Raw genomic sequence first — 70,338 nt, 5'->3', positions numbered from 1 at the left:
ATCTCCACCTCCCCTGCCCACCCAGATCCTGGCACTGTGCACTCAGTTGTAGACTCAGTGCCTCTACTTACTTGACCAGCCTGCCCCGCTTGCATTCAGTGCAATCCTTGGAGGATCGGGTCACATCAGTTCTACGCCTGCCTGTGCACAGACCCTCTGCAGCCTGCAGTCACAGCCACCCAGAGCTGTACCCCCCTCTTGCTGGCTGCTCCCTTGCTGCTTGTTTCCCGATACATCCTCACCAGGGTGGTTCTTGAGATTTCCCTACACCCCAGAACATTGAGTGAGTGAGAGAGAAAAGCAGGGTGGATGTTGCATGTTGTGGGGGATGGGGACGGGGAGGATGCTTGAGGTTGGGAGAAAAAGTGGGGCAGGGAGGATGCTCAAGGTAGATGGTGTCGATGAAGCTCACTCAGCACAGAGCACTGTTAGCTGAGGAGCCAAGTCTTGGAGATGGGTCATTCAAATACACACTATGAATATGGGATTGGGGCCACTCTGCCTCTACTGCTGGGTTCTCCTGCTGACACACACTCCCTCCAGAGCCCAGGGTTGAGAAAGAGCACTCTACGGAACAGCAGAATTCTGAAATTTCAAAGCATCTCAATGACACTTGGGAAGTTTGTCTCCAGAGAGACCGACACTTCTCTAGCTGGTGGCCCCTCTCCACTGTGCTCTGAGCATGGGGCCTGGCTTCCTCAAGCAGCCAAGAGTTCCTCAGAGGCTTTCAACCTGCGTGCCTAATGCCTCTGTTCTCCTGTATGCCAGAGGACACACCTACTTAGTGTCCTTGTCATTACCTCTCCATGACGCCCTCACCCTATGCCACTCAAGCCTCTGGCACTAGGTCCCAACAGCTCTCTGTATTAGCTGACTAGTTAGAAACTGGTAGGTTCAAAGGCCATTGAGGACAGACCCACCCTTCACAACCGGCAACTTGGAAAACCAGGAGCGGAAGCTGCAGGACTCGGACCTGGTAGAATGAGATCTGAGTTGTTATCTCTGGCCCTGGGTGGAGACATGGCTTCTGAACTGCCAGAAAGATCCTAGGACTTCTACCTAGCAGAGGCTTCCTGGTAAAGAATGAAGACATAACTTGCCTGTCCCTTAGGGATTAATCCAGTGGCCTGTCAATCACCTGCACAGGAAGGCACCTCTCAGGAAAGCTCTGTCCCAAAGACTTCAGTAGCACAGTGTGAAGTCTGCCTACACATGTGGGCAGCATGACCAGCTCTCTGGTCACTGTCACTGCATTTCCCTCCATAATGGTTCCTTGGGCCACTGTCCACTCTCACCTTTGAGAGTGTTCCACACTATGATATGTCTCATCTGAATTCTTTCCCCAGAGATGACAAGGAGCCTAGATCAAGATCCCAGTAACAAGAGTTATTCTTCAAAATCTCAGTTCTGTTCTCCAAATCCATCTGGTCCAAATTCCTCAGGGCTGCTTCACTGAACTCTCCTTCAGACTTGTCAAGGCTCAGTCCTTCCACCTCTCCCACAAGTTTTGGTGAGCTCCTCTGGGCTTCTGCTCCTTCCTCCAGTGAAAATTCACATTCACTCTCTCTGCCTAGCACAAGTATTCATTTACCAATTTTCAAGCACCCACTATCTTCAAGCCATGACTGAACATAGTATTTTTAAAATGATCAGGTGCTGGGCCAATAAGACATAGTCCACAGTCTGGATCTCATTCAAGAAGTAACAGAATTCTATGAATTGTTTACAGCAGTGGAATTCAGCAGTAAGCAGGGCTCAGAGCAGCAAGACAAATGTGTGCAAATAGCAGGAGATGGAGCACGGAGTACAAAGCCAGACAAAGACCTGCTGTGTTGCTCAGGCTAGCTCAAACTCCTGCGCCCAAGCAATCCTTCTGTCTCAGGCTCTGGAGCCAGGACTACAGACATACTACCACACCTACTTCAGAGACTTTTTAGATAGAAGAGAACTGGAATTATGAAGCTCTCCCACTGACCTTTGTCTCCTCCATGATTTAGAAGAGAGAGTCATTAGTCAACGGCAAAGCAAAGAATTATGTTTTCAAGGAGGAAGAGTAAAAAACCAAAAACAAACAAGAACAAACCCCTAATGATATGATGTGCTGTGAGGCTCTGGGTGTCACAGTACCTATCCACCTAAGTAAGGCTGCCTATCGTTCCACTGACCATCACACCCCTCATCAGAGGAGGCCTGGGTTGGCAATACTCCATTCACAATGCCACACAGCAATGTCAGGGAGCTGGGGACCCACAGGAGGAGGGCAGATGCTGGTATTTGAGACCTGCCTGGATTCCATTCTTTTCTCTTGGCTAACTTTAATTTGCAGCCCTTTTCTGTAATAAACCAACTAACCGTTATCTCCTTCAGTGAGCTGAGTCCTTCCTGTGAACTATGACCAAGTGGGTGGCTTGGAGAACCCCACCCCAACTAGCAGTGTGGAGAGCAGGGCTGTTCCCCCTAAATTTTGTATCTCAGCAATGTTCACAGTGGACTTAAACTCTCCTCAGCTGTTAAAACTGAAGTGTCCCATGGTAAGGTGTCAATGTTCACCCTGCCCTGGAGCTCAGTTTTGATTTTATGTCTTCTGCTCTGTGCTTGTGAGTGAAAACATTCTTTAGAAAGTGTATACAGGCTGGAAAGATGGCTTCAGTGGTTAAGAGCACATGCTACTCTTCCAGAGAGCACCCACCTTGAGCCACTCACAACCACCTGTAACTCCAGTTCCATGGTAACCGATGCTTTCTTCTGGCCTCTGCAGGCATCTGCATGTACACAAGGGGCAGGTACACACATGCACGCATACACACAAATAAAAACAAATCTTTTAAAAGCATTACTTTTATAATCAAAACATTACTTTTAAGAAATGTCCCTCAAAAGCTGCCTTTAGGAAATGTCACATGTCATTGTTCAGCAGAGAACGAAGCTAGGAAGTGCTAGAGCGGACAGCAAAACCACTTCCAATGCACCCAGACACTACTTTAGTGGGGACTAACTTCCATTCTCACTTCCTTGGGTTAATATTGTTATCATATTATATCACCAAAGTTCACGTGAGCAAGTAACAACTTCATTAAGAATATAAAATCCTAGCTGGGCAGTGGTGGTGTGTGCCTTTAATCCCAGCACTCGGGAGGCAGAACCAGGAGGATCTCTGTGAGTTCGAGGCCAGCCTGGTCTACAGAGTGAGATCCAGGACAGGCACCAAAACTACACTGAGAAACCCTGTCTCGGAAAAAACAAACAAACAAACAAACAAAAATCCTGTTCATACTTTTAACTAGTCAAAATCATTCTTAAAGTTTCACATATACTTTTGAACTGAGGGTCTTTCCATTAACAGTAATACTTTTCCATTTTGTTTTGTTTCGCTTGAGGCAGGCCCAAACTTTCGATCTTCTCATCTCTACCTCCAACTCTTGGATGCTGGGGCTATACATGCCTACTTTTCCATTCTTGGGAAAGGGCTTGGTTTTAAGGCAAGTCGATTAGCTGGGCTACAGAGTTCTAATTTGAGTTTTTGTTTTTGTTTTTCAAGACAGGGTTTCTCTGTGTAGCCCTGGCTGTCCTAGAACTCACTATGTAGACCAGGATGGCCCCAAACTCACAAAGATCCACCTGCTTCTGCCTCTCAAGTGCTGGGACTAAAGGTGTGCACGCACTTAAGAGTTCTAATTGAACAAATTTTGAGTGAAATTACCTCTTCACTCACTGTTGTCTTCTCCTCCTCTCCTCAGCTCTCAACTCAGAAGCCTGTGCACAAAGTATACAATCCAATTTCCACACCTCCAACCTGTCTATTTTGTGCAATATTCAAAAAGTGAAATTTAGTTAACACTCTCATTAGACCATTTTATAAAATAGTCCAAGAACCTTTCACTTCAACCAATTGTGCAAGTTTAACAAGGTATTCTAACTTTAGGTAAGTGAAAGTTGTAAACAACATTAGAAAGATCATTGTCCTGATGGGCAGACGAGAAAGATTTGGGAAGAAATGTAAATGACCTGCCATCCAAGCCAGTAAAATAAACACGAATGCAGTCTCTATGGGGACTGCAAAGGAGGCTGTAGCTTGGGTTTGAACAGCACCACACACAACTGTGAAACCCGCTATAGAGTAGACAGCTGCAACTCTCATTACTCCAATTTAATTGCCACAATAAACTGGCTGTTCACGCGCTAATAAAATGAGCCTATTTAATAGCTAGAAGGGACTTAGTTCTAGAAATGATGACAGCTCAGAAGAGTTGAACCTTATCACCCTGAAAGCTGACCTGCTTGTCCAAGACGCCCTTCCCGGGTAACTAACCCCTTAATACCATGGACAGGGGCAGGGGGAGGAGAAAGAAGAAGACCGACAAAGAATAGAAGAGTTCGGTTAAAGGGGGTGGGGGTGGGGGGCATAGGATTGAAGAAGACAGACGTGCGACAAAGCATGCCTACAAAAACTTCACAGCCCACAGACGGGTGACAGCACTTTATGACAGCAACCCTGACATTAGCCACAGAGAACGCTCGGCTCCGGAGCTGGGTGTCGCGCCCAAGGTCAGGCAAAAGCCTGAGGTTGCAAACAGGGTCCGATTCTGCGGGATCGGCAGAGAAGGCAGTGGACCCCCGAGGGGACTGCGGCTCGGAGGCCGCCGGGAGCAGCCTGGGGTCGTGGCCCCGGCCGCCGCACGCACTGCACTTACCCGAGGCCCGGGTGGGGTCGCCCAGTGCTGCGGCTCCTCGCGGCCGTCGGCTGCAGCGGCGCGAGCGGCGACGCATCATGCGACCGCGCTCATGGCCGGGCCGAGTGGACCCGGATCCGCTCGGTTCCGCTCGGCTCGGGCCGGCCGGGCCGGTGTACTGGAGGCAGCAGCCCAGCAGAAGAGGGAGCCCAATGCCGCGGCCTGGACAGCGGAGCGGAACGACCCCGGAACTGGACACGGCGAGGTCAAGGCGCAGCGCTTGCGTACTTCCGGCCGCGACGCCCGGAGCTTCCAGGAGGAGGTTTGAGAGGACACTGGCGATTTCTTCCGCTACCCACCTTCCAAAAACCTAGCGGTTCTTGGAGAAGAGACAGCACTTACGGCAAGACGGCTAAACGGAGATCCCTGAGAAGGGTGGCCCGGAAGATAAAACCCGGCGCCTACGGGCCGCCGCGAGGGCCACGCCGCGTCGCCATTCGTGCGAAGAACTCTCCTGAGAACTTTTCCCGTAGCACCCTAAGTCTAGCAAGTGGCGACTCAGATCCTCTCTCAAGGCTGGCCTGTGCCAGGTGGAGGATGGAGAACTATGGAGATGGAGGACGGACGTATGGGTGTGTAAGCAACTGAGCCAGAGGGCGTTGGGGAGCCCGTGGAAGCGCCCTGGACTGGGGATAGGGTGCCTGGGTCCGGACTGCACAGCTCCACGCTCTGGTTGCTGGAGCATCGTTGCAATCCCTTCCTGGTGACGGCTCTGAGTTTTACAGAGGTAGAAACGTGCGTGTTTATCCCCTTGGGTCCCCTGACACACTGACACGATTTGTTGCACCGTTTGTTCAGGGCAGAGAAGTGTGTGTAGTTAAACTGGCGGACGCAGGATGCGTTGTAAGATTGGAAAAGGCTACATGAGAGCGCAGGGATCTAGCGCATGGTCTGTATGCCATCTTCGCGGAGTTTCCCGTCCCTGCGTCCAGAAACTGCTATTCGAGCCAGACTTTTGGAAGTAAGGATGCATTACATTAACTTTACCAAAATCACAGCGTTTAAGGCTAGGTGCACGGCTACATACCAGTACTAGTGAGACTGAGGCAGGAGGATCCTGAGTTCGAGACCACTCTAGACTACATAGTAATGCCATCTCGAAAAATGCATCGTTCGGTTTAAGTTTTTATGGTCATATCTTTTTAAATTTAAATTTTATTTTTATGTCTATGGGTATTTTGCGCCACACGTATGCAGTGCTTGAGGAGGCCAGAAGAGGGCAGTAGATATCCTGGAACTGGCATTAACAGTTTTGAATTGCCTTACGGGTGCTAGGGAATCAAACCTGGGTCTTCTGGAAGGGCAACCAGTGCTAATAACACACTAGCCTGTTCTCCGGCCTCCTTTATGGTTTTATCTTGTGCATCTGTATGTTCAAGATGGTAACCATCTTTCAGTCAACTCTTGTTTGGCTTGCCCTGTGTAGCTGTTTCCTCACTGGGGGAAACATTTGCTCTTAGAGGAAAGGGAGGTTCAGGAAACTCACAAGACCCAGGAGGCATCTCAGTTCATATAAGCAGTACACTGTTGCTGGCCAGAGGAAACCTTCTGGAGCTTTGCGGGATGTGCCAGGAACTCCAGTGAGGTAGTCTTCAACAGTGTTTTCCCGTGCTAGGGTGGACTATCGGTCCTCAGTCATCATGCACACATTTGCAACTAACCTCAATGAACTCATTGGTTCACTGAAGTGGACTTGAATACAATTGGGACAGAATAGAAAGACAGGGACATCAAGGGACATGGGAAAGAAACCCCTCACCCAGGGATCTACCTGACCTTTCCTGTTGACTGAGAGTCAAGAAACCTCAGCCTGATTGATAAAGGCAGCATTGCCTGCAGAGATAGTGTGCTCTTCTCAAGACAACTCAAACAGGATGTTAAAAACAGGAAATAAACTGTGCATACTCATGGCTAGGATGTTTGTGACTGTGACCTTGAGTACCCAGCCTAGCTGAATAACAAAAGCACAAGTGGGGGCACACCACACACACACACACACACACACACACACACACACACACACACACGAGATTAAAATATAAATTAACCTTGGAGCTGGCGTTAGAGATGGCTCAGTAGTTAATAACACTTGCCTCTTTTGCAGAAGACCTAGGTTTGGTCCCAGCACTCATACGCCAGCTCACAAACCAGCTGTACTCCAGTTCCAGGGGATTTGATGCCTTTTTCTGACCTTTGAGGGCACGTGGTGCACAAACATATATGCATGCAAAACACTTATATACATAAAATAAATGTTTAAAAAGTTACCAGCTCATATATTTTACTTAACATTTACTTTTTTTTTTTTTTTCTTGAGGCAAGATCTCATGTAGCCCTGGCTAACCTCAAACTTACCAGGAAGACTTGGGTTCCATTCCCAGCACTGTGTAAACCTGGGTATGATGTTAGTCAGGATGGCTCATGCCTGTAATTCCAGCACTTAGAAAGTGAAGGTAGGAGGGCCCGAAGTTCAAGGTCATCTCAACCCTTTACTAAATTTTAAGCTTTGCTTAATCTTTATACCTTGTAAATTGTATCTTTTGAGGAGTGTAACTTAAAAGGCTGTAGGTTCACATGTGTGGCCATTGTGAAGACACCTAAGCATGCCTTCCTGGAGAAGCCCACACACCTGTCTTGAGATTGTGTATTACCCTCCTCCTCTGTGACTGTCTCAATACTTAATAAACTCACTAACTTTGCTTCTGTTTGGCCTATCCTGAAGTTCTTTCCTACAGCCAAGTCTAGGATACTTGGGTTGAAAGCCCTGAGCAGGAAGGGGACTCCTGGGGCTGTTGGTGGCCGTATCTCCCCACAGTCACTAAGATGACTAAAGAATCATTTCTTTAGTCTGGAGTTGGTGCACTATCTAGGGTGAACAGATGCTTGTTCACGTCTAGCCAGGAAAAGCCATGCAACAGCCCGCTATCCTGGTAGTTTTGACTCCATGACCACTAGCTGGTGGCTAAGGTTTTTCGTATATCGTGAAGAGAAGGAAGGTTTTGTTCCTCTAACACCAAGACTGAATGGCCACTGTAAGTGGCGTGTATTTCCAAAGAGCAATGGTAGAAGCATCTCTTTTCCTAAAAAGGCAATTTCAGGTTCTGTACAAAGTGAAATGAGCACGTGCCAGTGTGCTGTAGCTCAAAGATGAATCTAGAAGACAGACAGATACATGCGTAGGTAGTCAGGAATGCTGAGTTGGTCTGCTTAATAAATACAAAGTGGCTTTCAGGGGAGGGAGAGGTGAGCTAAACTTGTACATGACAGATTCATCTCTGTGTGTGTGTGTGATATCTGTGGACAAGAATCACTGGCAGCCAGTGATGTGGCTCTCTAATGGAATCCCAGCACTTAGGAGGCTAATGCAGGAAGATCGCTGTGAATTTGAGTTTAGCCTGTGATACAGAATGAAACCTTATCTCAAAAAAGCCACAAAATATGTAACGATGGTGATAAGAATCATTGCACTGGCAGTCTTTAGTTACAGAGAACTTAAAGACAGGACTGCACAGAACCAGTGAGCCAGAAAGGTAGGCTAAAACAGACCTACTGTTTTCCTAAGATACGGCAAAGAAATCAGAACATGTCACACCACAATACACCTCTAACTTCAAGTGAGCTGAAAGTCACTGGAAAGCTTTCTCTGCCTCCCCAACTCCCAGCCTAATGACAGTGAAGTCATGACTGGAGACTTCAGACTCCTTCACCCAGGAAGGGTGCAAAGAAGCGTCCTGTGAATTTCTGAGAACATAATCGGCCAGCCTGGCCTGCTGCCCTGAACTCTATAAGACTGCTTTCTCCTGCCCTTCGGCCGATGGATTCTTGGTTGACGGTGTTAGAGAGGCCGGATTTGCAGCCTTTCCTGGCTTTCCTCTATGTGTCCAGTGAGGTACATGGAGATAAATGGCTGCCTATTTTTCTCCCGGCAGTCTGTCTGTGTTCCAGGGCTCCAGCCCAGAACTCAGGAGGAAGAAGGAAAGGGTGTTCTTCCTCTCCTATGTGCCCACCCTTTGGACCCGTTCCCAAGTCTTTCACAAGAAATGGAGCCCTGTGAGCCACTCTCTGTGAAAGCCAGGAACCTCTGAAGTAAAAAACGTGATGCCCTCTTAGAAATGCAGTTTCTGGGGCAGGTCCCCTAGCATCTAGCCTCTGTCAGAAAATGTTCCCTGAACCTGAACTAAGCTTTTTGTTTGTTTTTCATTTGTTTGTTTGTTTTTTCTTTGTTTATTCATTTATTCATTTTGGTTTTTGTTGAGACAAGGTTCTCTGGATAGCCCTGGCTGGCCTGGAACTCACTCTGTAGACTAGGCTGGCCTCGAACTCTGCCTCTCGAGTGCTGGGATTAAAGGTGTGCACCACCACCACTGCCAATCTCTTTTTCTTTTATTGAGACACTGTCTCACTGTGTGTCCCTGGCTGGACTGAACTTGCTATGTAAATCTAATGACCTGAGTCCAGTCTCTGGGACCCACATGTGAAGAAGAAAACCTATTTCAACAAATTGCTCTCTGACTTCTACATGAGCACTGTGGCATTTGTGTGCGTGCGTGCGTGTGTGTATGTGTGTGTGTGTGTGTGTGTGTGTGTGTGCTTTGTTAACTTGTTCCATCCTAATAAATAAATAAAATGGGGTGTTTTGTGTTTGTTTATTTGTTTGTTTGGTTTTGGTTTTTGTTTTTTGAGACAAGAGTTTTCTATGTAGTCCAAGTTGACCTCATTCTTTTCACCCTGTCTTAGGTCAGGTATACACCACACCCAGCCCTGCTGACTCTAAATTAAATTGTGTGTGCGCGCGCGCCAGAGGGACAAACTTGGGTGTCATTCCTCAGGAGCCATCCTCCTTGTTTTTGGAGACTCTCTCCCCCTGGTCTGGAGCTCAGGGGTTTGGCTAAAGTATCTGCTCAGTGAAACCCAGGAACCTGCCTATCTTTGTCCCCCCAGCACTGGGATGACAGGCATGCCCCCACAGCTGGCCTTTTTGAAAACATGGTTTCCAGGGATGAGACTCACATCCTCATCCTTGTGCGGCAAGCACTGTCCTGACTGAGCCGGCCCCCTGAGCCCGACTCCTGCTAGCTCACTGAGTGTCTCTGTCTCATCTCCGCAGCATCTGAGTGGTGGTGTATTCGATCTGCCAGTCACTTCCTTTCTCTCAGCCAAAGTGTTTGAGAAGGGCCCAGCAAAACTCCACAACAAAAGATTAGACTTGATTTCTAAGGTTTCTTCCTGTTTTGTGACCATGATTCATCAGTCTCATTGATTTCTCTAAGTGCCTTGGGGCCGAGGCCCTCTTCCTAAAAAATATTTATTTTATTTATAATTATGTGTATGTGTCTCTGTGTTGGTATGTCCAACAGGGGCCAGAAGAGGGCGTCTATCCCCTGAAGCTGGACTTATAAGCAGCTGTTACCTGCCTGATGTGGGTGCTGGGAACCAAATTTGGGTCTTCTGCAAGAGCAACAAGTGCCCTTAACCATTCTCTAACCCAGGACCCCGTCATGTTGATGCTGTCAGGAGTGGGAAACGGCTCCCTTCCCATAGGTGGTTTTTGTTGTTGTTGTTGGTGGTGGTGGCTTTTGTTTTTGTTTTTCAGAGATAGGGTTTCTCTATGTAGCTTTTGGGGCCTGGAACTCACAGAGATCCACCTGCCTCTGCCTCCTGAGTGCTGGGATTAAAGGTGTGTGCCACCACCACCCAGCTCCATAGGTGATTCTTGTTTATTCCTTAGACAAATACAGACTGGTCCCCAGCAGAGCCCTTTTCCCAGCAAACAGCCCATGGAGGTTCCATTCAACAGTGGAGGGAGGCAGGAGTGAGTACATCCTACTGGTCAGCACAGACAGACAGGTTAATGGTACCCTGTGCTGGCAAGGCCTACTGTTAAGGATCTGTTCATCTCTCTAGAGCATGTTAGCAGTAGGACTCCCCAGAATATGTGTGTGTGTGTGTGTGTGTGTGTGTGTGTGTGTGTGTGTGTGTACATCCTTTGATCCAGCTCCTGGGAATTTATGTACATAAAGACTTCTGTTTGCTCAAATGTGTGCACCCGAGTGTCGACAGTAGCACCAGCCGCATCTCATGTGCCCATCTGCATGTTAGTGGGCTGTGCTCTCTCCATGGTGTGAGACAAGCATTAAAGGCAGCCGTCCTCATGAGTTAATACTTATGGTCAAGATACATTGATTCTATTATGTAAAACTGTCTGTGTGTGAAAAGGGGAGCTGAGAATATACATGCTTATATAGCCATAGAATACCTATGGAAAAGATGTAAGAAATGGCTCAGTGGGTAAGGGCCAAGCCCAATAGCCTGAATTTCAGTCCCCACAACCCACATGGTGGAAGGAGAGAACTGTGTTGTCCTCTGACCTCCACACCTTGCTGTGGCATATGCATGAACACACACACACACACACACACACACACACACACACACACACTTCAGAAAAAAGGAATAGGCTGTAATGTCAATTATATATATACATATATATGCATATATATGATTTGATGTCTATAAAATCTAGGGGCTGAAGAGATGGTTCAGTGGTCAAGAGCATTTGTTTCTCTTGTAGAGGACCTAGGTTTGATACCCAGCCCCCACATGATGATTCACAATCATCCATAACACCAGTTCCCAAAGATCCAATGCTCTCTCCTGACCTTGAGCGCCAGGCACACGTGTGGTACATGTACATACATTCAGGCAAACACTCATACACATAAATATTTAAATTTTTAAAAATCTAGGATCAGCTGGGCGGCGGTGGTACACCACTTGGTTAAGGCAATGGACTGCTAAAAATCTAGGATTCACAAATGAGAGAAAACATTCCATGTTTATCTTTCTGCATTGGTTTGATTCACTTAATGCCGTTATCGCCATTGCATTCATTTTCCCGACAAGGATATGGCTTCGTTCTTATGTATGGCTAAACACAGTTCCACTGTGTGAACCCACGTTATCTTTAGCCATTCTCTGTTCTTGGACATCCGGGTGGCTCCATGGCCAATGTTGTTAACAGTGCTACAATAAACTGGTGCACGAGTGTCTGTGACATGTTGACCTGGAGTCCTTGTGTCATGAGTAGAAGAGCTGGGCTTCCATAGGATGGACTAGCCTCCATTTCCAGCAGTGCATAAGGACTCCCTGTTGTCCACATCTCACAGCATTCCTTACTTGTTTTCTTAATGATTGCCATTCTGGCTGGGGTGATGGACTCCCACTGTGCTTTGAGTTTGAGTTTCTCAGATGGCTAATAAGGTTGGACATTTTCTGCATGTGCTTATTGGCACACACACACACACACACACACACACACACACACACACACAACCCTTTTAAGTGTTTTTGAACCATGATTACAAAGTGTTTTTTACTGGGGGGGAACGCATGTGGGAGATGGAACCAAGGGTTTTGCCCATGCTGAGCATGAGTTCCACTGAAAGACCCTAACCCTTCAGGCTTACACCCCCAAGCCCCAGGAAATAAGGAACTAAAAAGAAAACTTGTTCCAAGGGCCACCTGACTCAGCCACTACTCAATCACCCCTGTAACAATATAACAATGTAAAAAGATTTCTGTTAAGAGATGTGCTCAACTGTGACTGGGATAGTTGCAAGTGTTCCAGGAAGGACCACTGTGACCTTTGTGTAAACTCCACTCCTGCCCTGATAACCCCCTTGAGGTTTCAGGAAGAATGTACATGCGGACGTGACTGTACCCACTCTGTGATCAGACCATGTTCTTGTGAAACGAAATTGTATGGGAATTGTAATCTTATGGCTTTTGTGGGTTTTTCCTTTAAAAACCCCCATGTGGCTGCAGTAGGATGCGGCTCTTGCTCTTAGGAGCAGAGTTTGCCCTTCTGTACAGAAGCTTCAATAAAATCCGCATGCTGTTGCATCAACTGGACTGGAGTCTGGGTTCTTGGGGCGCCCACTTGAGACCCTAAACTTTGGGGTCCAACACCACCACTGAGCTCCACCACGGTCTTTTTAAAAAAAAAAAAATTCACGCATATGTCTTTGTGTAGATCAGAGAACAACTTGTGAGAATTGGTTCTCTCCTTCCACCACATGGAACCCAGAGATCAAACTCGGGTCATCAGGCCTGGCGGGAAGCACCTTTACTTTCCGAACCATCTCATCAGCCCAGAGCCTAATTTTAAATGTATCATTGGACATACAGAAGAAACCCAACAGAACAACTGACAAAACACTTGACCCGGTGACCTCAGAAGAGACGCTCCAAAACACTGTTTCTCGTTTTCATTGGTCAAACTCAGACCACAGTGAAGTACTCACCACATTCCCTCCAAAGAGGCTGCAAGAGAAACACAGGTTCAGGAGCTCCCACACTCTAGCTGGTGGAGACCAGACAGGATTTGCTAAACTTCAGTGTATGCACAATTACAGGACTGCCCCTAAGAGCCCCACACTTGACACAACCTAAAGGTCCTGAAATACAGGGCGGATAAATAAACTGAGGCCTGTTTGTACAGTAGAACTAGTCTGCAGTTATGAAAATGTAGAAGTAGACGACAGTAATGAACAGGAAAGCACAGGCAACAGTATATGTCACACAACATGATGTTGCATAGAAGCCAAGTGCCAAGAGTGCACACCGCAATCCTGTCAAAAACACACCTCCAGTGTGGCCTCCACCAAGCCAGGGCTGTCGTGGCTCCATTGAAGGGGAGGTACAGGAAGCGATGATAATCTGCCCTGTGGCCTGGGTGCTTGCGGCAGGGCATTCTTGGGATGAGAACCCATCTAGGCATTAAGGTTTGTAGCCTCTTTAAGCAAATGCTGGAGAGACAGAGCCCCAAAGACAGCACCCTGGGGAAGCAGAGATGTGTTTTGGAAAGCTGCCTGGGTTGTTTGACATTTTCCACTGAGTTTGTGGGGGTGAATTTGTCAACAGCCAGATTAGGAAGGCCTGATGACTGAAACTCCACACCCCACGGTGTTGAGCAAGAACCCGGAAGTCAAAACCCAAAGTGGGGCAATATGTTCCTCAAATCTTTTGTTCTGGGCACTTCACCTTACCTATGGGCAGAGCCTGCTGGGAGTGGCCTGCTTAGTGGTTTAGGTGCTGGGTGAGACAGGTGCTTGGTGGGATGGGTGCTTGGTGGATCAGGTACTTGGTAGGATGGGTGCTTAGAAGGTCAGGTACTTAGGAGGACGGGTGTTTGGTTCACCATGCATGCTTGGGGCTGGGAATGGCTGCTCCCTGAAAGCTGGGCCTGTCCTTGACACTCTTCCCTGAATGGCCCGCTCACTGTCATGTCCCTTAAGACTAGACTGAAGTGCTCTCCTGCGTGACCACCGGCAGGATTCCTCCCCTGCTCCCACTCCCGGGGCATTTCATCCCATCCCCTTCCCTGCCTTGCAGCCTGTCATCTCTGGCCACCTCCACTTCTCACTCATTTACCCGATTCTTTTCCTCCTCATGAAGCAAGCCTCACAGAAGGCAGGGAAATATGTGGAAACCTTAGAAATCACTCTGTTCTGGATACCTGTTGCCTCCCCCTCTTCTGGCAAGAGCACCTCTGTTTCCTGGAAGTCACCTTTTCCTTGCACCAATCAGCATGGAGGGGCTGGCTCATACTGCTCTTCAGATTCGTTATTCCGGTAAGCTGGCCTCAGAAACTGGCTCTAAGGATGTGCGTTCCCACCACATTCTGGGATTTTGCTGGAAGGATCAAAAGAGAAAACACCCTTTGTCCACTGGACCGCTAAGGTGAGACAGAGTCATCCTGAAGCTGCTAGAGACCGGTCTGTGAAAAGAAGCTGATCTGAGAAAGAAGGAAATCAGTTTAGGCAGTACTTTGGCTAGGGTTTCTATTGCTGTGCTAAACACCATGGACCAAAAGCAACTTGCACTTCCACATCACAGTCCATCATTGAAGGAAGTCAGGGCAGGAACCTGGAGGCAGGAACTGAGGCAGAAACCCTGGTGGAGTGCTGATCCCTGGCTTGCTCCTCATGGCTTGTTCAGCCTGCTGTTTTATAGCTCCCAGGACCACCTGTCCAGGGGTGTCACCTCCCACAATGAGCTGGGCCCTCTCACATCAACCCCAAAATGCCCCACAGGCCAAATCTGGTGGGGACATTTTCTCAACCTAGATTCCCTCATCCCAAAAGTCTCTAGCTTGTGTCAGATTGACATAAAACTAGCCAGCACAACCTAAAAAAAAAAACAAAAAACAAAAAGACGCCAGGCGGTGGTGGCACACGCCTTTAATCCCAGCACTCAGGAGGCAGAGGCAGATGGATCTTTGTGAGTTCGAGGCCAGCCTGGTCTACAGAGCGAGGTCCAGGAAAGGCACAAAGCTACACAGAGAAACCCTGTCTCGGAAAGCCTAAAAAAAAAAAAAAAAAAAAAAAAAAAAAAAAAAAAAACTAGCCAGCACAGGCAGGCCAGGAAGAAATAAGTTCTAGTGCCATCTTTTGTGCCCTTAGATCCTGCTGGGCCTGCTTCAGAGCTTTTTAATTAGGGAAACTCATAGATCTCTCTACAAAAGGCAATTTGTATTGAGTCCCTTGCTTAGAAGGGAAAGAATCCAAGCAGGTCTGATCTATCAGTCAGGGTTCTCCATGGGAGCAGAACAGAGTGTGTGCTATAAAGGAGGTTTATTAGGTTGCCTTACAGGATAGGGCCTGGGCAGTCCAACAGTGGCCATCTGCATACTGGAGAGTGTGAGAAGTTGGTGGTGGTTCAGTCCATGAGGCTGGATGCCTTAGCAGTCCCAATCTGACACTGAGGGCTACTGGTCTTCCGTCCATGTGAGAAGGCCAAAGAAGCTGGGTTCTGATGTCAGAAAGGCTGGTGGCAGCAATATCACGGATGTGCTCACCAGCAAGGGGCAAAGGTGGGTAGGCAAACACAGCATTGCTTCCCTCTCTCTACCTCTTACTTGGGTCTCCCAGCAGAAGATGCCACCCCGGGGGAGGGGCCTCCCCCTAACTTAATCCTTCCAGGAAACACCTTCATACCTGACCAGAGGCTTGATTCCTAGTTGATTTCAGATCCAAGCAAGTTGACAACCAAGGTTAACCTTCCTACCTTTGGTTGGAGATGGTATTCCCACCACACCTCCTTATCTATATGTTCACAGCAGGAAATAAAGCAAACCAACCATCATGTGGCCTTTGACTTTGTTGCTGTTGCGAGGCTCTCTCTCTCTCTCTCTCTCTCTGTTCTTGTCTTCTCAAAGGAAAGAACTCAGTTGAGAGACATGGACAGTTTAAGTAAACATTTATTCAGCAAAGCAAAACCACACTCCAGAGAGATTGGAGTGGGCTGTCCCAAAGAAAGAAGCCACCTAGTGGGTCCGCATTGTGGATTTTAGAGGAAGATTTTTATGATTGTTATTATTATCATTATTTGTTATTGATTTTCGAGACAGGGTTTTAATGGGAAAGGGGGACCAGATAATGGGATAACTCCACGGAGTCTATTTGAAGGTCAAAGGAATTTATTCAGGGTTTCACTCACAACAAGAATAATTGAGTTGGTCTTGGAATCCAGGAGGGGTGGGTGCGGTCCAATGCGGTTCTCAGGAGAGCTCTGCCTTGATCCGCAGCACCAGCATCCGAGACCACGAGGTAGCGAAGAAGGGGCAAGCAAATTACTCCTCCCAGGTCTTAAGGGGTCCCAGTCTGGGGCTCGCCCCCTGGGGGGGGCAGGTACCTAGCAGTTCCCTGCTGCCTCACAAGGGGAGGTGCTTCAGGGTAAAGCACAGACAACCAGCCCTACAGGGTTTCTCTGTGTAGCCTTGACTGTCCTAGAACTAGCTCTGTAGACCAGGCTGGTCTCGAACTCACAAGGATCCGCCTAGGATTAAAGGCATGCACCACCATTGTCTGGATGATTTTATGATCACTTATGAAGTATGGTGGATGACTCTTTTCTCCTCGCAAATCATGATTGGGCCAATCTCCCTTTTAGGATATTCCCATGATCCTCTTGAAAAGCCCACAGGAAGTGTAACACAATATAAATGATAGCATGATGAAGCAAGGGTCTTTTGAAGATGTGGACCTTTTGTTAGTGCCATGAGCAGCACTGGGAAAGATTTATGGTACCTTAGTCTCCGATAAAATGGACAACCTATTTGCAGATTCGAGGATGTTTACCTGCAAAGGAGCATCCTGACCGCCAGAGAACACAGCTACCCAGACACAGCCTCGGGCTCTTTCATTCTTCATATCCTGCCCCTTGAGACACACGTCTCAGTGTGTCATTTTCAGAGGGGTCACAAATATTTTCTGAGTCATCTGCCCTGAATGCTTCCCAAGTTGATACCAAGGTCACTGGTCTGTGGCTTTGCAGAACATTCTTCCTCATTTCAAAATGTCATGTCATCTGCCTCTGTCCAACTTCCTGAGGGGGTCAGAAGCCTGTTAGCAGGCAGGGCAGGGTGCTGCTGAATCTCTTGAGAAGAAATGATGTCTCTCAGTATGGAGTATGACCATATTGTTTTAGTTCTCTCCAACAGTTGTCCAGGTGAGGTCAAGGTGGCAGGAGTTGGTGCCTAGAGCCAGCTTCCTTCACTGAAGCAGGGGAGGGTTCCTTCAACCCCAGCACCATCCTCTTCCATCCTGCACGTTTTCTGAGCACCTATCTCTAGCATCTCACAAGGACGAAGGCTACTACCCCCCCTCCCCTCTGGCACTAAGCTCTCACACCCAGAGGTCTAGCTTCTCCTGGGGTGGCCACGTGCACCTGGAAGGTCCCAAACTCTCCAGGAACAGCAGCTTCCAGCCTTTTCCTCACCATTTCTTAAACTTTCCCGAGAAGTCTTAGTGGGGCAGATGTTCGCATCTGTTAGCAGCAAAGGGCAGGTGCTTGGTTACCACACTACCTACATCATCTTCCTGAGTGGCAGAACTCCAGTCCCACTGCCTAACATTCATGACTGCGGAAAATCCCTGGAGAGCGGCCTTGATTTTCTTTTTCTTTTTCTTCCCGGCTCTAGGCATGGGAGCCAGGACCTCGGCCATGCTGGGCCCCGTGACCCGCCACTGAGCTCCACCCCCAGCCTCTTTGTGATTCTCTGTTGAAGAGATGTGGGAGAAGCTGTATGGCTGGACGTTGTGTTTTTGAAAAGAGCCCAATCTACCGGTCTTTTAAGACACGCCTTTCAGAAGACAAATGGGATTCAGCTTGCCACCCGCGCCTTCAAAGGCGTGTCGTTCCACGGCATCTTCGCGGGGACTCTGCTACCTCCGACAGGGTCAGGAAGTGACCTGAACCTGACCCCACGGGCCTCGCTCCTTGAGGAGCTTTTCCCTCTCCTAAACCACTCTTGCGTGCAAAAAAAAAAAAAAAAAAAAAAAAAAAGCCGCGCCCTGGTCATCCCTCTGCAGGAACTCTGTTCCGAAGCGAACCGGCGCGGCTGTCACGAGGCGCAGGGAAGGAGGGGTGCTCCTGCGCCTGCGTACAAGCGCCGAGAGAGGCGGGGCGCTCCCCGCAAAGTGACAGCTCGCTCGTGGTGCCTCCGAAGGCCCCGACTGCCGGCGTGTCACGTGGTGCTCCAGAGGCGGGGCGCCCGGCTCACTCCTGGGCTCCGGAGAACCCCGCAGCTCGCGCGTCACGCAGGGTGGGGGGCGGGGCGGGGCGGGGCGCTCCCGGCTGACTGACAGCGCTCTCCGCCACACCTCCGAAGGACCCGGCTGCTCGCGCGTCACGTGGGTGCTAAAGGGGCGGGGAGAGCCCAACTGACTGACAGCTCGCTCCGCCACGCCTCAGAAGGACCGGGCAAGGCTCGTCGCGCGCGGCGCATTCGCGGCAGCTGCGGACCCGACGGCGTCCGTCCCCGGCCGTGTCCCGCGGGCCGCCGGGGTGAGAGGGCCTCGGGCTGCGGGGCTGCGCTCGCGAGGGGCTGGGCGGCGTGGCTGCGCGGGGACCGGTGAGGAAGCGTGAGGAGGGGTCGCTGGCGGCGTGGGCGGGTCGGCTGGACGGTCGGTGCGGCGGGCAGGGCTGTCACTCTGCCAGCCTCAGTGCCGGGCCCGCCGAGGGCCGCAAGCCGGTCTGCGCGGGGCCGCCAGGGAAGGCTCGGGCACCGGAGCAGCTTCTAGGATTTGGGGAGATCCGACCCAGTCTTGCCCGGGTCTGCGCTCCCCGGAGTTGCGGGTTGAGACGTGGGAAGGTGACAAGGGGTGGAGGAAGGAGGCTGGGCGGTCAAGTGCTGCACCCACCCGGTGCGCCCTACGGAGTGAGCGGGAGCGCGGCTCTGCCGGCACAGGTGCGCTGGCACGGGCTGGGTCCCCGACGTGGAGCTGTCCGGGTGGTGAGTCAGAGGTAGAGGTGAGCTGGCAGCTGTCAAGCCGGGCTGCCCTTACCAGGCTGGGATCCAGCCTGTAACCCGATGCTGAGTTCTGATTCATCCCACTCTGCCTCCTCTCTAATCCTGAAAGCAGGGCAGACACATAGCACGAACCTCAGGACAGGAGCAGAGAGGCCCCAGCGTTTAGTGAGCCACGTCCCTTCCCTCTTTCCCACACTGTGGTCAGAGATGGGGATATTTAGGCCTTTAAGGACCAGAATGGCAGATAAGCTGTTTAGATGGGCTCCATGGAAAAAGTTGACACCTGAGATTTTCTTTTCCTCTCAAACACTGGTTGGTGATGGTGGGCTATCTCAGTCTCTGTGGCATTCCACAAGTTCCTTGCAATGGTTGGCTTTTGGATGGTCTGTATCAGTTCATGTGGAGTGATTCCTATTTTTTGAGACTGTCACAAGTATAAGCGGTGTGACAAGCATATCTTAAGTCTTCAAGAAATTGAAGTGAGGTATCTCTACAGATGCTAACTGCAGTTTTATCTTCATGGCAATTGTTGTTTCTCCAAAGTCAAGTTGTTTCATAGTAACCTCAAATGGTTACTTTTAGGACAGCCCCCTCCCCAGGGGAGCTATAGAGTGGGCAAGTCATATGAATACCTGGCTTTCTTTCCTTCTCTCCCTTCTCTGCATTCCTTTCACAAAAGGAAAACAATCAGGTTAAAAGAAATGTCAAGGGGCTGGAGAGACGGCTCAACAGTTAAGAGCATATGCAGGTACTGCTTCTGCAGAGGACCAGAGTTCAGTTCCCAGCACCCACCTTAGGTGACTCACAGCACCTGTAACCTTGTCTCCACAGACTCTGACACTCTTCTCGCCTCCTCAAGCACCTACACTCACTTACAATACATAAAATTGAATAATAAAAACAACTCCTAAAAAAAGAAATGAAATATCAAAAGCCAGGTGCAGTGGCATAGGCTTGTACTATTAGCACTCCAGAAGCTGAGGCAGGAATATCATGAGTTCAAGACCAGCCTGGGCTATATAACAAGACCCAGTCTAAAAAGAGAAATCAAAAGCTGAATGACAGCCCACTTCAGGAAGGAATAGCAGTAGCAGGGTGGCTTCCACTGCCACTGTGTCCTCTTACTTTGGGAGTTTACAAAGTACTTTCAACAGGAGCTCTTAGTTCATCCTCATTAGTTTGGGAGTGGCATATGGCATTCCTCCTGATGAGGAAACCAAGACTCACTTGTCCAGGGCTGCTTAACTGTTGGAGGCAAAGAAAGCGCCACAATAACTTTGTTGCTACAAGTGTTGAATATAGCAACCCATCAGCAAGGGGAAATGAGATGCATCTGAGTAAATTATGCCCCCTGCTTGGCTCGGTGGGTGCTGAGTGGAGCATCCTTCTCTGCCTTCCTTGCCTCACTGACAGTCAGCCTGGCTGGCCAGCCAGCTCACCATCCTATTACCTCTCCCTACACACCCTCTGTGGCAACTCAGATTTGTTTCTAGGCTTTGAGAAAGTCAGTAGGAAGTGCATTGCTGAGCATCTTTGCTCAAGTGCCTAGTGTTTCCAAACAGGCCAGGTGTCCTCTGTTATGATGCAAGACAGCGTGGATGTTCTGGGGAGACCTGCCCCAGTGAGTTTTCCTCATCACCCACCTAGAAGAGAAACATTGTAAAATCCACGGAGCTGCTGTTAGCTCTGCTGGTTTCACCTAGATTTTGTACGTGGCATTGTTTGAGGTTTCGTGGCATCTTTTCTATTTTTAGCATACACAGCTGTTCTTGTTAGGGAAGAACAAGCCTTTTATCCCATTCTCTAAATCCCGGCAGCACCACAGGACTGCAGGGGATTGCCTTGTATCTGCCTCTGCAGGTCAGTGCTTCAGGCCAGATTGAAAGCCAAGGCAGTCGTGGGCACATGTATTCACTGCATGCCTCGGAGACTGTGTTCTTTTCATGAAGGTCACAGGAAGCCATCGAGAGTACTCACTGAGGTGCAGGAATTAGAGCTGGTAAGCCAGGAACATCTTGATGGCCAGAATTACAGAACGTTCAGAACTGTTATTGGGAAGGTCCCAAGAAGCAAAGGACAAACAGTTCAGTTAGAAAGGCTTCAGTTTGAAGAATGCCATGGTCTCTCAGGATGACTTCCCTTGGGCTGCCAGGTAGTGACACAGGTGCTGAGTGATCTCACCTGTTCCTCCAGTGTCAGCAGCTACCCAGGTACTCCCGCAGGTCCCTCCCTAAGCATGCCTAGTTCGCTGTGCCACAGGGCCTGTCCACTGGTTGTTCCTCCTTCCACATTTCCCTGTAGCCACCTCCCTGTCATTCAGGTCACCACTCCCATATCACATGTTAAATGAAATCTTCCCTAATAGTCAAAATGGTCTTCCCATTACCCCAGTCCCCAGCCCACTCCCTTCAGCGTGTTGTACTAGTCTTTGTCTGTCTTAGAAATGACCTTGTTTCTTTGAGAATATTTTTATTATCTTTTCATTGTTTGCTGTTTGTATCAAGCCCAGAACAATGACTGGCTTGTAGTAAGTGTTCAACACATATTTACTGTGGGACTGTTTATTCCAGTCAGAGCCTTGCAAGATGGGAAGTTATGCTACTAAGGTGGGCATTGAATTGGTTTTCTCTTACTGGAGATAGCAGCTGGCTGGCAGCTGACCACTAGGCAGAAGAGTTCAGGCATGGGTGAATGGGAAGGGAAGCCAAGGGTCAGTCTCCTAGAGCAACTAGCTGTAACAGAGTGCCACAGACTGAGTGTCTCAACAAGGTAAATGTATTCTTCCAGAGGTTTGTAGATCAGAATTCCAAAGCTGAGGAATGAGCAGGGCTGGTTCCTTTTCAGGGACTCAGAGGGAGATGTCCATGTGTCTGTCTTTCTGCTTCCAGTGGTTGCTGGTGAGCCCAGGTATCCTTCGCTTATAGATGAAGCACTCCAGCCTCTGCCTCTGTGGTCACATGGTTGTCTTCTCTTGTCTCTGGATCTTCTCTTGTAGGGGCACCAGTTGGACTGAATTTAGGGTCCACGGTATTCCACTGTGGTCTTAACCAGTCACTCAACCATCTATGACTACCCTTTTCCAAATAAGTTCATGCTAAGAGATTCTGGGGTTAGAACTTCATTTGACTTTTGGGGGAGCGTAATTCAATTTAACATCTTCCGACTACAGGATCTAGTGACCTTTAGTTGGGTGTAGGGCACTCACTTGTAATCCTAGCACTTGGGAGGCAGAGACAGGAGGATTGCAGCAAGTTTAAGGCCAGTTTCCTAGTAAGTTTGAATTCAGTCATAGCTATAGAGTAAGACCCTATTTCAAAACACTAACAAGCAAATAAACTAAAAAACCAAACGACCACCCCCCAAATGTAGTGACATTTTAAAGGGGAAAACTGGTGGAAGGTGCTTGGTGATGTTTAGGGACAATGACAGTGACTTAGACGATTTCTTGGGAAGTGTCCATGATCCTCCCAACCTTCAGAGGAAGGATGTATGGTGTGCTTCATGCAGGTCCTAGGACAGGATTTTCTTCATGGGCTTTTTGCTGGGTTCTGCCCACTGGAGTAGAAATAGCTTGTCAATGTCTAGCAGTGAGAAAGAAGATATCCTATCCCTGTTCTGTTCACCGTGGACTTCATTCACACCTCTGTGTAGAAGAGGTGCTGACATCAGGGAAGCTGTGCCCTCCCTGAATGGTTCCTAAGGGCAGCCGATGAGCCTGTTGGGGCATGCAGTCTCTGACCTTAACCCTTGCTTGACTGTGCATGAGCTTTCCAGGAGCTCCTGTCAGGATGGTTGGAGATCTGTGGGGACAGAATGGGTTCTTGCTGTGTAGCCCAGGTTAGCCTATAGCTCACAATCTTCCATCAGCCTTCTAAGTACTGGCATCCCAAATCTGTGCCTCATTGTCTAGGTTGCTAGTATTTTTTGATTAGGCAATCCATGTGGCTAGTACCAAATTCAAATGATATCAAAAGATGTTAATGAAAAACTTGCTTCGATCACTCTCGTGTCCTCCCCCACCTTCTCAAGGCACCATTACTGCCAGCCTCTCGGGGCTCCTTCCAGAGACCTGATGCTCTTTTTGTTTTCCTTCCCAGACACCGCAGGCCTGTGGTTGCCTCTCCTTTCAGCCTTCTTTCCTCCTGCCCCTTCTGTGCCCAGTGTTCAGAGATGATGGCAATACCCCTGCCAGGAGTTCTATATTGGGAAGGAACGTGCTAGAAGAAATGACTTGGTGGTAGCACGTTTGAGACAAATGTGAGAAAAGTGCTTCTCTGGAAGGGTGCTTCTCAGTGTCCTGCTCCTCCAACCTCCTTAGCTAGGCTAGTGTTGACAGGGGTGAGGACAAGGGACCCTGCGGGCAAGGTCAGCTGATCTTATGTTCCAAGAATGTGAAATTGTCCAGAGCCTTGTGCTTATTATAGAGTATACTCCACCGTGACAAGCAGTGTGTCCAGCTTTATCGGGTTGTCACCTCAGTCCCCACAAAAGCAGTCTGAGGTAGCCACGGGTAATATCCCAATTTACAGTTGAGAAACTAGGCATAGAGGAGCCAAGGAATTTGCAAATCCAGGCTCCCTGGCTCTGGAGCTGGCTCCTTAGCTTGTCTCCTCTGCTGCTGCCCCAGGATGAGCCCAAGTCACCTGTGAGATCCCCTGTTAGTGTGCCTCTGCCAGGTGCTGGAGACAACACTGACCCTCTGCCCTCTGTGCCTGGGCGTTCCTGTTGTCCTGGCAGCCCTGGCATTGAGTATCTAGGTCTTATAGGTCCCCTCCCCACCAAGAGCACTATCTCAACAGCTCTGTAGCCTGGCCAGGGGGATCTTCACCCACCTCACTCCCTCTCTTACCTGGCCTCAGCACCTCTGACACTTTGGGGATGCAGAAGTGCTGAAGTCTAGTATAAGACTGCAGATGGCTTGAAAGCCCTGGCCTCTCCAAGCTTGGCTGCCAGCTTACTGCCTGATTCCTTCTGTGGAGATGCTCAGCTCTCGGCTTCAGATCCAAGAGCTCAATCCTCATGTGTCTTCTGCCTCCCCTCACCCTCTCTCTGCATAGACCTTAAACAGCCTCCTCCTTCCCCTTTTGCTTTTCTGTTTCCTCCTTTCTTTAAGAGCTTGTAGAAGTACATTTTACACATTATAGAATTTACCCATTTCACGATTCAGTTGTTTTTAGTAACTCTACTGAGTGGTAAGACCATCGTCATAGTCTAATTTTAGACCATTTCCATCGCCCCCAAAAAAGCAAGTTGCTAGTGATAGCAGTCACTCTTGGTCCCATCCCCCACCAAGGAGCTTACCGGTTTGCACCCTCACCAGAGTCCTGCCTATTCTGGGCACTGGACAGTAGGTGGCTCTTTGTAACAAGTGTCACTTCTAGCGCAACCCTATTGGAGCATGGACCAGTCTTTGCTCCCCCCAAGAAAGTGTGATGCCTTCTGTCCCTCTGTTTTCCAGCCCCAACCTGCCAACTTGCAGATATGCCTCTGCTGTAGATGGTCAGGTGAGTGAGGGTTCCCTTAGCATTCTTGTTGATTCGGCTGTGAACTTTAATTTGGGAGAATAACATGGATGTAGCTCTGGCTGGTCTGAACCACAGTCCTCCTGCCTCAGCCTCCCAGTGTTGGGATCACAGGCACGTGGCACTAGACCTTGTTTGGATTGCATGAGTTGGTCTATGAATGTCTTCTTTCTGTCCCAGGATCCTAGCAGAGTCCCTGCTATATGTCCGTCATAGCCCCCTGTGCTGGGACCCCTCTTGTCTGGCCTCTACACACACACACACACACACACACAGACAGACTATGGTGGTGCCTGTAAGAATCGCCAGCTTTGGAAAAAGAAAGGGACACTAAGACAATGCACACGAAGCTGCCTACTGTATTGTGGAGGGAGGATTGTCAGGAGTAAAAGCCACTGTGGATCTTGGCTATGTGGGCTCCTTCCAGAAGCTTTTTCCTGCCTCTAGAGCCAGATATGGGTGGTCATGACCCATTGCAGGGCAGGAAAATATCTAGCAAAGACTGGGGCTAGGGGTGTTTTTCTCTTAGTTACTACCCCTGTTCAGGGTATTGTGCTGTGTGCAGACCACAGGCAGGGGCTCCTACCCAGCAAGGTGTGCCAGAGACATTTCCCTGGCCTTTGCATCCTAGGCAGGCATGATTCAGAGCAGATGAGTCACAGCTGCAAAGTGGCCACTGAGCTTGGGGGAAATGGGACACTGGAAAGAACAGATGCAGTGCAGATGGAAAATACCAAAGTAGATAGGCACCAGTGGCTGCTGTTGAGCCAACATGCTTGAACTGAGAGGAGTAAACTAAAACTGGGGTGCAGAGCAGGGCTTCCAGAGAATGGGATGAAGGCCCTGGAAGAGCAGGAGCCCCACCCTGGAAAACTGTAAATATTAGGAATAGAGGACCGAACCCAGGGCCTTGCGCTTGTTAGGCAAGTGCTTCACCACTGAGCTAAATCCCCAACCCGAATTCAATGATTTTTGTGTAGCTGGTATGACCAAAACATTATTTCCACATGATATAGTTTTTAAAAGGTTTACTTATTTTTATGTGTATTGGTGTATGTGTGTCTGTGCACCACATGTGGGTCTGGTGCCCCTGGATATCAGAAAGGATATCAGATCCCTTGAGACTGGAATTACAGGCAGTTGTGAGCCTCCATATGGGTGCTAGAAATCAAATCTGAGTCCTCTGGAAGTACAGCCAGTGCTCTTAATGGCTGAACCATCTCTCGCCCCACAATTTAGAGTGTTTGTTTGTTTGTTTGTTTTGTGTTTAGATAGGGTCTCACTATGTAGTCCAAGTTGGCCTTTGAGACATTTGTAGTGTCACACTGGCACTAAGCACCCTACCCTAGGCAGGGAAGTTCCTACCAGAGAGACCAGTCTGCTGAAGGCATTCCATACTACAGTGAGAAGCCTAGCTGTGATCAAAAGAGAATGACAGGCTGAAGGTCCACCATGCTGGGGAGAGATGCCCGCTCTGCTGTAATCCATGATGCCTGTTCCATCACCTCTGGCGATATCGGGAGGGTCTTTATCTAGGAACTTGGTAACTCCATGCAGACCTCACCTTCTCATTCCCTTTCGATCCAGGCTGTAGTCTCTCAACCTCATGTTTCTTTCCCTCAGAGGACAGAGCAAATGAGAACAACCTCCAGTGAGAGCAGTTGAGCTGAGAGAAGAGAAGGTCACTTGTAAACAGATTTCTGCCATAGGCAGTAGAGGGACTCCATCTATACACACAGACTAGTCCTTGCACTGTTTAGATGCCATGAGTGTTGGGGTGGCAGGACCCTTCTTCCTCATTCACCAGCTAGTGGCACCTGCAAATTCTGCACCCCATGTTTCTGAAGGACATGTGTTTATATTACAAAGTCAGAGAAGAATGGGGACTGAGGGTGTTTAGCTCTTGTCTATGAGTACCAATGAGAGAGTTCTGAGCTGATTTTAGCTCTTGTTGTATATGAGCACCCATGAGAGAGTTTGGAGCTGATTTTATTATGGCTAAAACAGTGGTCAATTATTTACGTTTGAATTGTATGGTTTGGGGGCATTGCTTCCAAACGTAAACTGAAGCTGTGCTAAGCTTCCAGTATTGTTTATCCCTCTCCGTTTCCCATCCAAGTCTGAGTAAGTCTGCATTAGCTATGTGGGGGATGTCAGTCCACCTCTATCCTTAATCTTCTGTTTTACACCATCTGCTTTGTGGTCTTAAATATCTTTTGGTGTCTGGTATGCTCAGGTTCTTCCTAGATTTGGCACAGAAATGTATTCCCTCTCTCTCTCTCTCTCTCTCTCTCTCTCTCTCTCTCTGCGTGCACTCATGTGTGTCCATGTTGATTTGTGAGTACAGTGCCATGATGCCCATGTGGAGGTAGGAGGATCAGTCTTAGGTATCAATCTTCACCTTCCACTTTATATGAGACAGAGTTGTTGTTAGCCAATATACATGCCCGGTTAGCTTCCAAGGATTCTTCTGTCTCCACCTCTCATCTTGCTGTAGGAACATGGGTTATAAATGGACACTACTTCTCATGGCTTTCCAGGGGTTCTGGGGTCCTCTTGCTTTGAACTGAGTCTCTCTGCTTGTGAGGCAAGTACTTTACCCACTGAGCCATCTCCCCAGCACCAGGAAAATGAGGCTCTTAAGATTTCCCTGGGCAGAATCAAGCTTCCACTTCAATGCTGCCATTAGCATCTACATCCAGAATTGTGGCATTTGTCAGGATGCTAAGATACTTTTGGTATGTCTCTAGCTTGTGGTTGGGATGGGAAGGCCATTTCCCATTTATCTTCACACCCATGGGGCCAGCAAGGACCTGATGAGTGGTTGTCAAACAAATTACCTGAGCTCTGTGGAGTAGAGGATACACACCCTGTATCCTCCCTCTGTGCCTTCTGTGGGAAGCAAGGAGAAGTGGCACCAAGACAGCAGCTGTGGACTCTCTGACTGCTCTGTACTAAGCAGGGTTGGCAGCCAGTCCAGAGCAGGAACAGTCTCTCTGTTAATGTCCCACAGCTAGGGGCTGCCAGCCCACCCCAGCACTATGGCTGTTTGAAGGTCCTTATCTATGTTTATCAGCTTTCATTATTGAAGCACCGTACCAGAGACAGCTGGGTGAGGAGAAAGGTTGTTTAGCTCACAGGTTTGGAGGTTCAAGCCTAAGGCTGGGCCACATTGTTGGTTCAGCCTCCGGTGAGAGGAACAATGCATGGCAGAGCCTGTGAAGACAGAGTGGTTGCTCAACTCTAGCCTGAGCAGGACTGGATGAACTGAGTCCCAGTGACCTAAGGACCTCTCGTTGTGTCTGCCTCTAGACCACTTCTAGCCCCTCCCATATTGCCAGCCTCTGGATCAAGCCTGTAATGGGATGGACCCTTGGAGGAACACAAATTCCATTCTAGCTGTAGTGGTGTCCACAATCCAGCATAGCAAGGCTGTGGAGTCAGACTCTGCTGACTCTATCTGGACTTAGGCGGTAGCTCTTTGGCCCCAGACAGCTACGTAAGCTTTCTAACCCTTAAGGCCTCCGCACCCACAGACTGAAGTAACAGTGGACTTGGTCCATGTGGCTCATTGCCTGGTGGGTTGTGACAGCATAGTGTAAGTTGCCATTATTTTTAATGACCAAAAAACCCTTGCCACTGCTGGAAAAGCCCAGCTGGGCTACCCCGCCTGGAGTGCAAGCAGCACTGGATTTGGATGGCTTTGACTCTGGGGAAAATGGTGACAGGTTTACATACCATGCAGAGGAGTACCCATGTCACACAGGGCCCTAGAGAGGATGCAGCAGAGTCCCCTTTAAGACACCTGAAAATCCACTCTTCGATTCAAATGCAAGGTTTTTGTTGTTGTTGCTGTTGTGTTTGTTTGTTTTTCGAGATAGCGTTTTACTGTGTAGCAGTCTTGACTGTCCTGGAACTAGCTCTGTAGACCAGGCTGGCCTTGAACTCACAGAGATCCACCTGCTGCTGCCTCCTGAATTCTGGGATTAAAGTTGTGCGCCACCACCACCCAGCTTCAAATGTAGTTTTATCAAGAGAAAAATTCAGAGAGCTATAAGTGTCCAAAGCTTCTATAATGAGTGACACAAAATCTTTGAAATGCTTAATAAGGGAAATTTAAAGTGCTCTACACAGCTGTAGTTTCAGCTACTAAGGAGGCTGAGACATTACGAACACTTGAGTGTTGGCACGAAGTAAGGTGCTTGCTTGCTGTCTCTGTTTATGTGTGTCCAACTCTCTCTCATTCACTCGCTCTCTGTGGGTATCTGTGTTCATTTCTTTGCCTCAGTATTACCCTCTCCATTTCTGTCTCAGATTGTGTCTTTCTCTCTCTGTTATGTGACTCTGGTACCCCACTCCACCCTGTGTGTGTCCTTCTTTCTGGCACTGGAAAGACTGAGCAGTCTGATCTGATCAGAGGCATGTGGACAGATGGCACTCCCCTGCACTGTATTTGGGGAATTCTGACCCGTGAAGCTTATTTAATCTCTTGTATCAAGTTGTCTGAAGGATCTGGTGTGGCATTTTAGGAAGTTGTCCTAAATTTAACATTCTTCAGCAAGAGGTATCAAACTGGAGTGAATCACTCCAGGAAAAGCATGTGTTAAGTGAGGCCATGGGGACAGCAAGGCCAGGTGTGGTCCGTCAGACTCAAGCCTCTGTTCCTGAGCCTTGCTGAGCCTGGCCTGCTGCTACTCAGGCCCCAGTCTCAGTGTGGAGAGGGTTGTGTTAGCGCAGCTCCTCTCTGCCACAGAGGCACCTCCTCCGAAAGCTGAGGGTCCGGCTCTGGTGACTTGCCTGGCCACTCTTGCTCTTTTCTTTGGGTTGCTCTGCCCCACTCCCATGGAAGTATTTGAATGGGTGAAATGAGGCAGACAGGCACAAACACTCTCCTGCTTGTTTCCTTGCTGGGTGAGGCAGAGGCAACTGTTTTATGTTGCTTATCTGTGGCTCTGACTCTTGGGCAGTCAGTGGTGAAGATTCTGGGTGAGTGGTGTTGGTTTATAGGGAAGGAAGAGGGGGGTGGATGCCTGGCACAATGCAGAAAGTCAAGGTGACCTTCCATGTCAACCAGGATGGGCCATGGTGTTCAGGGAGCTGACTGGAAATGGAGCTCCACCCAGGAGGCCCTGAAGGAAGCCTGCAGCACGCATTGTTGCTCCTGGCAAGGACTGAGGCTCATGTTGTCCCAGCCGTTCTAGAAGCATCTGCTTTCCCACCCCAGACAGTAACACTAATCTTAAGGGTAGTTCCCTGCTCATCCTGTCAGCAATCTGGTGCTGGGACTCATCTGGTTTTCTGTGACACAAGAGTCCTGGGGGCTCCTGACACAGCTTGCTGTCCCTCACCCCCACACCTGGTGTGAACTTCCTGTGCTGCCCTGGACTCATGGCTGATGCTGAAGAAGCCCAGCATGGGTATATCCTGAAGAGTGCCCAGCAAGGGTGTGACAGTGGTAGTGTGCAGTGTGGCATCTCAGAGTCGAGCTGGTTATGGCCCTGGCATTGATGGCATTTGGCTTGTCAAGTGAGGGAGGTGTTTTCCTTGTTAGCCTGGGTCATTGGAGCTTCCCAAAGAAGCCTGGTGGGACCTGTCCTTGTGTCCCTGTGAGTTTTGCCCATCATCCTCTTGCTTGGTTGTCTGTCTTGCTATACAGTGGTGCCTTTCACATGCAGCCACCCTCTCTGAAGCTGCCTGCCCTGTTCAGTTAAAACACCAAGCCTGCCTGACCTAGTGTGGGTTTTGAGCATGGAAGTATTTCTCCTGACTGGTGGAAGAGGAGGAGGAGTCTGGCGTGGGAAGCCCCAGCTCTCCTCCCTTCCCTCCCCACCCAGCCTCCACTCCACCTGGCAGGGAACTTGGAATCGACCTTCCTCATCTCCAGCCCCTCTCCAGCTTCCAGGCCCTCACTGAGCTTCATTGTTGTCATGAGCAAGTGAGACTGTAGGTGGGAACATCTTTGTCCTTTGGGGCCTGCTGATGACAGAGCCTGAGGTGACTCATATTCTCAAAGGACCAGGTTCAGAGCTGCCTGTCAGAGAGGGCTGTAGCTGAGGTCTCTCAGGACAATGGAAACCTGGGGAAATCCTGGGCATGTAGTGAGAGGCTGCAGCCAGCTGCTGAGTCTGGGGTCTCTAAAGCCCCCTCTTTCTCTTCTTTTTCTCCTTTTTTTCTTTTTCTAAGTTTATTTTGGGATGCTGGATAAGTGCCCTATACTGAGCTATACTCCAGCCATTTTCCTAAGAAAGGAGAACTGTTCAACCTGAGCTGTGTCTTGGGCATTCGGCTACATCTGTTTCTCTTCCTTATAATTATCATGCAGAAAAGTAGACAACTTTAGAATGTATTTTAAAATGCATAGATTCATTCAGTCACTACTGAATTCAATTAGGAAACAGTTTGTATCATCTCAAACTTCCTTTGATGATGTCTCTCCCCATCTCTACCAGGCAAGGACATTTCTCTGTCTTTTGGAAAATGTCTCACAGATGGAATCAGGTGAACTGTCAAGGAGGCTCCCTTCACCCGCTGAGGCTCACCAAGGCATTCATGCCTGTAGTCTAGAGTGAGAGCATGATGGCTGATGGAACCTTGTCTCTAGCTGTTAGCGTGAACATTGCTGAGCAGATCTGCGAATATGTTACTCCCCCCAGAACAGTGCACACCTGGGAGAGAGCTTGCTGGGCTCTGCAGTCCCTGTGTTTAGCACTGTAAGATACCCAAGCCTCCCAAGCAGAGGGATCCCCAGTGATGTATGCAGATGCTTTGCTCTGTGGGGTGGTGCCTCCATCATGCGTCTCAGGTAAGGCCATGAACAAAATAGGAGAAATAAAGTATTAATTGTTGTGGCTATAGAGATGGCTCAGCAGTTAGGAGCACTTATTGCTCTTGCAGAAGACTGAGGTTCAGTTCCCAGCATCCATGTTGAATGGCTCACACCCACCTATAACTCCAGTTCCAAGGTATCTGTTGCTGTCTTCTGGCCTTCACAGGCATCTGTACACGCACAATGCACTTAGAGAGAAGCGTGGTGTGTGTGCAGCGCGCGCGCGCGCGCGCGCGCACACACACACACACACACACAGAGAGAGAGAGAGAGAGAGAGAGAGAGAGAGAGAGAGAGAGAGAGAGAGAGAGAGAGAGAATATATATAATTCTGCAGAGCCTAACGGAGGACACAGCAACCTGATGCCCAGGGCTGGCCTCCATCCAGAGTGGTGAGTGACTAGATGGCCTGAGCCCAGATGTGGTGAGAGAGAAATGGCTTTTTCTAAAGACTGCTCAGCTACATCCCAGGAGTATTTCCTTTACTCTCTTTGGATTTTTGGAAACAGGGTCTCATGTCCTCAAACTTAGCATGTGGCTGAGGATGACCTTGAGCTTCTGATCTCCCTGCCTGTGCCTCCTGAGTGCTAACAGTATCTGCTGCTGTACTTCCATCTGGTTAGCTGCGCTTTCCTGCTCCTTGAGATGTCCTCTTTGACTGTTGGATTATATGTGTGTGATGCATGTATGTTGTGTGTGTGGATGTGAGTGTGAGAGGGTGTGAAATGGGTTCTCTAGAATTAGTCAGCTTCTTGGATCTATGGTCTTTGTCCTTTGTCAACCATAGCTTTGGGAAATTTGGTTGCTTTTGGCTTGCTTCTCTGTTGTATGCTGTCTGTCTTTCCAGCACACACATATTGGACCCTTTGCTGCTGTCCCTTGTCTGCAGGCTCAGCTCATTTCCTCGTCTTTTCTCTGTTGCTGGGATCAGATGCTTGCTGACCTTTTGGTGTGCGCTGACTCTGCTCTGCCATACCGTTCTGATCCTCTCCAGTGAGTTTCTAATTTTCCATTCTACCATTTCTGTTTGATTTCCCCTATCTTCTTCTCCCCTGAGACTTTAAAATTTTTTCCATTCCATGTCAGTACCACCCAGCTTTGCTTCTTAGAGTATTTTTAATAAAAGCCATTCTGAAACCTCTGTCAGCTGATTTTAGTAGCAGTGCCCTCTCAGGTGATCTGAGCATTCATCTCTCTCATGAGGACTTTCCTGGTCCTTTGTATGCTGAGTAATTTTGGATTAACTCTGGATGTTCCGCATGTCAAGATTCTGAGTCGTGTTTAAGTCCCTCAGAGAGTACTGGTATCTTGGCTTTAGCAGGCATTAGCCTCTGCAGGTTTTGGTTTTGGCTGTTTCCCATGATTTTGCCCAGCTGTTCTGACCTTCCCTTGCCATAATCTTTCCATACAGTGGTTCCCATAGATGCCTGAAACCCTAGTGGTACCAAACTCATGATAAAGTTTAATTTACAAGTTAGGCACACTAAGAGACTAACAACAACAGCAATATGATGAGCAGTTACACAGCACACTATAATGACCAGCATATAGCTCTTTTACTTTGGGGCCATTATTGAGTAAAATAAAGGCTATGGAAACACAAGCACTGGGTACTAACACAGTGGAACTGATAACCAACATAGATAACAAGTGAGATCGAATGGGTAGTGTATAGAATGTGGATATGCTGGACCTCTTAGGCAGGATGGAACAGTATATCAGGAGGTCCTATCACACTATTCAGAACAACACATAATTTCAAACAGAAATTTTATTTCTGAAAATTTCTGTTTAATGTTTTCGGACTGCAGTTGACTGAGGACAACAAGGACACCGTAGATAAAGGCTTCTGTGTTTTCCTCTGGCAGGATCTCCCCTCTGCTATCCTGCAGCCCCAGGGCTTACCAGGCTTTTCCTGTCTTTGTGCTTACTTCCTTGTCCAAGAAGACAGAGAGGAAAAACAGTGGGGTTTCCACCCATTCACACCTTTCTGACTGAAAGGGGTTTTTCCTCCCTTGGGGCTGAGGTACCTGTACACAGGTCACCTGCAGCCAAGGAATGGTCTGGGGACGGGGCCACTGGAAAGCAGAGAACAGAGACAAGGCAGCAGTGAAAGCTGGAGGATTTGGCTCATCATCTGGAAAGCAAGCCACCTTATTCCTTTCCCCTAAGCCAGGACTTGATGGCCAGCGCCCCTCCCCCATGCTGAGTCCAGGTGTTGGGCTCTATTTAGTCCAGGCTGGGAACGGCAGGGGCAGAAAGGACAGTCTCCTGCCACTCTGGTGGTACACCACCTATTGATCTCTTCTGTCACTTATCAGCCAGAATTAGATTTTCAGAGGCATCAGTCTACATTTTCTGCAGGCATCAAAGCCACAGTTGGGGTGAGGTAGGTGACCAGGCACTTACTCAGAAGCACAGGGAGCCTAGAAACCCCAGCCTACCAGGCATGAAACTGAGAACCTGGATTGAATAAAGAAAAGAGGAAGTTACTGCATGTCTGGCCAGGAACCATGTGGTTTGTGTGGGGAAAGAGGAAAAGGGTGGACGATTGGGCAAGGAGAAGTACAGTGCTGCTGCTGCTGCTGCTGGGGGCTCTCTGCAGCGCCTTTGCTGAGACAGCTGATTTTTGTCTTCACAGAGTGAGCAGCCTCCTGGGCTAAGCTACTGTGTGACACCAGAGGAGCTGCCTCTCTAGCGGGAGCACAGGCTGAGGATCTGTATCTGAAAGTCTAAAATTCCCAGCTCTTCAAAGTCAGAAACCCTCAGCATCAACATGATGCTATAGTCAGCCTCATTAGAGGGTTCGAGTCAAATGCAGACACACACAAAAAAAACTGTATAAAATTACTTTTGGGCCATGTGAATAAGGCACATGTGGAAGATGCACATATTCCAAAGCATGAAGTATCTCAGATCAGCCACAGGCAACCTGTATTGGACAATCTTAGGTGGAGATGTGAGGAAAGACTTCTGAGAGTGGAGTTTTAAGTCCAAGGTGTCAGATGTTTGCATCCAGATGGTCACCGTGCGGGTGCCTCCTGCAGCGGAGACCAGTCTAGCTCCATAAAGAAATTAGTATCTAGCCAGCCATAGTGGAGCACACCCATAGGCCAGCACTCCAGAAGATGAAGCAGGTGGTTTCCAGGCCAGTCTAGGCCGCAGAGTGAGATCCTGTTTCAGCAACAATACAAGTTCTCAGTGTTTATGCATGGTGGTACTCTCTCATCATCCCTTTCTTCGTCTTCTTTTTTTTTCTCTCAAAAAGCAAAGCTAAAGTTGGGTGTGATGATACACATTTATATTCTCTGTGGGACAAGAGGATGGTCAGTTTGAGGCCAGCCTGAGCTACCTGCTGAGTTGTAGGCCCACCTTGACTAAAACGTGAAATCTTACCTTGAAACAAAAACAAACAGACAACCAAGAAACAATCAAAAACCAAGGGCTGGAAATGTAGCTCAGCTGATAGAGTGCTCGCCTAGTATGTTCAAAACCCTGGGTTCAGCTCCCAGTACCACAAAAACTGGGGATGATGGAATACAACTGTAACTAGAACATTCCAGAGCTGGACACAGTAAGATCAAAAGTTCAAAGTCATCCTGGGCTGCATAGTGAGTTTAAGTCTATCCTGGGCTAAATGAAATTCTATTTCAAAAGAGAAGTTTTTATTACAAGAATGATTCTTGATGGTTTAAAATACCCTCCGAAGGACTGCGTTCAGTCCCCATCAGTGAATACCCACCTGCACGTTGACCATGGCTGTCAGGGTTCTCCTCACTGTGGATTTTCATGCTGAGCTCCCTTCAAACACCTAGTATTAGCAAGCTGCTGAGTGCTTCTAGCTCTTGGACAGGCCTCCTTCATCGCCCGCTACATCATCATCCCTACATACATCGATCCCTACGGCCACCTACAAAGGCAGCCAGGTTTCCCAAGGGCTGTGATCGTCTTACTGCTCCCCTTTTTAGTTTAGTTTCGTTTTCATTTAACGTAAACATTTCCCCTGATGCCCCACTGTCGTCATCGCTCTCATATTTCAGCGAAGTGCCAGAACTAATGTAACAAAATTTACGTAATGTTTTCAGTGCTCGACTTTGCTGTATGCTCAGGTTATTGCCCTAAGATAGACTGAACAGGTGGGTATGATGACGTGAGGGGGTCAGAGGATGCCAGTGACCTGCAGAAGGCACCCACATAGAACACTGTCAGCTTGAGATTTCTGCATGTGGAGGAGCAGGTTTCCAGCTAGCTAGGGGTTCAGCTAGAGAGAGAGGGAAGGTAGGAGAGAAAGTCAGCCCTGAAGGGGTAGGGTGCTGATGAAGGTTCAGAAGTACTCACGTACCCTCCTGAGGTTGCTTCTGAATACTGGCAGCATCTCTGCCTTTGTCCCTGGAGAGCTGTGTGGGCAGCTTTGACCGAGATGACAGGTGTCCTGAGTAGGCGGAGATGGACATTAGTGGCCTTTCTGCAGAGGACTTTAGGCAGCCTGCCAGGGCTTCCTGCCTCCAGGATAGTAGCTTGATCTCTCCTCCCACGGGACACATGTCCTCTACACATGCACAGCTTTGTGCTTGACCCTCCCCTGAGCCAGCAGACAGCACTAGACCTGAAGAGAATGAACCATTATTTGTTCCCATCGTGACCTCCAGTGGGATTTCAGGAAAGGCACACTTTCATATCCTGTGAGAACCTGTCTCCATCTGGGGATGGCCAGCTCTTTTTTCCATACCAAAAGATACACACTGTTCAGATATTTTGCCAAATTACCAAAAAGGATGAAGAGTCAAGCCAAGCCAGTGTACAAACTGCATCCAGCTGTCTCAATTGTTTGTTCTGTTAAAGAACTGCAGCTCAGCCAGGTGGTAGTGGTGCACGCCTTTAATCCCAGCACTTGAGAGGCAGAGGCAGGTGGGTGAGTTCAAGGACAGCCTGGTCTACAGAGCGAGTTCCAGGACAGCCAAGGGCTATATAGAGAAACCCTGTCTCAAAAAACAAAACAAACAAATAAACCTGCATCAGGCCAAGATTGGTGGCACACACTTTTAATCCATGCACTCAGAGACAGGCAGATCTCAGTGAGTTCAAGGCCAGCCTGGTATACATAGCAAGTTCCAGGTCACCTACAGGTACATAGTAAGAGACCCTATTCACAGAAGGACAGTGACTGACATTGAGCTGGAGCATGTGGTTAGTGTGGAAACAGTGGAGTTGGGGAATGGTGATGGTCATGGAAAACAGTGGACTTGCCTGAGATAACTGAACCATTACCTCTGAGTGTGGCTTGAGTTTTGAGTGGTACACAGAAGCCCATGGCTCAGACTTGGAGCTGTTGCTTGTTATCACAAGTCCTGTCCTCCCTTCATGGCAACTTGGGCTGCTAGACTCTTCTGGATGTTGGCTATGGGATGGAGTTTGTTCTGGAACCTTCTGTGGTAGCCAAATCAAGGAAGAAGGAGGAGGGAGCCTGTCTCTGCCATGCCATGCTCCCAGCCTATGGCACAAAGCCTGGCTCATCTAGGCATGGGCAATACTGCCAGTTGCTGTTCATGGAGAATGTCACTTATTGTTTTAACCCTCTGGCTTAGGGTCCGACAGTCAGTTCTCTCTTTTTCCCATGGCCTTGGAAACATGTTAGCCATCTCATTCTTCCCAGAGTTGGTAAATTGGCACCCCTTTACATGTAACATGATGAGGGTTTCAGCAGAGAAAAGCTAGGTTGAGTTTCACAGACATCTCAGAGGGAAACAACAGGAGCCCCTCCCTGTTAAAACCTTCCGCTTGGCTTTCCAGGTAAGAAGATTCTATGTTCAAGGCCATACTGGTCAGTGGGCCTTACCTTCTTGGAACCATACCAGTCTAGTCCCTCCTGCCCAACCCCTCACAGATGGAAGGGCTATGGTCCCATCTCCAATTAGCTGTCCCCAACCATGAATTCCTTCCGCTTCCTCTCCAATGTTCCTTGACGTGATCTAGACATGGCAGCTCAGAATGGTTTAATTTCAATGCCTTTGGATACCAGGAAGATTCTCAGCAGCTCTCTGCTCTCTCTTTTCATCTTTATTTAAAAGATTTATTCATTTATGTACTTTATGTATATGGGTGTATTATCTGCATGTACATTTGCATACCAGGAGAGAGCATTGGATCCCATAGGACTACAATTACAGACGGTTGTGAGCCACCATGTGGGTGCTGGAAATTGAACTCAGAACCTCTGGAAGAGCAGCCTGTGCTCTTAAGTGCTGAGCCATCCCTCCAGTACCCTCTTTTCATTATGTTTAAAGTCTTGCAAATGCATCAAATTAAAACGCCTTTGCAAATCTATTCTATATACATAGATGACTCCACGGTTGCTTTGAACTTGGGGATGAGGTTAACAGTGTGAGCAGATAGCCAATATCTAGGGCCATGGCTACTCACAGTATGCCGTGGAAAAGGAAGCTGACCACTGCTTCCAAGGTGCAGAATTGCAGAGTATTCTCAGCGTTCTAATCTGCACAAGCACAAACAACATTGTTACTTGGCTTTAGATCAGACATTTGTCGGTGCATCTCAAGATCATTCCAGCTTGTGTGGTTGCTGCCCTGACACGTGGATTCATAGTAAGTATGTCATCACCCTTTGAGTACCTTTCAGTGTGGTATTTCCTCATGGGAAGACACAGGCCTTCTGTTCTGTCCTTGTAGCTGACCACATGGGTGTATTCACTTTGCAAGGACTCTATCAGCAGTGTGGTTAGGGTTTATATGCTTTCTTTATTTTTGCTTAAGAAAAGGAGGGACTACTCTTGTCACCACACAGTGACAGCCACATCATGATGAGTCTGTGGTGATGGGAACAGTAAAGGACACATCTGTTTCATAGGTCCTTTGTAAAAGAATGAGATATGAGCCGGGCGGTGGTGGCACATACCTTTAATCCCAGCACTCGGGAGGCAGAGGCAGATGGATCTCTGTGAGTTCGAGGCCAACCTGGTCTATAGAGTGAGATCCAGGAAAGGTGCAAAGCTACACAGAGAAACCCTGTCTTGAAAAACCACATATATATATAATCCATCAAGCACATAATTAGTGTCAGGCCACTTTTTCTTGTTGTATCATGAGTTTGAGTTTGTTACCTATGTTCTAAGCCTGGTGTGCTGTTTCCACAGTAATGACCCAGCCTATTGATGTTATTCATGGTCTCCCCTGAGAATCTTTTGTCATGGTGTACCCCTGGCCTCTCCTCAGCTACCATTCCCCAAGCCTTTTGTCTCTTCTTGGTGACAGCCTCTTTGACCTGCTGCCCCCTCAGATCATTGAGTTGTCCCCATTACCAGCAGTGTGCCTTTGGAGGCTGGGGCCAGGTGGAGGTGCTGGGAGTTGATGCTCTCCCCTCCTCCACATAGGAATGTCCCCTGCAGATGTGTAAGGTGCTGTTGATGTCTGGGGACATAGCCAAGCTTCCACTTTCACAGCCTCACGGCAGCTCCTTCCCTGGCAGCTGCAGCACCGCTCCTGTCTGGGCTACCACTTACTGTGCTGGCACTGGAAACCCTCTTAGAACTCCAGCAGGAGACAGCTGGCACATGATAGGAGGCCTACAAAATGCCATGCATGTCTTCACCTAGCGGCAGTCTCCAGCCAGCCAGATCCCCATTCCAAAGGCACAGGATTGGATGCCTGCTGCTTTCTAGACTCATTTAAAGGAACATTTGGTCTCTGCCTTGTTAGAGACTTTGTCATCGGGACAACCAGGGTCTTTTCATGAGGAGGAGGGGAGGGGGGCCCAGCAGGTGCTTAAGGAAAGTGATGGCAGGTGCATCTGGCTGGACAAAAGGAGTCTCACAGCACAGCATGTGTTGTTGCCTTTGGTTTGGCTACCAAGAAACTCAATTCATCCCATCACTTAAGGGCAATAATGGGTTTATGTGATTCTGCAAGTCTGTAAATTGCCCTGGAGCCATATTAACTGGGTATAAATCTATAAGCAGCTACCTGTGCACCCTGCTATCTAAAAGGACATTGGTAATGTTCCCTATGGCTTGACATTCATTGGAACGACTGTTTCCTAGCCCAGCTAGCTACCACTTCCCTATTCAACTAGCCATAAGTCCCTTCCCGGTTTGCACAGTCACTTACTCTCAGTGAGGAGCAGATTGGTTGGTCAGGAGCTTTGGGGTTAAACTCATCAGCTTGGCAGAGTTGAGGATCCTCTTTGGTCTCAGGGTAGGTGGCCTGCTTTCAGACTTCTTGGGTGGCTGCCACCTGGTTGGAGTAGTAGGCACCCGGGCTTTGTCAGGGACTTTGCCAGACACTGTGTCAGAGCCTTCTGGGGTTCTTGTTAGGTCAGGAAGGATGTAAGGGGAAGCTGTAGGAATATATGTTCAGAAAACACAGGCAGTCACAGGAAGCACTGTGAACAGCAGGCTGGGTGTGTGAGGGTGGGCTGAGGTCCGTGAGCCTTGTGGTCCTCTGTGCTTCTTTCCTCCACTGTACTTGCAGTGGTTACTCTGTGCAGGGTATCTCAACCACGTTCCGTGTCTGTGATAAAACAGCTGACAGAAAGGATCATGGAAAAGGACTTAGTGCAGTTCACGGTTCCAGTGCCGTTCACGGTTCCAGGTTACAGTCTATCCCACTGGCAACAAGAACTTGAGGCACCTAACAGACAGAAATGAGTGCTGGTGCTCGGCTCACTTTCTTCTTTTTATTCAGTCTGGGACCTCAGCTCCACACTGAGGGTGGGCCTTCTCCTTTCGTTCATCTAATCAAGAAAATTCCTCACAGATCTTGCCAGAGGCTAGCCTAATCTAGATAATATGTCACAGGTGTACCAGAGGCTTATCTCATGGGTGATTCTAGTCCTGGGAAGTTGACAGTATGAACCATCACACTAGGTAATATGTTAAGCACCTGTGAAGGGAGTGAGCTATTGGACTCTTGGGTTTCTGTCCCAGAGACCAGAATTCTAAGCCAGGAGGCTACTCTGCCGGATTCTCACATTTGCACCCAGATCAGCGTAGTCAGTTTCCAACCAAGCACCGTTCAGGACACCAGAGAACACTGTTCGGACGGGGCCTCTGGTGTGTTTGCAGCTGTCGTGAGAAACAGCCACTAGCTGGAGGCAGAAGAGTCCATTGTCTTCTAGTGTTGAAAAGGGACAGATGATGAACACACTGCAGGCTAGAAGGACCACGCAGAGGGAGAGGGTGAATTGCCCTCCTGCTTCCCAGCCCCACTGTAGCATGTTTGAGGAAGGGACTGAAGTCTTCAGAGTCTCCAGAGCTTGAGTGGCCAATAGGAGGAAGCAGCTTTAACAGGCCATTACAGAAGCCTGTTAGATCCCAGAGCAAGCCGGAAAGGGATTTGTGATGGTTCCTGCTGGGTGTGGGCCAGTCAAACCCTAACTTCCACACTGCCTTCAGGTCTCAGTAGCTTTTTTTCTGGTACCCAGAAGCGACAAGAAACATCCAGATGTCTATACCCGACAGGTACTTATGCCCTAACATTTGTCTTCCTTATTGCTACTGGAACAAATGACTGTGTGCTTAGTGGTTTTAAGCAGCTCACATTTACTGCTTTACTACTGTGGAGTTCTCAGTCAAGGTGCTGCTGGCAAGATTCCTTCTCAAGGCTGCAGGAAAGTATGTTTTCCTGCTTCTCCAGTTCCCCACGGCATCTGCCCACACTCCTTGGCTTTCTCTATCATCAATCCCAACAGCCTAGTGTCGTCATCTCCTTTTCTGACTCTGACCCCCCTTATTTCTAAGGCCTCTAGTGATGGCATCAGGCTACCTGCCTAACCCAGGACCATGATGCAGCCTTGCCAGGCCCCTCTAGCCTCCACTCTTGGCAATTTTTGGACAAAAGGTAAAGCAGATACATGTAAATGTGGTGCTGTGTGTCCTGTTCATGCAAGGGCTGGGCTACAGGGAGACCAGAACATGCTTGTACACACATGTATACTGCATGCACACATACCCTTTTGGCTCAAAGTTACCTTCTAGGGAAGTCCCAGCCTTCTCACTCTGGTGGTGTGTTGGGAAAATCAGAGTTTGAGCAAAGCTCAGGGGATGTGGCTAAGTGCAATAGCAGGCAGTCTTGCCATAGTTCCTCCTGAAGCCTGGCTAGGAAGGGCTGATGAAAAGGTAGGGCTGGGAGGAACCCAGGGAGGAAGTTAGGGTGCCTTCCCTACCCTCAGAATGCTGATGCCACAGCTGCCTCCCAGGGCCTGCCTGTTTGGCTCTGCCTCCCTGGTCTGTACCTTCCTCCCAGACATCCTATGGCCCATTTAGGCCTTATATAGCCAGGAAAGCTTCCCTGGTCTGCTTTTCCCATGAGCAGCTGCCCAGTAACTTCCAGGGCCTCCTAGGACGTGGTCACCGTAGGACCTGTGTGTGGTACTGGCTTCTGGGCACCAGGTCTCCTTCCCAGACCTAACAGCACTGTTTGGGGCATTACCTGAGAACATCTCAGTAGTACTGTGTGTGTGTGTGTGTGTGTAGTCAGAGGTCAATGTCAGATGTCTTATTCATTTGTTCTGTGTCAGGTCCAAAGGAAACTCCATTTCTCCAAATTCTGGAGGTTAGACAAAACACAAGCATTTCTCAGGAACTTGTGAAGCTGGTTCCCCTCTACCAAAAGAAGCCATTTCCCTATCCCTGGCAGAAAGGACAGATGGCTGTCTGTGATATCTATTAGCATACCAAAGCACATGCTGGCCTCCAGGCTCCCTCAGTATCCCCCCAAAGTACCTGTTACACATTTCAGAGTTCATGTGGCATCCTAGCTCTTCTCATTTCCTCCCCTACCTTAAACTTCCCTTGATGACAGGCTTCCCTCCCCCAGCTACTCATTCTCCTTCTAACCCTATTACGTTGGCTATGCCCTCCCTCTCTTTGTCTTCATCTTACCCCCCTCACACACACACACACACACTCTCCTTCTCTCACTCTCTCTATCACTCTGCTCTGCTCCTGCTTCTCTCATGGCCAGGTCCAGTCTGCTGGTCATGCTAGTCTACTACTTAATCTCTGTTCTGGACTCTTCCAGGTGCCTCTGACTGTTCTCACTCTCATATCTACAATAAAAACCTTCCCCTTAACCATACTACAAAGCAATCATATCATCAGTTTATACATTCTGTGCCGTGTTTTTTGAAGTAGGATCTCTCACTGAGCCTGGAGCTTGCAGATTTGACTGGGTTGGCTGGCTGGCTGACCTCCTGTTTTCTTCTCCTTGGTGTTGGGATTACAAGTGTTCAATGTTGCACATGGCTTGTTTGTGTTAACATGGGTTCAGGGGATCAAAGTGGGGCCTTTGCTTGTGTGGCTAGCACTTTACCAACGGAGCTGTTTCTGTTTTCCTCCCCCTAGCTCTTGAGCTTGGTGAGCACAGGCAAGCAGGCACTCTTGTTCTTGGCTGTGCCTCCAGCTCCTCTCACAGTGGCTGATTCACAGTCTCATCAATGTTTTGTGGCATGAAGGAATCTCAGCCAAGTGTGGCAGTCACAGTTATTTAGCAGCACCTTGACCATGAACCAGAAAGTGCAGAGAGACAGGTAGCTTTTCTGGAAGCCTGAGGATGTCTGCACTGTGGAGCAGAGTCCTGAGACTGAAAGCCAGTGTCTTTAACTGGGCACCACCAGGGCCTCTTGGAGCCTCCTCCAATAGATTGAAGTGCGATCTATAGATTTCAGGCTCACAAAGTGCTTTGAAATGAATTTAAATCCATTGCCACTATTGAAAAATTGAAAGATTTCACATAGAAGATTTCAGCATGCCTTGAAAACTCTAGAAACTCTGATGCCACTGGACTTATGCTTCTTAATGGGAGCCCCTAGCTGGCTCCAAGCAGGGATAGTGTCAGTTCTATGTCCTCCGGCAATCCCAGACCTTCCCCAGAGGTTATCCTGAAAGCTACAGTGACCTTGTCTCACCTGGAAGCCTATAGCTGTGTTGTCTTCCTGAGGAGCAGATTGGGAGCTGATGTCCAGGCTCTTATGACACACACCACCTCATCCTGGCCCTGCATGTAGGGTTGGCCAGCAGGCCTATTCTTCTGTGAGAGATGAGACCATGATGCTGAGCATACTCAGGGACAACTGACATGTTGTCATGCACAAGGCTAAGGACCAGCGTCTGGCCTCTCTGCTTCCTCTCACTTTGTCCCTGGTCTGTGATTTTGTTACTATCTGTGGTGGTGTGAATAGAAATGGTCCCCATATGCTCATAGTGAGTGGCACTATTTAAAAGGATTAGGAGATATAACATAGTTGGAATAGGTGTGGCCTTAACATTGTTGGAGTAGGTGTAGAGTAGGGTTAGGCCTTGCTGGAGGAAGTATGTTATTGGGGGTGGGCTTTGAGGTTTCAAATGCTCAAGCCAGGCCGAGTGTCTCTCTCTTTAAGCCCCTCTTTAATTAAATGCTTTCCTTTGTAAGAGTTGACGTGGTCATGGTGTTTCTTCACAGTAATAGAACAATGACTAAGATACCATCCTGAACCCATAGAGTCAGAGGTAGCTCTGTGCTTCTGGGAAAGGGTGACTTATTTACCAGCCCTATGAGCCCCAGATTGGATCAGAAGTGGCCTTTAATAAGTCAATCTTGTCTCATGCCTCCTATGCTGGCAGGCCCTGTGGCTCTTCTGTCCTCTTAGACTGGCTTCTTTGGCTCATGGCACTGGTATGAAAATGGGCTGAAGAGAGGACCTGGACTCAGTGCCATCCTGTAACCAGTACTGTGCGTGTCTCCAGCCCACTGTCATCTGACTTACTTTCATCCCTATGTTCCCAGTGCCCCAGCAGGGATGGTGCACAGTAGGACACTATTGACACTGTCCTCACTCTTTAGTCACTGACTGCTATGATGCCCATGTCACTTCTTCACTCACTGTTGTAGATGCCTGTCTGTCAGGGTCACAGATACTATTGTAGTGACATTTTTTCCCCCTGTGTAACTGATTTTGATGGTTTGAATTCTTTTCTTAGAATAAATGCAAAGCATTCAAATTCTTGAATGGGAGGAGTGGCAGACATGAAATTTCTGAAGTTGCATCTGCCCTTATTGCCAGGGATCTGGAGAGGGATCTGGAGAGGGTCAGTTTTACTGGAACTATGGCGATACTTGGAAACCGCTCTGTAGACTAGGTTGGCCTCAAACTCAGAAATCCACCTGCCTCTGCCTCCCAAGTGCTGGGATTAAAGGCGTGCTGGATTGTAGTTTTAAAATTTTTGTAACTGAGTACATGAATGTTCTAATTTGTGTGTTTTAATTTTTTTCTTTGAGACAGGGTCAAATGTAGTGGCCTCAAACTCACATTGTAGCTGAGGATAGCTTTAATTCTGGATCTTCCTGTCTTTACCTGGGATTATAGGCATGAGCCACCACACCTAGAAATTTTGCATATTTCTGTGTGGTGATTAGTATGGATTGAGACTTGTCCAAGCATTTAGTGGCTGTGCTTCCTCTTGTGTGTTCTCTTGAGTGATTTGTGTGTTAATGAGAATCAAGGTTTGGTTAGAGCTGCGTGAATCTATAATATGGTAGGATTAACAGTGCCCCTGTGCTAGTCACTACAAATGCTTTCCTTGTATGGTTTTCATGGGTAGCCACAAGCATGTGGCCATGTGTGTGGCTTTCTGTTCTTTGGAGAGTAGGAATGTGGTTCCACGTGGCCCCTTGACATCTAACCCAGTCTTGATGTCTCACATTAGGAGACCTTCCCAGAAAGGAGGGCCACGGGCAGCAGACGTTAGTAGGAGAGGGGATCCCAGTGCCCCTCTTTATCCCATTCTCTCTGAGCTGCCACTCACTGCCCTCTGACTGTGTGAGCCCTTGCCACTGTCTTGGCTTAGACAGGATATCAGAGCCAAGTTTTGTGAGTCTCCTCTGCACTGATTCAGGCTTTATGGGCTCTACTGCACGTGTATCACTGCCCCTGTGCATGTGTGCATGAGGATGGTGGCCAGAGCCAGCTGTTCCATCTTTCTGACTCAGAGAATCTAAAAATATCTTGTGCTGGGTGACTGGAGGGAATCTATGATCAACCTGTGAGTGTTCTGCTCTCAGGAGTCAGCATGTGTGGGTTTGAACTACATTTCCCCCAGAAGATGCAATCATCTCAGCAGTACAGATGGCAGCCCTGTCCCTGCATAGCCTCCCAGGTATCTTGTCTGATAGGCCTGAGGCAGGATGAGGTTGCTTCCTCCACCATTAAGCATGGCTGTCCCAGGCCTTTGCCATTCGGCTGCCAACCCTCAGTACTGGTAGGAAGGACTTCCAGAACAACAAATACATCCTGAGCCAGTGCCAAGAAACAGGGTTCTCATGCTCTCTCAGCTCCATGACTATGTTCCCAGTGAGGTGTGCTCATTCATGCACCAGATGCTCAGTGAGAGTCTGCACTGGCTCATACATGAGTCTAGATGAAAGGCCAGGTCAGCAGGGACCATATTGATTTTGAATTGCTGGGGAGTGAAGCCTCTCAGAAGATGGGCACGTGACCTGGCCTTGAGGGTGAACAGGATTCTGCAGTGGGGCTAGGGAGGGAGGGAGAGAGAGAAAGACAGAGGCAAAGGAGAAGGGAGAGGAGGAAGAACTCCAGGCTTCGTGATTAGAGCACAGGAAGTGACTTCCCATTGATATCCAGGTAGCTGCAGCCCAGGAAGAGGGGAAGAACAGGGTTGAACCACAGAGACTGAGAAGCATCAAGAGGCCGGGGCAGGCTCTGGCTTTGGAGGGAAGACTGAAGGGAAAGGACTCTGCAGGTGAGGGGTCTGTGCTGCTTAGCGGGGTGCCACTTACACAGTACTGAGGACAGAGCCAGCCGGAGCATTGTGCCTGGTCAGTGTTGGCTGCCAGGGAAAATGAGCGGCATTATGCTCTGGTGATGGCTCTGGTTTGGTTGGCTGGAGCATGTGGAGTTGGAGTATGCTGCTTAGCTGGGAGGGATCCTGACGCTGGTGTCCCTGGGCTCCCATGGCCTGCTACCACATGGCAGCAAAGTGGACATAGGAAACACACTGGTGGCATCCCAGATTCTGTAGGTACAGAGATTATCGTCAGTGCAGGAAAAATGTGACTCATGCTTTCCTCAGGTTGATTTGGGATCAGTGACTTTCCTTGGGGGACTGGCCTTCTCGTAGTGACAGTGTTTATGTCTGTTTCCATTCCAGATGCCATAGGGCCTCTGAGCTGCTCGAGACTCAGCCTTGGTGGTAGCCAGAGGCTCCCAACATACTTGTGCGTGCTTGCAGCTTCAGGAAACTGCTCCTCAGGCTGTGCCCATCCTGTTTGGCAGCCCAGCCACCATGGAGGCCCCAGAAGTCCCTGTGGGCTCTCTGATTGACTTTGAGACCGAACCACCTACGTCCCCTCCCCTGGAGGCAGCACCTTCAATACTCCAGGACCCAGATGGCTCCCTGGGTGATGGAGCATCTGAAAGTGAGACCACTGAGTCTGCAGACAGTGAGAATGACATGGGCGAGTCACCCTCACACCCATCCTGGGACCAAGACCGCCGCTCTTCCTCCAATGAGTCCTTCTCCTCCAATCAGAGTGCTGATTCAGCCCCAGACGAGGAGACCCTGGCACTTCGAGAGTTCATGCGCAGCTACGTAGAGAAGATCTTCTCTGGAGGGTAGGCCGTCTTTGGGATGGGAGTTAAACCTTCTTTGGAATGCAGGGTAGACCTTCTAAGGACACTAGCCTGCTATCAGGTCCCAGGGACCTGCTTCCTACTGTAGGCCACAGTGGCCATCCTAGGCTGCCTATAAAGTCATATTGGGAGGTTTTAAAAAGTTCCCAGTCCTGGGGGTTGAGGATTTAGCTCAGTGGTAAAGTGCTTGCCTCACAAGCACATGGCCCTGGGTTCAGTCCTCAGCTCTGGAGGAGAAAAAAGATAAAGACTTCCCGGTCCTGGACTCTACCCCAGACCAACTAATACCTGTTCCCTGGAGCAGCATACCATGTATCTACAGGCTGTTTGTGACTGTCTGGGGGCAGCATACTGACAACTCTTAATTGGGATGTCAGCACCAAGGGTGGCCACAGAGGGAGTGGTCCTCAGCCTGGCCAGGCCCACGTTCCCTGCTTGTCCTGGTCAGCGCTGGAACACAGACTCAGTTCATCTGTTTCCCCTTAGTTTTTTCACTTTTCATTTCATGAGTGGTTCTGCCTAGGCCTCATAGGACCAAGGAAGCAGATAAGAGACTGTCTTCCATGGTGTCTTCAGTAGCCTGTATGGTATGGGCTGCACCCTTATGGCTACAGAGGCAGAGGACGCTGTAGAGAAACAAATGATGAGCTCTGTTAGCTGTTGACATATGTCATTTCAGAATTTTCTCTGTGCATTCTTTTTTCCTGAGGGTATTGAGGATTGTCTTAGTTACTTTTCTGTTGTTGTGAAGAGATACCATAACCAAGGCAACTTATAAAAGAAAACATTTATTTAGGACTTACAGTTTCAGAGAATAAATCCATGACAGTCATGGTGGAGAGCATGGCAGCAGACAGACAGGCATGGCACTAAATCAGTAGCTGAGCATTTATTTATTATTATTATTATGGTTTTTTCAAGACAGAGTTTCTCTGTGTAGCTTTTGGAGCCTGTCCTGGAACTCACTTTGTAGACGAGGCTGGCCTTAAACTCACAGAGATCCACCTGCCTTTGCCTCGCAAGTGCTGGTATTAAAGGTGTGCGCCACCACCGCCCAGCCATGGCTGAGCATTTATATCTTGATTCATAAGCGCAAGACAGAGAAAGATAACTGGGAATAGCGTGAGCTTTTGAATCTCAAAACCCACCCCCAGTGACACACCTCCTCCATCAAGGCCATGCCTCCTAATCCTTCCCTAACAGTTCCACCAACCGGGAACTAAACATTTAAATATATTAGCCTATGGGGACAATTCTCATTCAAACCACCACAGGGATAGAGTTTCCAGGCCTCATACATGCTAGGCAAGTGTCTTATTGTTGAGCTACTCTACTCCCATAGCTCCTCTGCATTCTTGTGTGTGTGTGTGTGTGTGTGTGTGTGTGTGTGTGTGTGTGTGTGTGTCTGTATTTGTATCTGGCTCTGGCCTGTATAGTTATGCCTGTGTGTGCAGGTGTGCATGCCTGTGAGTGTGCAGAGGACAGAAGTTGATGTCTGGTATCTCCCTTATTCGCTCTTCACCTTTTTGAGAGAGGGTCTCTTCTGAACCTGAGGCTCCTTGGTTTGGCTAGTCTGGCTGGCCAGTGAACCCTCAAGATGCTCCTGTCCCTGTCCCCAGCCCTGGAGTTACAGGTGCATGCTGAGGCTTTTATGTGGGCACTGGGATCTAAACTCAAATTCTCTGCTTACCAACTGTGCCACTTCCACAGCCCTGCTCTCTGTATTTTAAACTCTGGTCTCTGTGAGGTTGCTACCTCCGCTCTGCACTCCAGCTCCACTGATATTTGTCTTACTTTGTTGTTGCTTTGGTCTCCCAGCCACTGGGCATATCCAGAGAAGCTTCTCCAGCTGTCTCAGAGCCTAGCTGGTCAGGAAGCTGCACTTATTGCTGCTGTAACTAAATTCAGAGTGATAAAGGCAACAGAATCTGGTCACCCAGCCTCCTGGTAGAGTCTACAGGCAGCTGATTCCTAAGTAACTGTTTCCTCGGCGTCTCTTCCTGGAACTTCTCTATGGCCTTTTTATTGTGGTTCTCTTTTAATTAATTAAGAATCAGGGAAACAGGCAGTGGTGGTGCACACCTTTAATTGCGGCACTTGGAAGGCAGAGGCAGGCAGATTTCTGTGAGTTCGAGGCCAGCCTGGTCTACAGAGTGAGTTCCAGGGAGCCAGGGCTGTTACACTGAGAAACACTGGGTTGAAAAACCAAAAAAAGACGGAGTGGGAGGGGGGTGTCTGTGCATGTGCTACAGCATGTGTGTGGAGATCAGAGAATAATTTTCAGGAGTCAGTTCTCACTTTCCACCTTGTTGAGGCTGGGTCTCTCTTGTTATACCTCTGCATGGCTCACTATAGACTAGCTGGCCCATCAGATCCTGCTTTTTACATGGGTTCCCAGAATCAAACTCAAGTAATTGTGCTTGCCATCTCCTGACTCTATTGTGGTTCTTGAAGGAGTAGACTAGAGGAACCAACAGCAGAAGCTTAGGAAGCAGATGTCTGGGGTTAGAATCTGGCCTGAGCAGGCAATGTCTGGGTGGCCCCCTTAGCTCTGCCTCCATGTCTCTGTTAAGTGGTACCTCAGCTGGGACAGGGAGGTAGATGGCAGCCCAGAATCACAGGGTCCCAGGTCTAGTCACTGATGTGTTAGCAGCCTCAGCAGCTTGCCAGGGGTTAGGTTCTTTATGGACCAGCCACATCAGCGTCTCCTGAGTTGGTGGAAATGCAGAGCTTCAAGCACTGGAGCTCCTTTGGGTGTGCACCTGGATGCTATCAAGCCTATCTTGTGGGGACAGTCTGCCCACAGCTGTGGTCTTGGGCTTCATAGTGTGATGGTGCACTCTCATTAAAACCAATACAGATTAAAGGCAAAACAAAGGTCTACCTGTTAGGCTATGGCTGTGGCTCATCCGGCAAAGTGCTTGCCCAGTGTGCATGAAGCCCTGGTTTAATCCCAAGCAATGCATAAACCAAGCATGGTAGCATATACTTGTGATTCCAGCACTTGGGAGATGGAGGCAGAGGATGAAGAGGTCAAGGTCATCCTTGGCCATATAGCAAGTTTGAGACAAGACTAGTATAGAGACTCTTATCTAAAAAATATATATAATATGCTGGGCGGTGGTGGCGCACGCCTTTAATCCCAGCACTCGGGAGGCAGAGGCAGGCGGATCTCTGTGAGTTCGAGGCCAGCCTGGGCTACCAAGTGAGTTCTAGGAGAGGCGCAAAGCTACACAGAGAAACCCTGTCTCGAAACCCCCCCAAAAAAATATATATATAATATATTGTATATTTATAATGTTTTAGATGTTATGTCATATTATAATCCATATATTAAAGTAATATATCAATTAATATATATTAATATTTATACATGTTTTTATATGATTGATAATATTATTATTGTCTGGTGACAAACCCATAAGTACAAATTACATACGCTGGCCAATCCTCAACCTTCTGCTTCAATTTTTTCTTTAAATTTGAGGAAAATGTTTGGCTATTCACAGGGAGGACTTGGACCAGGAAGAGAAAGCCAAGTTTGGAGAGTACTGCAGTGGTGAAGACGGGAAAGGCCGTGAGTGGTTTGCACGGTTTGTGAGCGCACAGGTGAGTGCAAGGTGGGCAAAAAGGACCACCAACCTACCTGCTCAGTACCGCTATGGTGAAGAGAGTGGAGGACATAAGCCAGTGGATGAGGTCAAAGACACCTGAGGCAGGCTGCCCCCTGGTTGGAAGCTCAACTTTGGCAGGAATAAGGACTATGGCAAGCTTGGGAAGTCTCCCTAAATTCTTTTCCAGAGGCGAGCATGTGGGCTCTGTCCATGCATATTTTTATTAAATAACCTGTAGTATTCAAATTTTGTAAAAGATAACACTTTCAAGGTTGTGAAAGGCAGGTATTGAGAAAGCTTGGGAAGATTCACAGCTTGCATATTCCCATTATAATAGGGATGTGTTCTTCATAGAGAAGTTAGTAAATGCAGAAAAGAGTAATTGACAAACCCAGGAAGAGCCAGTTGCCATTTGGGGTTTTGTCACGCCACACTTCTCCACGGAGAAACTTTATGATCCTGTGAGAGCAGGAGAGCACCTTCTGGGCTCCAGTGCAGAGGGCCCTGGGAAGCGCCTGTGTCCTGCCCAGAGTCCTGGCAGAAGAGAAGCAGCCATTGGGGCCTGTCCAAGAAGCATGGAGACATGCAGAGTGACAAGCCTCCAGCCCTGCTGAACTGCTGCATGTCACCAAGCCCTGCTGATTTGCCTGGTTCTTTCTGCACAGCGCTGCAAGTCCAAGTGTGTGTCTGAGCCAACCTTCTACCGCCTGGTGCAGTCCTTCGCAGTGGTGTTGTTTGAGTAAGTGGCGTCCTTCCCACTTTTCCCACCCATGATGGGCCAGCTGTGAGTGACGGCCACACCAGCTGTCGCCCACTCTTGGCTAGAATTCGTGACCAGCATCTTCTGGGAGCGGAGTAGTGGGCTCCCTCCTGCCTGGATGGAGATGGGGTTGTTCTGTTTGCCCTTCTCATTCACAGTGCAGAGTCTAACTGGACTAGTATAATTTCCTTCTTTTAAAGCCTCTTTCTCTCCGTTCATGTGCTAAGTTGGATGGCTGTGTGACTACCCCATTAATATTTGGTTGTAATCTTTAGCACACTGCAGTACCGTAAGACTGGTCCTTTGCATTTGTAAAATGCCACTCAGTATGTCCCTTTCTTTTTTTTTCTTTCTTGGTTTTTCGAGACAGGGTTTCTCTGTGTAGCTTTGCACCTTTCCTGGAACTCACTTGGTAGCCCAGGCTGGCCTCAAACTCACAGAGATCCGCCTGGCTCTGCCTCCGAGTGCTGGGATTAAAGGCGTGCGCCACCAACACCCGGCTGTATGTCCCTTTCTTGTATGGGATAGTTTGTTCTGATTTTCAACAAGTGACACAAGGGGCATGAGTATCTATCTACTGTGCTACCTCTGGACCAGGAGGGTAGGGACAACAGTGGCCTGGGGTCTTATGACTTACATGTATTTGTACCCCACCAAACCCCTGAGTCTGAGCCTGGGACTGTCCAGTGGTTCATCTTCTAATAGCCCTCCAGGACATCTGGAGCTACTGACTTCCGAGCACGTATGTGAGGGACAACACATCCTGATGACCCCTGAGAATAGGGGCAATGGCAAAATGGTCTGGGCCACTGGTGTGGACCAAAGCTTGAGGTGACTTCAGGTCCTGGCCCTACTGGGATGCCCTGGGATGAGCTTCCTGGGCCTTGATTTGATCTTAATGTGAGAGAGACCAGGCTGAGAGCCACAAACACCTTCCCACACCCAGAGCCAGGCCTTGTACCTGCAGGGGCTCCCCTGACTGCGCGCTGGGTGTTCCTGTCGCTGCTGTGGCAGTGTCTGGGAGCTGAGGCTTCTGAAGCACTTTGGTCCTGCTTCATCATCTTGCAGTGGTGCCTGGTTATGGCGTACACCTTTAATCCCAGAGGCAGGCAGAGCTCTGAGTTCGAGGCCAGTCTGGTCTATAGAGCAAGTTCCAGGAGAGCCAGGGCTACACAGAGAAACACTATTTCAAAAAAACCAAAACGGCAACAACAAAAACCAACAAAACAAACTTGCAGGGAGTCAGGTAGTGGGGCTCTAGCCAGCTGACCTTGCTCCCATCCCAGGTGCCACCAGATGGATGACTTTGGACCTGCCAAGAACCTCATGACCATGTGCTTCACCTACTACCACCTGGGTGAGTCAGCCTGAGCAGAGCAGCGACCCGGGAATGGAGTTGTGCGCTGGTAACACAATATGAAGGGAAGCTTCCATGATTACCAGCAGGTGCTACAGGGCTTGCCGAGAGAGGGAGCTGATGTTGGGGATAGGGCAAGTCAAATGGAAAGGTTCATTCTACTCACCTAGCCAGAGTCTGTGCAAAGTCTTGGCCCATTGGGGTTATCTTGGTGGGGTTATTTTCACTCACTGTCCTAAGGAAGGATTCTGGGTTACCCTACTCATCTCTCGCCATCCATCTTCTTCCCATATTTACCTGAGGAAGGCCCATTCCAGATGCCTTTGGGACAGGGCTGAGTCTCTGCCCTGTGCCCCACCCAGGGCAGCCTCTTCTGTTACCACGGCCTCTCAGACTGTCCAGAGCCAGCTCCTTCAGGCTACTTCATAGTTTCTGCCCACTGCTCTGTGCAGTCTGTGCACAGGGAGGCCTGCCCATCCTTGTCTGAGGAGCCTGCTACGCCAGCTGCTTCTGACCGCCCTGTTGGGGAGACTGAGGACAGCGCCTTCTAGTCTGCAGTCCCTGGGAAGCACCTTCAGACACTCTCCCTCTCCTGTCCATGCTGCAAACCGCTCCTTACTCCCTTTCTCCCGTCTTCCAAGGCAAACCGCACCTGCTCCCTGCAGAGCCCAGGGAGAAGCCAGCTGGCAGCATTGACTCCTACCTGAAGTCAGCTAACAGCTGGCTGGCAGAGAAGAAGGACATTGCTGAGCGGCTGCTGAAGAACACGGAGAACATGAAAGGCTTCTTTGGGGGGCTGGAGACCAAGCTGAAAGGACCACTGGCCAGGAAAAATGAGTGAGTGTGGGCACATGCCCGAGCTTGTGTGGAGATGAACTTTGGGAGAAGCAGGTGGCTTACCTAGTCTTGGCCCTGCAGCTGCTTTTGAGTCCCACAGCTGCCAGCTCAGCATGACCCTGCACTCCCAGAGCTTCCTATGGTTTCCACATGCTGTTTGCTTGCTGGCACACAGGGGTCCAGGAACCCTGTTTCTTGGGCTGACAGGTGCATTTGGCTTTGTCATTTGGCAATAGGGAAATCACACACCCTGTCTCTCTCACTGTCATGCAAGTTAATGTGAGTGAGATCAGGACGGTCTTGGGTGCCATTGCCTCCAGAGAGGCTGCTCTGGTAGACAGCGAACTTCGCTTTGTTTTGTTTGAGACAGGGTCTCTATGTAGCTCTGGCTGTCCTGGAGCTCGCTCTGCAGACCAGGCTGGCCTCAAGCTCAAAGAGATCTGCCTGACTCTGCCTCCCAAGTGCTAGAGATTCAAGTCATGAGCCACCATGCCTGGCCCCAAAGGGCTCTTGAGACAGGAGCATTGGTCACAGGAGTGCTGAAGCTGAGATACCATGAAGAGGGGTACAACAGGACAGGGGCGGCCATCCAGGGCCCTGCACTAGCTGAGGCTTGGTTACAGCCAGGATACACAACTTATCCCTCCCTCTCCACAGAGTGTGCTCAAAGAAAATGGTGCCATGCAGTCTCAGCACCACAGGCCTCAGTCCCCAGTCCCATCGGTTGCCACTGTGGCACTGATTCCCAACCTCTCTTCAGAGGAGCCACACAGAGAACAGGGCAGCATCCGACAGGAAGTGTCACATGGGCCACCTTTTCACTTTTTTGGTCTCTCTCCCTCCAGGGAAGATGAAAACAAACCTAAGGACAGGCAGCTGAAGACTGGTAAGAACACAGCTCTTTGGGCTGCCTAGGAAGTGGGGCCTTAGGGAGGCGGGACCTATGGCATGGTGGAACCTGGGGGTTGATGCCTGGGGGAAAGGGGTGCCTGTGAAGGAAGGCAGGGCCTACCTCTATGGCCTTGTAACCAAGACACACCACCCAGGACTCGTAAACTGGCCCACCATTAGCCAACAACAGGAACAAGCGAGCTGCACAGGGAAGGCCTTTGCTACAGGGGCTGCCTTTCTAAGCAGACTGTGCAGAAATTAATCCTCCACCCCAGGGAGTTAAGCCAGATGTTAGGGGTGGTACCACTTCATGGACCGCACTGGGGAGAATCCCTAAGCTAAGGCTGGCCGAAAGCTTCCTGGAATGTGGGCAGTGTAGCTTGATGGCTTTTGGGAGACACAGTACCTGCTGAGTGTCCAGCACAGGCTGCCCTCAGATGTCCTTACTCTTGCAGTGACCGTGATCAGCCCCGAAGATGAACAGAAGGGGGAGAAGGTTTACCTGTACACACATCTAAAGCAGCAGCCCATCTGGTAAGGCCCACCCACATCCTGCCCCAACTGACCGGGCCTAGCTGCTGCCCAGCCCCTCAGCTGCCTGTGTCTCCAGCAAAGGTAGTGGCCATCCTCACCTCTAGGGTAGTCACCGTGAGAGGATCGATGCCAGCAAGTCTTACTAGGGATGTGAAGAAGACATCTGACTCTCCGTGGAGGTGGGAAGGTACAGCAGCATGGCCGTTGTGGAAATGCCGTGTGACCAGCCATTCCATTGTGGGTTCATGCAGATACCTACACAGAAATCTGTATGGAGCTTATAGCATCCTGTTCAGAACAGTCCCAAGTGGACAAGGCTAGCTGGCTCTAGATTAGGCATGATGTGGTCTTTCTGCACCATGAATTGTGGAGTAAGCCTGTACACAGATCACCACACAGTGACCCCCAAGCCATTGTACTCATGGAGAAGGCAGAAACAAAAGGCCATGAGTCATCTCATCCTGTTTGTACAGAATGCAGGGCACAGGAGCCACAGTAGAGAAGTGACAAGAGTGATGAGTGACTCTGTGGGGTTGCTTTGTGGGGCTGCAGAAGTGCTCTGGGGTTAGACAGTACGGAGAGCTGTACTACCGAATACACCAAAAATCACTGAATTTCATGCCTTAGTTGTTCCTTTATATGTTCTCTAAGTTATTATTAGGAATGTATTGCTTGCATGTATGTCTGTGCAACGTATGTGCCTGGTACCCTTGGAGGCTAGAAACAGGCGTCAGATCCCCTAGAACTGGAGTTACAGATGACTGTGGGCTGCCATGTCTGTGCTGGGAATCAGGACCCCTGTCCTCTAGAAGAGCAGATAGTGCTCTTAACCACTGAGCCATCTCTCTAGTCCCTACATACCTTATTTAATTTCCTTGTGCCAGGGCTATCACATACTAAGCCAACATTACCCTTGAGCTACATCTCACATTACATGGGTAAATTTCACGGGATGTCAGTTACATATTGTTTTTGTACATATGCATACACACACACACACACACACACACACACACACACACACACACACACACGGTTGAAGCAAGAACCAGGGGCTGTGCTCTGGTCCCTGGTGTGGTGAAATTAAGATGGTAGGAGCTTTAGAAGTGAGGTCACTAGGGACTCAGCCTGGGCACCATCAGGAAGGAATTCAAGTAGTCAAGTATGTTGCGAAGCAAGGCTGCCTTATACACTTGGCCTATCCTATGCCATGTTGGGATACAGCCAGGGATCCTTGTTGGAACCAGTACAAGACTAGTGGGACCCTCTAGCCATAAATCTTGAGTCAAATAAATACCTTTTCTGAATATATTGTTGTGCTAACACCACCAGGCATTAGCACAAAACAGACCAAGACAGCAGCAGTGAGGCACTCTGGCAGCCTTTAGTGTTGCCCAGAGCCCTGGGGAGCCTCCCACCTCACATTCACTCATCAGTGAGGAGCAACTGTAGCATTGAATAGAATGCATCAACGTGGCTCCTCCTTCAAAGGTCACAGTCCAGCAAGGGCTATGTGAGAAGTGTGGCTAAGAAATACAATGGGAACCCCCAGGGCAGAGGGCTGGGTAGAGGCTGGCAGAGGTCAGAACAAGGAGGCAGACTCTGCAGCAGAGAGGAGGGCCTCACTGGGTCCATATTACCCCAGGAGCTCTGCTGGGCCCTCAGGTTCCTGGAGCTGGTGTAACAAGGGCCAGAAGCCACTCTTGTGGACCCTGGGTCACATGGTCTCTGTTCTCCCACACGCTGTGCTGTGTAGTCAAAGCTGCCATGTGGCCGTGAGGTAATGAACCTTCATGTGCAGATGCAGGCCACAGGCCACCCCTGATTTTCTACAGGAAGAACTGTTCCAGCTTCCATGGTCCTGTGGCTATGTTCCTATGACTGCCATGGTGTGTGGCTTCAGTGTTCCCATGCTGGTGAGATCCTGCTCAGTAGGGCAGGGGTCTAGTTGTCCACTTTCCTTCGGAAGCCTACTGCTGCCTGCCCAAGCAACTGAACAGGCTGGCTTGCTCCACCTTCCCACAGTCCTCTTCAACTCTTCCATCCCCTGCCAGAGCAACACTTGAGTTGCCTCTCAGGCTTCACAAAATGCGAAGCTGTTACTCTTGGGGTAGAGCGTAGGAAGGACCAGCTTACTCCTGGGTAGACCTTTACCATGTCTCATCCTGCAGGCACACATCGAGGTTCTGGAATGCGGCCTTTTTTGATGCTGTCCACTGTGAGAGGCGGAAGCGATCTCCCACCACCAGGTATGAGCCAAGAGTGTCCCCTCCAGCCTTGGGAGAGAGGACCAAGTCTTGGCTCACTCTCCCAAGTCCTTGGGAGCCAGCAAAACGACTGAGCTGCTGTTGGTTTCTTCCACCCATGTGTCCCAGAGCCCTGCAAGCTGCCTGAGGGGTTAGTGCTCACAGCTTTGGGGGTGGGATGCTCAGCTTGCATGGTGCTTCCTGTTCTGGGGCTCTGGCATGACATGGCCTGATCCTCCTAAAAATGCCACCTCTGCCCAAGGGAGACCACTGGCCTCCACTCCACCCCTCTGTTCACTGTTAGAATCAGGCCTGGCAGTGCAGCCGCCCTCTTGGCCCATAGCTGAAGCCTAAGCAGACCTTCTCAGCCATGCCCACACTAGTCCTGCACCTCAGATGCCCTGTGGGACTCTGTTCAGAAAGCCTGGAAAGCAGGGAAGGGCTTGTCCCCCAATACTACCGAGGCTCTCTTTGGGAGCAGGCACGGGTTGCTACCCACTCCAGTCAGCTGCAAGGCAGCAGTCCCTGTGGAAGCCAGGCCAGCCCTACTGGCCCACCAAGTGTGGGGCTTTGTAGCCAGTGTCTCAGAGCTTCAGTTGACTGTCACTAGGGAGGCCTTGGGCCTTTTGCTGTGTTTGGCAGGGAACAGATGAGCAGAGCACCATCTGGTCGAGGCTCCTCTGTGGGAAAGTGATTATTTGAGGTAGAACCCTTCCTCGGAGGAGCAGCTGAGGCCAGTGGGAATGAGGTGGCTTGCCTCAAGTCCCATGACCATTTGTTGGGACTGTTTCCTGGGGAAACAGAGGGAGCATGGGGGTGGACAAGGCCCTAGACTTCTAGAAGACCCTGGGGAGAGTTCCACTCTGTTTGGAGACTGGGCAGCCTCCAGGCACGCCATTGGCTTCTTGCTGAGCTCTCCCAGCTCCTAGGGATCCATCTGTTCTGGGTTCCCTGTCTCTCTCTGTCCTCTCTGCTCCCACCTAGAATAATCCTCTCTGCTTGCTCTTTTCCATCCACATATCTTGCATGACTTTGACATGTGCCTTTGTTTACCTGTTTCTGCTGCCGCTCCAGAGGGGATGCTGGAGAGCAGGAGGAGAAGAGGTGTGTGTCCACGTGACTTCGTTCCATTTTACAGCTCTGGGGTTCTTTCCAAGGCCACTGCCAGGAGGGGAGGGTGTCCTTGGGGAGGCATGCCCTGTGCTAGGTAGGCTGGTGACAGGGCCTAGCCCAAGACAGATAGAGCTTTGCAGGGTCAGAGCATCCTGAGATAGTTAGAAAACAGAACACTATGAGCCACCCCAAGAGGCACACATGGGCAAAAGACTGCTCGCCCTCAGGGGCATGGCACTCTTCCATGTGCCCCTCTGTACCTGGGCTAGGCACAGGAACCCCACTGGTGTGGAAGTGGAGGGTGGGTGTAGAGAAGCTGTCCTGTTTGCAGCTCCTGCCACTCCCGCTGGAGGAGTGTTAGCTGGTCTGCAGTCACATGGAAGGATAGTTACCCCCTCTCCCTCAGCCATTGGGTAACCAGAAGAGCCGAGGGTGGTCCCTGGAAGCAAAGATGGGCTGTCTTTGAGCCTGCAGGGGTCCGACTCGTGTTTCCTAGAAGCCTCTGTGACGTACTTTTAGAGTAAAAGCTGTACCCAGTCATAAAGAGTTGTGAACCCAGGTGGGTTTCCTTGGAACCTGGACATGCGTGTGTTGTGACGATGGTTCACAGCTGTGCCACTCTGATGAACCTCGCTGCTGTGGCTCTACAGTAGCTGTGAGGAGCATCCGGGCCTGACATCCCCTCACAGTAGCAGGGCCCCATAGCCCCAAGTTCTCTCAGAGAACCCTGTGACAAGACAGCTTCCTAGGAGCAACTCAGGCCCAAAGATGGGCACTGTCACAACCCTACCTCCACCCCAGACAGATGAGCTGGTCCATGCTACTGGCCCAGTGACCTGTTCTGAGTCCAACTTTCCTGCTGCCTAGGCCTCACAAGCCTCCTCCTTACTGGAGCCCAAGCAGCTAACTGACCAGCATAGGCCTACTGGAGAGTAGCTGGTGTCACTCAAGTCCCCCAGCCTCCAGCAGCTGTTTTTCTCAGTGACCCCTGCTAACAGAAGACTTCCTTCCATCACCCAGTCCCAGAGGTTTCCATCAAGTGCTGGACACACACACACACACACACACACACACACACACACACACGTAGACAGAGAGAGAGAGTGCTTAGATTTGTGATCAATGCTCCATCTGTAGGACATTGCAGAATCCTGAACTCAGCTCTCAGGAAACAACTAGATAGAAGGCAGCAGCCGGGCCAAGTTGCTCGTGACCTTCCACTCTTTTTCAGAAGTCAGGTGACACCTCAGTTTTAGTCCTGTCCACAGCAAGGAGAGTCACTTCCTCATGGGGTCAGGCGTGAAGGACCAGAGCTGCTAGGCCACACAACTCAGAAAGTGGTTCTCTGTGCACATCTGTCCATGGCAGGCTGCTGGTGGTACGGGGCTGTGGGTACCTAAACAGCCTCAGAGCAGGTGTTGGCAGGCTGCACAATCCCTCCAGTGCATTCTAGCATCTTGATGGAGGTGCTGCCTGAGCATACAGAAGCTGCAGGTGAACTCCACCCTGCTGAGCTGTAGCAGTCAGTGGCCTGGGCCAGGAAGAGCCAGGCCTGGGCCTTGGTCCCTTGGTTTTGTTCTCTCCCCTCCTTCCTTCCTTCTGCTTCTCCACACTGACTCTTCTTCCTCCATGCTACTTCTTCTCTCCCTGTGCTCCAGTCTTTCTCTCAACTTTAGTTAGCTCATCCATCCTGAGGCTTCTCTTTGGAGGACGTGGGCCAAAAGGAGCACTCCTCCTGTCTGAAGCAGTGTGTCTGTCCTCTGAGTACTAGGGTCTGACTTCACGTGGGCAGTGAGCACAGACACAGGGGGCTTCTGTGTCCTCTTAGGAGGGCCTGCTCCAGGAGCCTCACTGGGAAGGGGGAAAGCCAGGGTGATGGGTGACATGTGATGGTCTTGCTGTGGTAGTGGCAGAGGAGTTAGCATAGGCAACTTTGTGTCCTACTCCTGGGCCTTCCCTCTACACAGGACAGGTGGATGCCTAAAAGAACACCCCAACCTTACCCAGGTGCCCACCCCATGCCACCTGCCCAGTGCAGAGAACAGCTCTTCTTAGAGACTGTCCACTACCCACTGGCTTTAGAGTTTGGGCTGGCTTCATGATGGACACATGGTCACAGGCCAGTGCCAGGAGGCCTATAGGCAGAGTGTGGCGTTACTGTCCCCTCCGTGGTGGGAAACAGCCATGGTGGAGAATCCCTGTGAGGCAGGCAGAGTCTGTGCAGAAAGGACAGTATGGCTGTCATACATTCCCAGGCTCCCCATTCCTGAGTCTTCTGTAGATGCTGCCTTGTGCATCTGGTCCCAGGACACCAGGCAAGGTCCTAGCCCCTCTGAGTTTCCTGGCTGTGAGTAACCAAGGCCCTCTCAGGTCTCCAGGACAACAAAGTGTCGTTAGCTTTGGGGTTCTTCATCTTAGGCAGGGAGTAAATGTTGGTATTTGGGGATCCCTAGACTAGCGGCAGGCTCTGGTGGAAGCTACCCCCAAGACAGGTCCCCATGTGTCTAAGAAGCAGTGCAGACTACCAGCTCCACAGAGCAGGGGAGGGAGGGTCCCAATCCATTCTGAAGCCCATCCTGTCCTTCCTGTGCCCACAGGGAGAAATGGTGCCACATGACCCAGGAAGAGCGGGATGACAGCCTGCGGTTCAATGAGAACATCACCTTCGGGCAGCTCGGGTGAGAGCCGAGCCGCGAAGCCAGACGGGGCCACCCACCAGGGCAGGGTGGTGGAGTGGGTCTGGTGTCGCAGGAGCACGGGGCTGGGTGGTCAGTCTTTCTCTTGATCCTGGGTGCAAATTCCAGTTAGGAGGTGTGGGTGACATTTTCACCTGATCCTGCCCCGTGGTCCAGCCATCCCCCAGGGTTGGAGCCCAGTGTCTTGGCTCCCTTTCTGGGCCAGCAGGAGGGTAATGACCACGGGTGTTTCTCCTGCAGCACGTTCACCCACAACATGCTGGCCTTTGGCCTGAACAAGAAGCTGTGCAGCGACTTCCTGAAGAAGCAGGCTGTGATTGGCAACCTGGATGAGGGTGAGCTGCTGGGCTGGGGTATTGTGGGGAGGTGGGAGCCAGAGCAAGCCCCCCACACTGGGGCTTCCCACCCTGCCAGGAGGAGGGTGCCTGTCATGGAAACCTGTTTCCCTGGCTTGCCTTCTTTCCCAAATCCGTGGAACATTCACTCTGGCTGTGTAGCTGGAAGTCGTTTCTGCTGAGGCATGGCGGGTGACATGTGGCACAGCCAGGTCAGAAACGAACGTGGCTCTGGATTCTAACTCTGCACTTGTGCAGAGTGAAACCCTGGCCACAAGTTGGTACTTGCTAGAGCGCCATCCGGTTTTGAACCACGCTGTCAGGGCCGGGTGGTGGATAGTGAGGGGTTCTGAGGCTCCCCATAGTCCACTGCTCTGCCTCAGCAGAGAGCTTTGTGTCGTCAGCTCAGCACTGCGGCCAGGCTTGTGTGTCAGCCGTTTGCTGCTGGTGTTCTCCTGGGCCAAGGCCTTACACTCAGACCCGTGTTCTGATGAACCGGTGACTCACCCCTGCCCTTGTCCCTAGCCAGGAAGAGCAGCTGTGCAGGCACAAGGGCATTTGTAGCCATCGACAGCCTCAGTGTTACCTCCCCCTCCACGTGGCCGTCAGAGCTCAGCCTGCCTTCTGTTGGGTCCCACTCCACATATGACACCATTCCTGTAAAAGGCCACGTTCCTGAGAACAAGGGCCCACTTCCAAGTGTGTGCTCCTGGAGACACACACCATTGACAAGGGTTCAGCTCTGAGATGTAGCAAGGAGTGACTGACAACCTACGGCCCTGTGGCTGACTGTGGCTGGTCAGTAGACTTATCCGTGGCCTGCGTATACAGACTGGGCCAAGTCAAGTCATTCCTGACCACCAACCATCTCTGCTGGAATAATCCTGTTCTCTCTTCCAGAGCAATACAAGCTGCTAAGTGACCACATTGAACAAATGGCCACAGAATAGGAGGTCAGCACATGCCGCTGTCCCAGGAGCTGTCACCCCAGTGATGACCCTGCATGACACCAGCAGCACCCAGAGCCGCTCCTGGCTGCCCTAGAACTAGCAGTTCAAAGACTCCGGAAGCCTGTCTCCCCTGCCTGTGTCTGCTCCCCACTCTATGTACAAGGTGTCCCTTGGGTTACACAGCTAAAAATGAGGGACCGTCTACCCCCCACCCATCCTTGAGCACCAGGCTTATGAGATGAGACAGAGGATGGAGGAGAACATAAGCTAGGGTCCCCAGAGTTCCTGCTGAGAGCCAGGGACATGTGAGCATGGAGGTGCAGGAGGGGATCCACACAGCTGTAATTTGAGAACAAAACCACTACTAAGGGTCACAGCCTGCCACTCCCTGCCACAGGACTTTCTGTGAGCATAAGCTGTGCGGAGGGGCCATGGAGCCTTCCTGAAAGGTCATGGCTACCTGTTCTTCTCCACCTCCTCATGTGGCAGGAACTAGAAATCACAGGAACTGGAAGAGAGCTCAAGGGTTGTCCTTTTCTAGGAGTGAGAACTCTGCCAGCCACAGCCTTGTCTCAGACTCGAGAGGCCTGCCAACAGAACCTGTGACCTGTCCACTCAACACAGTCTCTCCTTCGATAGCAGACGAAATCCTTCAGTTCCCAGCAGCAGCAATATATGTCATAGACTGCAAGAAGCGTGGGGAAAGCTTTCTTCAGGGTGACACCCTTGCTAAGAGTAACTGGTCAGAGCTGGAGTACACAGAATGGATCTGACTGAGTGAGGAGGCCACAGGGAAGCGACGTTGCCTGGGAGCTCCAGCCCATGGCCCTCTCCTTCTGAAAGACCCACAGGGACTTGCCTCCTCTGCACCCACATGCCAGACAAAGTCTGACCCACAGCATCCAGTGTGCTGGCTCCCGAGCGGCTGTCCCTATCCACCCCACCCGTGGCCTAGGTTCCTTCTGTGCCAGCCGCTGCCTTTCTGGTCACTGACCTTGAACTAGGCCTGCAGGCTCTCCTGTCACCCTTCATCACCTCATTCTCTGTTCCTCAGCCTTCAGTCACATTTAGTCAAGGTCTGTCTACGAGCACAGCAGTCCTCTTCTGACAGCCGTGGACTCAGCTGCCATGGGCAAGCCTTCCCTGTGGGGAATGACCCCCTAGGATGTCCAGAGAAGAGCAGGATGGGTCAAGCTTCGGAATGAGCATGTCTTGCATGTTGAGGGTGACCAAGGCAGCTCATCCATCGCTGAGCAATTCAAACAAATGCTGACAGCCAGGTCAGCCCCTGATGACATAGTATGTGCTGCTGGGGTCAGCTAGGACACCCACCCCAGGGTTAGGACCCCATAACTGTGCCTGTCTCTGCTCCTGTGTTTTAGGGAAGTGAGATCGCCCCTGCTATCCTCTCTAGAGCCCTTCCTCAGCAGTGCAAGCATGGCAGCCTCTCCCTGCTCCTCCCAGTCCTGCGTTAGTGTGAGGTCAGGAGTAGTATGACCTGACAGCAGCAGCAGCAGCTGCTGTGTTGTCTGACTTCTGCCTGGCCCCGTGCAGCCATGCACAGCCTTAAGGGGAAGAGCACCAATGGTTCCAGCACGTGGACTTAGAAATACCTTGGAGACTGTTCCATACCAACCTTTTGAGATAATCGTTTAAGGAGAAAGGAAGGATGGCTCTGTTTTGTCTGTCTCTAGCTCTTTATTGCAGATCCAGCCCCACTGAGTTGGGAAATTCTGACCCATGTTAGACCCACATGGCACTGCTAAGGACCTGGTAACCCTCTGAGGACAGGGTGGCTTCTAATGGGAGCAAAGCTGCAGGAGACTGGAGGTGGTCCCACCATCACCTGCAGGTGTCCTGTGTTGACAACTAGCTTTGGTGATTGTTTCACATCTGGGAGCCGCTGGCCAGTGTCTCTTGGAGGTAACTAGTCTGCCCCCCACTCCGCTCAGGTATTTTGTCTTTCTGTAGTAGCTTTCCCCTAGGGCCCACCAAGCAAGTGTGAACTGCACTCCTTGGCTGCCCTGCTGAGCTTGTGAACCACAAGCAGGTCAAATTACCTGGATAATCCCAAGCAGTATCTCCAGTCTTGGCTGGTAGTAGCCCAGATCTGTGCAGGCCCATTAGCAACACACTCAAGCCTTTCTGGCGTGTGACCTTCAGGATTGTGTGAGTCATTACCACTCACAATAGTGTTTACCTTCACAGAAAAACGTCCTCTGGTAAGCTGCCACTCTGCTGCGGTCAGCTATGTTAGGGTAGTGTGGGTGTAGGAGGCAGAGTGTGGCAGCCTCTAGGCTGCCTCTACTGAGTGTCTAGCCACAGGCAGAGCCACACTCTGGTATACTGAGAGACCTGTATTGTGCAACCTGGAAGACCGCGATTTTCCCCTTGTCCAAGAAACAACCGGGCTGAGAAACTCAGTATCTTAAGAGGACCGCGGACAAAGCTAGTTTTCAAGCTCCATTCACACAGGAAGGAGGTCTTCCTGGCTGGGCCCAGTGGAGACCTGTAATCCCTCAGGAGGTGAAGGCAGGAGGATCAGGAGTTCAAGGTCATCCCCAGCTACATAGGGGGTTCAAAGCCAGCCTGGGCCACATGAGACCTGATGTCAAGAAAAAACAAAACAAAACAGTGAAAGGTGACCCTGAGGATGGAGGGTGGGCTTAGAGCCAAGAATTGGCCTGCCGCAGAATCGGGACTCACAGCCTGCCTTGTCCCCACTCAGCTGAGAGGAAGCGGTCAGTGTTCTGTCCCTGTTTCTGTAGCCCAGGGACACTGTAGGGCCCATGGACACAGGAGGTTCCAGGGACAGTGCACTACTCTAGAAACACCTGCCACTCCAGGTTGCTGGTGTGAGGGACCCAAACTTCTCTGCTGGAAACCATGTGAAAAGCTGAGGTCTGATTGTGGTGACCTTAGTAGTCCCAGGCCATAGACTCACACTCAACCTTAACCTTCCTGGGTCACACTGACTAGTTGGTTTTTCATTCTGGGCTGGCACAGCTAGAGCAGCTTTATTCCAGTTCCCAGACTGCAGTCGGACAGCCAGGAGGATCCTTGTGTGGAACATGGTAGGAAGGGACTTTAGGGGGTGGCACTGGCCCCATAGCCTCGGGGAAATGGTAGGAGAACCCTCCTCAACAGAGGGTCCTTGGTTCCAGGCTCCTACCTCCACTCTTCCCACCTTCCAAGCCAGCTCTGCAGAGCCCTTGCTAAGGGCTGAGCTCCCTCACCCATGTGTCCTTCAGATCCAGCCTCGCAGCCACAGCCTCAGGTTTGTTTAGCATGAGAAGCTGCCAGTAGATGCCCACAGAGTGGACCTCGTTGACTGGACAGGCCTTTTGCAGGCTGGGCTCCTGCACTCCACTTCATCAGGCCAGGAACAGGAGCACACTGTTAGGTCAAGAAGTGAATGGACCTATCTTTTCCAGGCTTCTCACATATGGTGAACACACCCCTACTAAGGCCATCTTCTGTGACAGGCTCCTGCAGGTCCTTCATTCAGTACCATAATTTCCCTGGAGTCTCTGGGTCACCATGTCACCTGCTCCTGGTGAGGGATGGAGTCCAAGGTGTGGTGGGGGCCAGTTTGCCCAGCTGCAGGGTGACAGAGCAGCTTATGCCAATGTCCCAACTGGTCTGAGCTTTGAAGAGCAGATGAGCACAGAGCTGGAAGCGCCACCCCAGTCAGGCTGTGTTCATGGGACTCCTCAGGAAATTAGTGATTTGGGGGACCAGCTTCACTGTAGACTCCAGGCTCTGACAGGAAGTGGCATGGGCCCAGCTGCAAGCCTTGCTCACCTAAGCTACAACTTCAGAGACAGCACTTTATCTAGAACCGACCCCGTCCATGGATTGCCTTGGCTTTGATCCTGAGCTTACGCTGACCCTGGCCCATCCTTACTCCTAGACGATAGATATATTCATGGAAAGGAGGAAAGAGACCCTGCTTGAGGAAGAAGTTTGGCTCACCACCACTCTTGCAAGAGGCACTAGCTTAGTGGTCTGAGATTGTCACTTCATTCAGAATGGGGATACCTTGGGACGGATGAGTTAGACATTTGCCTGTTGGGAGATACTAGTCTCAGACAGCAGGCATGTATCCCCATGGAGCGTATGTCAGGACCTGGACCATCGGCTGCCTAGGCTATACCCGGTTTCCAGTGCAGTTTCTGTGGGGACTCCACCTGCACAGTCTCTTCTCTCTTGGGGTTCCACACCCATTTGTTGCCAGAAGCCCCCAGTGATGCTGTGTTTTATATGTTAGTTACACAACTTTGTGCCCTGCCAGGTCATGTTCTAAAATTAAGGTTGAGAAAGTTATGAGGTCGAAGATCTCAGGCAGTGCTGTTTCCTGTGAAGAAAAAAAAATGTGTATCCATATATATATAGTACCTTGGCTTGTCAGGAGGTGGAAACTGAAATAAATTATCTTTTAAAAAGAAGTCAGATTAACTTGTTTTCACATATCTGTGAGGACTTCACGGAGTACATAGTCACGTCACTGGCCTTGCAGAAATAGGTACCCCCACCCCCACTTATACTTGGCTGACTAGACTCAGAGGCTGGGTTAGAGTTTGCCTGAGGACAGAGTGTGGGCCTCCCTAGACCTGACCACCACCTGTCATGTGGGGCCAAATCGGGGTCTGACACCTGTTTCTCCCAGGTAGGAGAGGGGGTGGGGGTGCTTTGGCTCAGAGAGGAGGCAGGGTCGGGGGCATCCTAATGCCTAGGTAGTGATCAAGCCTGAAGGCTTACCCAAGTTGTCTGTGGAACCAAGGTGTAAAAGACAGAGACATCCTCCTCTCACACATGAGTCTAGGACCTTGGCATGCTCACGATGGCCTCATTCTTCCTAGGGAACAGATCCCTCAGATACCTTGAGGAGTATGCCAAGGGATCACTCCACACATGCTCCTGGAGGTGCCCACCTATCCACTACCTACCCCCACTGTGGACCTCTGTGTGTTTATGGCCCCATGGCCACCGTATACATCATGTCATGTCTGCGTAATGACAGATGTGTACCCATCTGCCAAGTTTATGCACTAAAGAGTTAAGTCCTTGGGTGCAGAGCCTGCAAATGGTCCTTGTAGAAGGTTTGGGAGGCAGCCACAGCAGGGGCCCTGAGCTTACAGAAGGGGGCATTTGGGCACAGACCTTGATTCACTTAGGGAGAACACCATGTAGAATCAAAAGCAGACATTGGGCATCATGGCCACAGGAACAGGCCGCACCTGCCGGAAGCTGGACAGGAGCCTGAGGATCCTCCCAGTTGGTAGTACTTGACTGGGAAGACCCCCAAAACTAATGTACCATGCTTTAGCATTAACATAGTGTGGAGACTCATGTCCCCAGATGAAGGCAGGAAGCAGACAAAGCAAGGACAAAGCAAGGGTGCGGTTGAGAGTCACATGTCTTTCACTGACACCAGGAATCTGACTGCAGAGCAGCTTACTGTGCTGATAAAGAAAGAGGCCCCAGGGATCCCTGACCGAGGACACCAGCAGAGCCCACCAAGGTCCAGGCCAGCCTAGGCCTTCCACCTGCCACAGGATCCTCTTCCTAGTCACGGCGTCCCTGATGCTGTCCCTTGAGGTCCTCCAGGGGGATCTCCTCCACAGAGTCAGCCTCACTCTCCTCTTCATCTTTCCCCTGGTGTGCCATGGTGCTCTGAACACTCTGAGTGACAGAAAGAAAAGTCACAGCCACAACATCCAAACCAGGAGTGGCGATGAAAAGCCCTGAGTTGGAGAGTTGGCCCTCCTATACCGCTCTAAGGAGTGACTATAGCCACAGGCCACTTAGGTGAGGCCAAGAGAGGGCATGACTACCAGCCAGGGAGAGTAAGTTTGGAGAAAGCCCAATTCCTTCACTGTACTTAGAAAAGACCTTCATGAAGTTCAGTGACAGCCCCTGGCACTGGCCACCTCCCTCACAGTGGTCACTTCCCCTGGCACTGGCCACTTCCCTCACAGTGGTCACTTCCCCTTGCAGTGGCCACCCCCCTCACAGTGGCCATCTCTCTTCACCATGACTCTGGGGCCATGCCTGCCATGGCCACACCCTACTTGCAGACACGGCCAGTTTCCCTGAGGTTGTTAGCCAAAGGCAGATGAGAACGAGCTGTTCCTGAGCTGTCAGGTGACACTTGACTAGTGTGCCTTATTCCTAACATCTGAGAAGTTCTGAATCTGCCTGTGGCCCAGGTGGGATCAGGTCAGACCTGTCAAGCCAGACTCCTCCCTCCAGCACACTCCCCTCAGCATGCCTCTGGGGTGGTGGGCACATGCAGGCGGATGCTGCCAGGCCTTCCCCAGCAGGGACCACTGCTCTGGTTGTCAGCCATCCATCCACGTCCCTGGTTTCTTCACTTTGTCCCTGGATTAACTCCCATGATGTGTAAGTGCTCACCTGGCTGGCCAGAGGCCAAGGGACAGATAGAGAGGGGCTGGCGTCTGCCAGCGGCCGAGCTTCGCTGTGCCCATAAGTTCCATGCATCTTGGCTCTGAAGTCCTGTCAAGGAAAGATCGGGGTGATTGGATCCAGCTTGAAAGCACAGGAGAGGAGTAGAGAGCAAAGCTAGGAAGCTATGAGGCATCTATGGGTACTTGCTGTTTTATGGACCCCACAGCAGCCCCCTGAGGGGGTGTTCAAATCCCATCAAACAGATGGAAAAACTAAGGCCCAAAGACACTAGGTAACACAGTCACACAGGACAATTGCTGGTTGGAAATCACTTTCAACCCCTGAAAGAATATTGTAGAGCTGAGACTTGAGCCACATGCCTGTAATCCTAGAACCGAGGAGGCTGAGGCAGGAGGATAATGATTGAGGTTATCATGGGCCATAGAGATGAATGAAGTTTTGGAGAACCTGGGGTTTTTCTGTAGCCTTCTGTGTGGTTTTAAAGCTTTTGTAAAAACCTTTGGATGGATCTTCCATTCTGTTGTTGAGTGCCAGCCTTAGTGGGTCACCTGTAACATCCCAGCAGGAGCATACAGAGTGACTTCCTCTTGGCCCCACAAGGCCTTAGTGCTCCCCATGTCTCAGGCCGCTGGCTGGTGGGAACCATTCACCACAGATAACCTGGGGTAGGTGCCAGGCTGTGGGCTTTGTGGACTCCTGGCTCAGTCACCAAGCTCCACACCCATAGAACCCCATGCTGCCTCCCAAGGCACCTTTATCATTTTCCTGTATCTGGAGGATAGCTACTTCCCTCCACCATCTGCACATACAGAAAGAGGCCTTTGAAATAGCCCAGTTCCAGACTGTGACCCAAAGCCACAAGATAAAGGGACAGATGATTGGCTCACAGCATCAGTTTTGGGGCCAAGCTCTGCAGATAAAACTTGCTGAGAATCTAATCAGCATGGCTGGGGACAGTCAGCGCTTTGCGCTGAGAACTGAGTGCCAGCCACAGAAAGCTTTTGTCCCTGCTGTTTCTCTTCAGTACTCAACAGGCCTGTGATGCTGAGCAGGTGACATGCCAGGTGACCAGGAGAAGATTCCGCGACAGGGTGGCACTCGGACCCGATGTTTGAAGTAGCTCATCAGAGCAAGCCCTCGAGCTAGGTGGAAACCCACAAAGGCACAGACAAGCCCCGGACCCACCTGCAGGTCTCTCTCCAGGTCGTAGCTCTCCAGGGTCCTGAAAGCACTGGAATACACCTCCACTGCCTTTGCATGGAAGACCATCTCTATGGTCACAAAGTCAGAGAAGATTCTCTGTGGGAGAGAAGCCTAGTCAGGGTAGCAGCACCACACAAGGCACATACATCGTGGATGCTGAGTCACATCCCCAAGCCTTTTAAAATTTTTTTGGGGATAGCCCTCTACCTAGAGGCAAGAAGACCCCATTGGTGCCAAGTCCCTTACACGCCACACTAACAGTGGCCACTTTTGAAAGGCCTCCTAATCTAGACAGCCTGCACCAGTTCCCAGCTTCATTCACTCATATACTGACTCATTC

General features: G+C 50.1%; 3 protein-coding genes across 3 annotated transcripts in view; 1 reads left to right on the top strand and 2 right to left on the bottom strand.

The window, feature by feature from the left end:
- The window catches only part of Zdhhc7 (zinc finger DHHC-type palmitoyltransferase 7), a 21,962-nt gene extending 16,881 nt beyond the window's left edge, over positions 1-5,081 (bottom strand). Inside the window, exon 1 of the mRNA XM_059263918.1 lies at positions 4,692-5,081. The gene's annotated coding sequence lies outside the window, so the exon portion shown is untranslated. The remainder of the gene's footprint in view (positions 1-4,691) is intronic.
- A 13,399-nt stretch (positions 5,082-18,480) lies between these two features.
- On the top strand, positions 18,481-64,269 carry Kiaa0513 (KIAA0513 ortholog). Its single transcript, XM_059263917.1, has 12 exons — positions 18,481-18,578; positions 46,549-47,012; positions 50,540-50,639; positions 51,310-51,383; positions 52,691-52,761; positions 53,403-53,598; positions 54,444-54,484; positions 54,945-55,023; positions 57,195-57,272; positions 60,980-61,060; positions 61,319-61,413; positions 62,314-64,269. Exons 2-12 carry the CDS (start codon positions 46,684-46,686, stop codon positions 62,361-62,363), a joined length of 1,194 nt encoding a protein of 397 aa, XP_059119900.1. The 5' UTR covers positions 18,481-18,578; positions 46,549-46,683; the 3' UTR covers positions 62,364-64,269.
- A 2,163-nt stretch (positions 64,270-66,432) lies between these two features.
- Positions 66,433-70,338, bottom strand: part of Cibar2 (CBY1 interacting BAR domain containing 2) — an 11,737-nt gene continuing 7,831 nt past the window's right edge. The window contains exons 7-10 of the mRNA XM_059262520.1: positions 69,981-70,094; positions 68,781-68,882; positions 67,913-68,048; positions 66,433-66,720 (exon numbers count right to left, since the gene is read on the bottom strand). Of these exons, the coding sequence (XP_059118503.1) occupies positions 67,932-68,048; positions 68,781-68,882; positions 69,981-70,094 (333 nt within the window). The 3' untranslated portion in view covers positions 66,433-66,720; positions 67,913-67,931. The remainder of the gene's footprint in view (positions 66,721-67,912; positions 68,049-68,780; positions 68,883-69,980; positions 70,095-70,338) is intronic.

This window comes from Peromyscus eremicus, chromosome 5 (genome assembly GCF_949786415.1).
Source record: "Peromyscus eremicus chromosome 5, PerEre_H2_v1, whole genome shotgun sequence".
In the NCBI taxonomy this organism is placed as follows: Eukaryota; Metazoa; Chordata; class Mammalia; order Rodentia; family Cricetidae; genus Peromyscus; species Peromyscus eremicus.
The sequence above is the reverse complement of the archived record's forward strand: the minus strand, read 5'-3'. Positions and strand labels throughout refer to the sequence as shown.

What these genes read in the sequence shown, in the direction of transcription:
- Kiaa0513 (XM_059263917.1), top strand. Translation starts at nt 46,684, where the DNA reads ATGGAGGCCCCAGAAGTCCCTGTGGGCTCTCTGATTGACTTTGAGACC. An exon ending in CTAAAGCAGCAGCCCATCTG is followed by an intron (nt 55,024 to 57,194) that starts GTAAGGCCCACC and finishes CTCATCCTGCAG; the next exon opens with GCACACATCGAGGTTCTGGA. An exon ending in AAGCGATCTCCCACCACCAG is followed by an intron (nt 57,273 to 60,979) that starts GTATGAGCCAAG and finishes CTGTGCCCACAG; the next exon opens with GGAGAAATGGTGCCACATGA.